The sequence below is a fragment of the Salvia hispanica genome, chromosome 2 (assembly GCF_029641045.1).
Source record: "Salvia hispanica isolate PSC_SH4W2 chromosome 2, Shi_PSC_v1, whole genome shotgun sequence".
Classification (NCBI taxonomy): domain Eukaryota; kingdom Viridiplantae; phylum Streptophyta; class Magnoliopsida; order Lamiales; family Lamiaceae; genus Salvia; species Salvia hispanica.
Window position 1 is genome coordinate 31,863,348 of NC_142693.1, and position 72,089 is coordinate 31,935,436.

Consider the following 72,089-nt stretch of genomic DNA (forward strand, 5'->3'; position numbering starts at 1 on the left):
AGTCATTCTAACTTAATAAACTTTTACATCCAGATAGGCCAATTTATAGCTATTGTCGAACCTCTGCTATAAATTCATGATTTGGAATGTTGACGAGCCTTTGAAAAATTGGTGCATCTTCTTGAGTATGAGCTTGCTCTTGTGGTGGTAATCCTGGGATTTGATCATTAGGGAAAATCTCAGCCTTTTGTCAACATTAAATATCTTAGTTGCTCTGTATATAAATGGAAATAAAACACATTTACCGGATCCGGATGGCCAGTGATTTTGCATCGACATTTCCTTCTGCTGTAACATTACGGGCTTTTATAAGCAGACACAGAACCTCAGTAAATTCCAGTCGTTTCTCTGGAACTTCATCCAAGCATCTTTCAACGATCCCTAAAAAGCAATTAAGACTACATGTCGAGATCTGTCCCCTCAAATTTGAAGCTACAATCTCCTCACCTTTTTGATTACGAATTTTTCCAATAGCCCAGTCAGACAGTTTACATTCTTTTTGGGGATGGCTCTCTTCACATGCTCTTTTCCCAGACAATGCTTCCACCATCAACACTGCAAAAGCATAGACGTCACTAGCCGTAGTATACTTACCCGTGGTCCAAACATGGGGATCAAGATACCCAGGCGAGAACGTGCCAGCCGTGCTGTCGATGGTCTCGGAGACATCCACATCAATTTGTTTGGCCGACCCAAAATCAGAAACCTTAGCCACTAAATTTTCATCTAGAAGAATGTTCGAGCTCTTCACGTCGCCATGTATAATTACTGAGTTTCCGGGGCAGGTATTGTGAAGATGGTGAAGACCTTGACATGCTCCAATGCAGATATTGAGCCGTTCGGTCCACGTCAGCGGGTTTCTGTTGCTCGCCGGCCCATAAAGGTGATCGGCAAGCGTTCCATTCAGAATGTACTCGTACACCAGAATCATCTCCTCCTGCTCACTGCACCATCCAATCAGAGTGACTATATTACGATGCCGGAGTTTAGTTAGTACTTCGATCTCCCTCATGAACCCCTTCCTACTTAGTATTAGTGTCTTATTAGTCTCGGGCTGCTTTAGACGCTTCACCGCCACCAACTTGTCACCCAAGGCGCCTTTGTAAACTTCTCCAAAGCCACCTTCTCCGATTAGATGATCCCTGTTGAAATTTCTGGTGATGAGCCGGATCTTGGCAAGAGGTAATTGAAGATGTTCCTGCATCGCAGGACTTGAGTTGAAGAAAGAATCCCAAATTTGTGCGAATTAACTTCGCTTCTTGTGTGCTAAGAAAGTAATGTATATTGACTTAGTGAATGTTCTATCAAATTTCAAGTTGCTGGCACTGATGTTATTACGTCATACAAAAAATTGTCGTGTCAATGTGAATAAAATATAATACTCCTATAATTTTTACTAGTTTTCTACGGTTGTATTTCTCTTTTTTCAACGGTTGTTATTATTATAAGTTTATCCTATTTTACCGAAGCCACCTATCAAATATTAATGACTTTTTTTAATGCATTGGTCAAAATTTCTCCTAATAATTCTAGATTTTTTATACATTGATCAAGCATGATTTCCTTTGTATGGGTGACCGCTCTAAATTAGAAAGAGACTTATGAGACTTATTAATAAGAACCACGTATAATTTCAATATTTGGGATTTACACTAATAATATAGGTGAGTGGCAGTGGCATATTTAGGTGGGAACAAGGGGTACACTAATAATATATTCAGTACAAATCTATGGAATACATGTTTGCTCTATGGAAGTCATGTTTGTTCCAGTGGCAACTGCCGGCTGCTGCTCATTTCAACCTATTGTCCCGTGTCCGACTCTGCGAGGCTGCAAAACCAGAACTTTTTAATACTTATTCACCTTTTAAAGTTTTTTAATTGTACTTTTAAGTTATGAGTGCTACTATGCGCTTCTATTGTTATATCTCTGAACTAACGTTTTTTTTTTCTTTTTTTCTTTATGTAATTAGTTCTCGTAGTTATGTAATTATTTGCACTTCTATTTTCTTTTCTAGATATCGGATTACAATAGTTTGTTTTCATTATATTTTATTTTTCATATTATGCCTATTTTTAATTGCTTTGGTTTTCTATATAATACCGTATTACTATATTTGATCATCTATGTAAATATTACTTGTAGTAAGACTCATAATTCAAATAAAATATTCTTACTTTTTATATAGCTTTGTTTTTCTATATTATACTCTATTATTTTTATTATTTCATACAATATTATTTTTAATACAACTCGTACATCAAATAAAAATTCTTGTTATATTATAGTATCTCATAATTATTTGTTGTACAATTCGTACCCCAAATTTTAAATTCCGGATACGTCACTGGTGGGTGTGTGTGTGTGTTTAATGATTTACTTCTGGTATGAATTCAAATTGTGAGAGGAATTAGAAGTGAGTAATTTAATTCTAAATTCAAATATTTTGCAGAACCAATATTGGCTCAAATTTCAATTTCGCAATTCAAATTCCAAGATATCAAATGGAGCATAAATATTTATAGAAAAAGATATTTCATTCATCTCATTCTAATCTACACAATTTTTTTTTGGTATCCTTATTTGAATTGAATTCATTTTTAATCTATCTCATTACATTTGAAAGTTTGAATCATTTTCTTTATTGAATATATCTTTACTACCTCCCTCACGAAAAATAAATAAAATTTAAATGATACGGGTTTTAATGCGCATTGGTAAAACAAAAGAAATGGAGGGAAAATATGGTGAAAGTAGTGGTACTGGATTGTGGGGTCCACATTTAGAATAATATGTAGAGTTAATATTGACTTAAAACTTTTTATTTTTAGAATTTGTCTAATTTTGCTGGACGGTCCAAAATGGTAAAACTGGTTTATTTTTTGTGGACGAAGTAGTATTTTAGTATATCTGTAATTTAACTTTTTTTAAATTATTTATTTTATTTCGTCTCTACTTTCCTACTTTATTTTACTACTATTTTCTAATTTTATACTCCCTCCGTTCCATGTTAATAGAGTCATTTTACTATTTCGGGGAGTTCCAAGTTAATTCAGTCATTTTTCTCTTCATCTCTTTTACTTTATTCACCATCCATTTAACACACTATTCTTAAACTCCGTATCGAAAAAAAACGCATCTATTAACAAAGAAGGGAGGGAGTATCTGTCTCACTAATTAAACGTGAAGTCACTAAATATTTGTTTCGTAATCTTTGTATCCAAATAAACGTTTCAATTACAATAAGACACGAGGGAGTACATCATTTTCGTACCATTTTCGTGTGAAAATATAATACTCCCTCCATCCCAATAAATATGAAATATTTGGTTTCCAACACGTGATTTATGCAGTGTTATTTTTTAAGTGAGAGTAAAAAAGTAGATTTGTTTCCATTTTAGAAAACGTTTCATTTTAATGGAATCTAGTCTCTCTTATTGGTTACTGCGATGAACACGATGAGATGATTCTTGTTTATGACTACATGTCTAAGGGAATGCTGGCTGATTACTTACACAATCAGTCGACACTCTCGTGGAGTGAATGGCTTAAGATATGTATTGGAGCGGGGCGAGGTATGGACTATCGTCACTCGGGTTGCTCCATCACACACCGTGATGTCAAACCTACTAACATCCTTTTAGATGAAAATTACACAACTAAGGTTTCGGATTTTGGGTTGGCCAAACATTTAGGACATGATATATTAAAGAGAGTCATATCTTCACAAATCTTAAAGGTTCATTTAGGTATTTTGATCCAAGTTATTTTACCACCGGTGTACATACAAAGGGAAGCGGCACTTATGCGTTCGGGATAATATTATTGGAGGTATTGAGTGGGACACCCGCGGTTGAGGGAAAGCTTGCAGAAAGGATGAGGTGTGTATGACCATGTGGGCAAGAAAAAATTTGAAATGGAAAAGCTGACCAGATTGTAGCTTCAAATATGAAGGGCGAAATATTGGATAATTGCCTCAAGACATTTGTTGGGGTTGTTAAAAGATGTTTCATGTTTGCATCGTGATCTGAAGAAACGACTCACAATGACTCGTGTTGTGGCACAACTTGACTTAGCCCTTGAACAACAGGAGAGGAAATGGACAACAACACAAAAATTACTACTCCCTCTGTTACATAGTAATAGAGTCATTTTGTCATTTTGGTACGTTCCACAGTAATAGAGTCATTTCCATTTTTAGTAAAAGTCAACACATTTTTTCCACACCTTCTTTACTCTCTCTTACTTTTTTCTCACTTCATCTCTTTACGTTTTTTATTTTCCACTTTATTCTCCCCCTACTTAACTCACCTAACACAATTTTTCTTAATCACCGTGCCGAAAAGAAACGCCTCCATTACTATGGAATGGAGGGAGTACAATTTTGGCCATTATGGAATAAAGGTGAAAGTGAATTGTTTCTATGTGTAAATACTTTACAAATATTGTATGTTTAAGTTGTGATGAATGACTTTCATATTTCTGTGTTGGTTATGATGGAACAGGATCAACATCAAAGTATCAAAATAAGGTTGAAGTTGATAAGCTGTCAAAGGCCATCCCTGATGGAATCCCTTTCATAATAAGGTTGAAGTTGATAAGCTGTCAAAGGCCATCCCTGATGGAATCCCTTTCATTCGATTTGGTGAAGCAAAAGGACATTGATGCTGATTATTTCAGTCTCATGCGTAATGAATTCGCAAGAGTCCTGGAAAATGGAGAGAATGCAACAATTGAAAGGCTCCACTACATGCCAAAGCATGAATTTGAATTGAGAGCAAAGGTTTGGAATAGTATATATTTGCCTATCTGGATGAAATAGATTACTATCATACTATGTAACACTTGGTTTTTGTATGTTTCAAGACCATTAACTAACCTGAAGCATGTGAACGTGGTCGAACTAGATGTTTGCAATTTGGATGGGCGTCAGCAGCACTTGGCGTATGCGTCACTACACAACAATCTTCATGAACAGCAAGGCATAGTTCAAGCTCAAACCCGTATATCCGGCTTTAACATGGTGATTCACTTGGATTTTACATGATTTTAGAGGGTAGTTTTACTTGAATTTGATCGTATATTGTGTATTTTAAGACATGGTTATAGCTACTTCTCTATTATGTTGGTATTTTGACCATTTTGTGAAGAATGTGTAGAAAAATATACAAAATATGTGGATGTGCAGCTGCTCAATGTTCGAGACAGCTTTTCTGGAGATTTTGAAGTCCGACTCGCATGTAATGCATACCATTCTCTTCGTCTTCGAAAGAGCTTCGTGTGGATATCTTAAACGTCTCAATCGGAGTTCGGTAGAAGAAGTTATGGCCGTTTTACCCAAGACTGCGCAGAGCAGTGACATAGCTGGCGACCCGCCAGGTTAGCATGCGAACGAATCTGGCGACCCGCCAGCAAAACACGAAAAAAACGCCGTAAGCAGCTGGCGACTCGCCAGCTTCGACGCACACCCAACCTGGCGACCCGCCAGCTTCGTCGGACATCTTGTTTCGGGCCCAAAGTCAACCCTAGGTATATATATGCCTAGGAAACGCCTCCAAACACAACTTACACGCCTTCTACCCCAAAAATACCACTTTTTCACCTAGGAAGAAGAGAAGAACGAACAGAGGACGAGTATTCATCGCAAGATTGAAGACGAGACCTCCAATCCGCCCAATCCAATTCTAGGAGTTTCTACTTTTAGTTTTATTCTTGTTCAAATAATGTTTTTTAATATTTCTTTGACTTTTGTGATGAACATGAGTAGCTAAATCCTTCGTAGAGTTCTACGGGAGAGATACAATGATTCTTATGTTTAATTGATTTCCTTTTTCTATTGTCTTGGCTCATGTGGTTATTTTGACTTCTCTTGTGCTTATACATTTATTTGATTGATCACCTTATAAATGCATGTGGATTTTACTACAATACCTGAGAAGTGAGTAGTTTAATTTGAAAGAAGAGAAGTTGACGTCTTTGCCAATATAATCGACAGATTTGAGCCTTTGAATGAAGCTAAGTATCTTAGGAGCTTTTAGGAGTTGTTACCTTAGTTCTAGGAAGGACACTTCGGTTCTAGGTAGCAATCTACAAATTATATGCTTTGAGAAAAGATATAGTTTTACCTTAGTGATAGCTTAATAACCCTTGAGACCCTTTGTTGGCATAGTTAAGAAATTAGTTGAGCATAGAACAGTTGTTATCGATGCCGTAGGATTATACCCTTCTCATCCTTGATCTACATCCGTTTTCTTATTTGCTTTTAGTTCTCTAGTTGTTTTTAATTGCTTTTACCTTGCTTTTAAGTAGATTTAGAAAACTCAAACTTTCCGATTCATCTAGATAGTAGTTGAGGTTGGTTCGTGGTAATTAGGTTGACACTCATTGTCTCTGTGGATACGATACTCTTTGCTTACTATTTGCTACATTAGCCCCGTACACTTGCGGGTGTACTTGTGTTAAAAATAAGTTGATTCACATGGTCTTAAAGAGTCCAAATTGCTCTTGGGGTTGCCAGGGTATTATGCTACATACATGAATATGGCAGGGATTTGATCTATCATAACATCAGATCGAACAATGTTTTACTTTGTGATGATGAAACTGCCAAGATAATTGATCCTTTTCTATGGACTAAATGCCAATATTGTAGGACAATATTATAACAAGAGTGTCATCCTAATCTATTGATTGCTCACAATCAGAAATATAATGTTTATAACTTTGGTGAGATTCTGGTTGAGCTCTTGACAGGTAGAAAAATAGTTGATAACACATTACCAGCAGGACAGCGTCACCTTGTGTCGTGGGTATGCAGCACAACAACAACGATATATTTTTTCTCGGTGTGTCTTTGTTTCGTGTATACTGTTACTATGTATATATGATAAGTTTTAAAATAATATGACACCAGGCATTACCATAGCTCGGTTCAGACAAGGTACACAAGATTGTGGATGCTAGATAAAAGCAGACTACCCGCCCGAGGCAGTTAACAAGGTACTACCATATAGTTTATTTGTCTGATAAGTGTCTTGCATTTGGTTTCATGATTGTGATGATTTATTTTAAAAACAGATGGCTCAAGTTGCTCAATGGTGCCTTCGGAATGAACTTTATGATCGTCCAAATATGAGTGAAGTTGTAAGACAACTCGAGCTGTGCCTTCCTGGAAAAAAACCACAACTGATACGCCCCAAACACCACAAAGCCCAACAGTAGACGACGTCCCAAGCTCCAATGGTTAACCACCAACACAAGACCGGCCACAGCGCCGCGCAAAAGTCACAACAAAGACTAGAGTATATGTAATTTAGAGCATAATTTTCGATAGCAAAACGGACCTAACAAATTGAGAAAGCATGATGAAGATTATAAATGATGAGATATCATAATCAGTGAGTCCATTTTCAGCAATGATTTACCAAATATACCATTTCCAATCACACATTCACCACTTAAATCGTCTGAAATAATTTTATAGTTTAAGTGACTGTCATTTCTCTAAGAAGAAAGGAAATACTGTAATCTAATGAAATGAAATAATCATAAAGTTATTTCTCTCATTTCGGATGGCGTCTATCTTCAGCTCCCCTGCTTTCATGCAAAATTAGATGCAATCTGAGTCTCAGTTGATTTGGTTTCGCCAAGGCACAGCTCAAGATCTTGTACAACTTTATCCATCTTTCGACGATAATATCCTTCATCTCCAAGGCACGATTGAGCAACTTTAGCCATCTGTTTATAAAGCAAAGCATCATAATCATGAAATCAAATGCAATAAACTTATCAATAAACAAGTTATTTACCTTCTTAACAGCCTCGAGTGGGTACTCTCCGTTTAATCGAGCATCCAAAACCTCGTGTACCTTGTTCGAATCCAGCTGTGGTAATGCCTGGTGTCTTATTAATTCAAAACTTAACATACATAGTAATAGTATACACTGAGAAACTAGAATTTATTGCTATGCTGCATACCCATGTGACAAGGTCTCCTTCTCCTAGTATTTCACTACCTGTCAAAAGCTCAAGGAGAATCACACCAAAGTTGTAAACAACGCCTCGCCCGTGATCAATCTTTAGTTTAGGATGGCTTATATCATCAGAAAAATAATCCAGACAGTAGCACTGAGCCCAAAGGTTAGGATGAATTATCTTAGCAGTTTCATCATCACAAACTAAAATATTCCTGGAATTGATGTTATGATGGACCGATCCGTAGCTATGAATGTAGCATAATCCTCTGGCGACCCCAAGAGCAATATCGATTCATTGGGACCATGTCAAAGCCGGATATAGGTTTGTGCTTGAGCCTGTGCCTTGCTGTAAATGAAGGATGTCGTGCAGGGACCCTCGTGGAGCAAAATCATATGTCAAGACCTGCTGACGCCCACCCAAATTGTAAACAACAAGTTCGACAATGTTCTCATGCTCCAGCGAAGATAATGATTTTGAATCCTACAAAGCCATAGACATTCCAAATTGATAAACTTTTTTCATCCAAATAAGCCAATATATAATATAGTTATTCCAAACCATTGCTCTACGTTCAAATTCACGATTAGATATGTAGTGGAGCCTTTCAATAGTTGCATCCTCTCCATTTTTCAGGATTCCTGCATATACATTATACGAGAGACTAAAACAATCATCATCAATGTCCCTTGTTACACCGAATAGAATGAAAGGGACATAGTCTTCTTTCATGGCAGTGGCAGAAAAGGCCTTTGACAGCTGATCAACTTCGACCTCGTTTTCATCCTTTGGTGTTAATCCTATGTCACCATAACCAGCCAAAACAAAGAATATCATTGCAACTTAAACATCAAATATTTTTAAACCATATATACATTGAAAGATATCACATTTACCAGATGGGCAATATTGTGACATTTGTGATGCTGACCCGTTCCTCCCCTGCTGTTCAAGGGCTGACTCAAGCTGCTCCACAACACGGCTCATTGTGAGTCGTTTCATCGGATCAGGATGCAAACAACTTTCAGCAACCCCAACATATGTATTGAGGCAATCTTCGGAGATATGTCCCTTCAAATTTGAAGCTACAATCTCGTCAGCTTTTCCATTTCGGATATTTTCTTGAGCCCATATGCTCATACACACCTCATCCTCTGCAAGCTTTTCCTCAACCGCGGGTCTCCCACTCAATACCTCCAACAATATTATACCAAACGCGTAAGTGTCACTTCCCTTTGTAAGGAAACCCGTGGTAAAATCACTTTGATCAAAATACCCAAACGAGCCCTTAACACTTGTCAACCCAAAATCCGAAACCTTAACTGTGAAATCTTCATCTAAAAGGATGTTAGTAGGCTTGACAGCACCGTGTATGATGGAGCAATCAGAGTGGAGATAGTCCAAACCTCGCCCTGCTCCAGTACATATCTCAAGTCTTTCATTCCACGAGAGAGTAGACCCGCCATTGCTATCACTTGATAGCTTGTGGAGGTGATCTGCTAGCGTTCCATTCCACATGTACTCATAAACAAGAATCCTCTCTCCCTGATCATTACAGTACCCAATAAGAGAGACTAGATTGTCATGTCGGAACTTACTTAGTGTTTCAATCTCCGCCGCAAACTCTGCCTGGCCTAGACTCGGATTTGATGCTAGCCGTCGCTTTATGGCCACAGCAGTTGTCCTTTTGTTATCAATGAAGCCTTTGTAGACTTTACCAAAGCCACCCTTCCCAATCACATTCTCGTCGCTGAAATCCCCAGTGACTAAGTTAAGTTCAGCAAGTGAAAATCGACGGCAGAGATTCTCAGACGTTGATGATTTCATCGTTTCAGCTCAAGTTTGATTTACCAAAAGAAAGTAGATGAAGGAAACATGCATAACAATAACAGAGGAAGGTTTACTACTTTACTTGGTTTACTTGGTAGTTGATCATTTTCAACATAAAAAAATCAAAATGTACATCTCTAACAACCCACATTGGGCTATTATATTCACATGAAAATGATGTCTACAATTTTCTGTACATCGCAATTTGACAATTTGCAAGCTTTTCTTCGCTTTTATCACGCTCATTTATGTAGGATTAAAAGTAGCAATATTTAACAAAAAATCATTAAGTAAAACTTTGGATTTTCATATTACTAATTTAATATGTATAACTATCTTTCAGTTGGTCAATTAAATACTCTATCCGTCCCATAAAAGATGTCACACTTGTAGGATGACACGAGATTTTAGAATGTTTTGTTTTGTGTGTTAAATGGGAAGAGAAAATATAATTTTTATATTAATGAGAGAGAGAATTTTTTTCAAAAATGGAAATATGACTTCTTTTGTGGGACAAACTAAAAAGGAAAGTGTGACATTTTTGTGGGATGGAGGGAGTATTAAGTTTGAACTTTCTATTTATTGAGAGACCAAATAGAAAATAAAGGGTTTTGTATTCTTTATAAATATAAGCTAGGATATAGTTCTTAAACGGCACAAAATCGTTTCCGGATTTATATATTCTTTCTGCAGCATATATACTAATAAGACGTCTCTGAATGTCCAAGACGAGCATAACAACTATTTGAGATAAGTGAATAAAGCAACTATGGGAATAAAGCAAGACAATTAGAGATAAGTGAATAAAAAAATAAGAGAAATTGAAAATATTGATTTTTATCAAAAGAGAAATAACCCATTTAACTCCACACATCTCAAATATTATTACCTTGAAATTGATTGTAGTAATTTTTAACTTTGGGGTTGATAGGTTTGATATTATGTTTTTATGACAATATTCAACTTAGAACTTGAATTTTTATTTAAAAAATTGTTAATTTTCAATTTTACAAGAAAAATGCAGTTTGTATATAAAATTGTAGCATGACCATAAAGATTGGTTCATTTCTTTTGTTTATATAGTTATGTTTCTATTTAAAGAAACCCACCAAATATTAGTAATTTATTTACTTCAATTTGGTTTCGTTTCCAATATTTCAGACCAATTTAGTCGCGTGACAATTTTCAGGGCACCTTTAAATCCATTATACATGGAACTAAAACAATCATCAACAATTTCCTATGTTTCACCGAATAGAACATAAGGAACATCATCTTCTTTCATGGCAGTGGCAGGAAAGGCCTTTGACAGCTTTATCAACTTCAACCTCACTTTGATCCTTTGTTGTAGATCCTGTGTCAGCATAACCAACACAAAGAATATATATCAAGATCATTCATCACAACTTTAACATCCAATATTTGTCAAGTATCTATACATACAAAGCATTCACTTTTATGTGATGGTATAACTCTATTCTGTCATTTTGGTGTTGTCGTCCCTTTCCTCTCCTGTTTATCAACTTCAATCTCCTTTTGATACTTTGGTGTTGATCCTGTGTCACCATAATCAACCAACACAAACAACACCAAGATCATTCATTGCAACTTAAACTTCAAATATTTGTAAAATATGTACACATAGAAAGAATTCACATTTACCAGATGGTATAACTCGATTCCAAAATGGTAATTTTTGTGTTGCTGTCCCTTTCCTCTCCTGTTGTTCTAGGGCTAACTCAAGCTGCGCCACAACTCGAGTCATTGTGAGTCGTTTCTTCGGATCAAGATGCAAACTTCTTTTACAACCCCAACAAATGTCTTGAGGCAATCTTCCGAGATTTCGCCCTTCAAATTTGAGGTGGGATATCATGTCCTAAATGTTTGGCCAACCCAAAATCTGAAACCTTGGCTGTACAATTTTCATCCAGAAGGATGTTTGTATGCTTGACATCATGATGTATGATGGAACAACCAGAGTGAAGATAGTCCAAACCTCGGCCAGCTCCAATGCATATCTTAAGGCGTTCATTCCACGGGAGTGTTGACTGATTGTAGAGGTGATCAGCCAGCGTTCCCTTTGACATGTAGTCATAAACAAGAATCATCTCTCCCTCCTCATCGCAGGACCCAATCAGAGAGACTAGGTTACGATGGCGAAACTGAGTCAGTGTTTCAATCTCCACCGTGAATTCTGTCTGGCCTTGCCCATTCCCTTGACTCGGATTTGATACTAGCCACCGCTTTATGGCCACAGAAACTGACCCATTATCAATGAGGCCCTTGTAGACTTTCCCAAATCCATGCACCATTTCCGATCAAATGTTCGTCGCTGAAATCTCCTGTGGCTAACTGGATTTCGGCTAGGGAGAATAGACGGCAAAGTTGCTCAGCCATTGATGATGTCATATTTTGAGCTCAATTTGGTTGTCACGATATCAAGTAGTCGGAGCAAAACATAAGAATGTCAATGGCACGAAAAGCTAGTTGACTTTGCCAAATCATTAGTATTTCCAGAGAAATTACTCCAATCCGAGATTTAAAACAGCCAATTGGAATATATTAATTAATTTTTTTGTTTCTTAATCTAAACAGAACAAGTGAAGAATAACTATGGACTTTTACCTAGTGCATTTTCAGCAATTATTTACCAAATCTATCATTTCTAATCACATATGCACCTCTTAAATATTCCATGGCTAACTGAATTTGATATTCTATGAGAACTTAACTACTGTATTGAGCACAATAACATTTCTACAAGAAGAAAACTTCAGGTGGCGTCTTTTTCAGCTCCCCTGCTTTTTATGCATAATAAGATGCAATCAATCTCAGTCGATTTCAGCTCTGTGAGTGCTGTGATTTGGTTTTGCCAAAGCACCGCTCGAGATCTCGTACAACTTTACTCATCTTTGGATGATTATAAGCTTCATTTAGAAGGCACCGTTGAGAAATTCGAGCCATCTGTTTATAAAATAAATCAGCAGAATCATGAAATCAAATGCAAGAGACTTATCAGACAAACAAAATATTTTTTACCTTCTTAACAGCCTCGGGCTGGTATTCTCCTTTTAATCTACCATCCACAATCTTGTGTGCCTTGTCTGAATCCAGTAATGCTTCCTGTCATATTATTTAACAACATCACACATGTATTTTTTTTTTCGAAAATTTTAAAAACTTTATTCTCACACATGTAATATAAACGACACTATAACATTCAGAAAGAAGTTGTTGTGCTGCATACCCATAACCCATGATGCTGCTCTGCTCGTCGTGTGTTATCACCTTGTAATATACTACTACCTGCTAAGAGCTCGAGGAGAATCTTACCAAAGTTGTAAACATCATTACCCACATAGAACCTTGCCAGCTACTTGGGGTGTTGAGTCCATAGAAAAGGATCTATTATCTTAGCAGTTCCATCATCACAAAGTAAAACATTCCTGGATCTAATGTTACCATGGAATAATCCCTTATCATGAATGTAGCATAATCCCCTTGCGACATCAAGAGAGATGTGGGTTCTTTGGGACCATGATAAAGCCGGATATGGGTATGAGCTTGGGCCTATGCCTCGATGTTCATGAAGTATGTCGTGTAGGGACCCCCTGGGAGCAAAATCATATGCCAAGACCATCTCAATGCCATACAAATTGTAAACATCTAGTTCGACCAAGTTCTCATGCTTCAGAGAAGAGAATGGTCTTGAAACCTACAAAACCATGTGTTAATAATAAACTTTTTTCATTCAGACAAGGCAATATATAATATAGCGATTCAAAACCTTTGCTATAAATTCATGCTTTGGCATGTAGTAGATCGTTTCAATTGATGCATCCATTCCATTTATCAGGACTCCTCTGAATCCATTAGAATAATCATAACGGCTCGGTGTTTCCCTGAACTCTGTTCCACCAATTAGAATGAAAGGGACATCTCCTTTCATGGCAGTGGCAGGGATGGCCTTTGGCAGCTTATCAACCTCAACCTCATTTCGATCCTTTTCTGTTGAACCTGTGTCACCATAACAACCACAAAGAATACCGGATCACTCATCACAACTTCAACATCCAGTATTTGTAAAGTATGTACACAAAGAAAGAATTCACATTTACCAGACGGTATATCTCTATTCCAAAATGGCCAAATTCGTAATCTTGGTGTTGTCGCCCCTTTCCTCTCCTGTTGTTCAAGGGCTAACTCTAGCTGTGCCACAACTCGACTCATTGAGAATCGTTTCTTCGGATCGACATGCAAACATCTTTTAACAACCCCAACATATGTCTTAAGGCAATCTTCTGAGATTTCACCCTTCAAATTCGAAGCTACAATCTGATCAGCTTTTCCATTTCGAATATTTTCTTGAGCCCATATGCTCATACACACCTCATCCTCTGCAACCCTTCCTTCAACAGCTGGTCTCCCACTCAATACCTCTAATAATATTATCCCAAATGCATACGTGTCACTTCCCTTTGTTAGTACACCGGTCGTAAAATAACTTGGGTCAAAATACCCAAATGTACCCTTTAACCTTTGTGAAGACATGGCTCTGTAAGATATCGCGTCCTAAATGTTTGGCCAGTCCAAAATCTGAAACCTTAGCTATGAAATTTTTATCCAAAAGAATGTTTGTAGGCTTGACATCCCTATGTATGATGGAGCAACCAGAGTGAAGATAGTCCAAACCTCGCCCCGCTCCAATACATATCTTTAGTCGTTCCTTCCAAGAGAGAGCTGAGTCGCCATTGTAGAGGTGATCTGCTAGCGTTCCATTCCTCATGTAGTCATAAACAAGAATCATCTCTCCCTGTTCATCACAGTACCCAAGTAGAGAGACTAGATTAAGATGTCGGAACTTACTTAGTGTTTCAATCTCCGATGCAAACTCCGCCTGCCCTTGGCGGGGATCAAATGCTAGCCGACGCTTTATTGCCACAGCAATAGACTCATTATTAATGAAGCCTTTGTAGACTTTACCGAAACCACCCCTTCCAATCACATGCTCGTTGTTGAAATCTCCGGTGGCTAAGTTGAGTTCAGCAAGTGAAAATCGACGGCATAGATTCTCAGAAGTTGATGAATTCATCTTTTCAGCTAATATTGGTGATTGCCAAGTCGCCGGCTCGGACTAGATGAAGCACAATGGCATGACGAAGGTACTATAGAGGGGGATGGACATATCATTATCTGAATTAATGGCCTTAAATCTAGTTGTAGGCGTGTTGAAAATTCAACAAGACTATTCTAGCAAAAAACTTCAGAAGTAATGCTTGGTCTAAATTAGAAAAAAATACATATATGAAAAGGAGTTCTGAAAGTGAAGCATGGTAGAAATTTGCAAGTGGCGGTGAATGAATTTGTATATTGTAATTAATGGTGCATTGACAGGAGTATATATGTATTGGATTTTCATTAGGACTATTCTTATAGATTTGGTTCGGTTTAGAGCATCTCCAATAGCGGCTAGCCTACTGGCTAGTCGATTCGCGTCGCTAGCCGGTCAGCTAGCCGAACTATTGGAATCGGCCAGTGCAAAATCGGCGAGAGAATAGGCGAGCGCACGCCGATTTGCGAGCGTTGGCCGATGCGTTGGCCGCCATTGTGGCGTGCCGATCGGCGAGCGATCGGCCAATGCTATTTTTTAATTTTTTTATGCATTTTTTTTATTTATTGCATTTTTTTAATGTATTTTTTTATGCATTTTTTTATTGCATTTTTAATGTATTTTTTTTATGAATTTTTTTAATTATGTAATTTTTAAATAGGCACACAGAAGACGGGCTAGCGAGACCCCCGTTCGGCTAGCGGCAAACTATAACGGATTCAAGGCATACTAACTTTTTTTAATGTATTTTTTTAATAAATTAATGAGGAGTAGAGTGGGGCGGTGGCTCGTGTGTGGAAGTCTGGATTTTTTTTATTATGTAATTTTTTTGATTTTTAGTTAATGTACTTTTTTTTATTTAAATTAAATTAATGAATTTTTCCCGTATATGTGTCGTAAATTTAATTCCGTATTTTATGTTTAATTCCGTAAATGTAGTTGTTTTTGAATTATTTTAATTGCGGCTAGCCTGTGGCTGGCCTTAGGCTAGCTTATTTGAATAAAATGATAATATGACAGGTGGAATTTTAGTGCTGATGACATGGCAGGGAGAGATAGTGACTAGCTTGTGGCTGACCCAAAGTGATGCTCTTAGATTAAGTTTTGTATTTTGTTGTTGTAGGAAGGACTACCGTGTAATGCCTTTATCATTAAATGTCAGTATTATTTAATTTATTAATCTCCGTTTCTATCCCTTTATCTTAATTTTGTTGCTTATACAATTATATGCCATATATAATATCACAAATCCCATATGTAAATTGTAAAATTTAAAAAAAATAAAAACATGTCTTTTAATTTAAGTCCATAATTACATTACTAAAAATCAGTATAGTGTAAATAAAAAATAAAATTAACAAAACTTACAATATAACTAATTAAATACAAATTCATGGTTAATAAATTCCATAATACACCTATTTAGAACTTTCAATCCATACACATACAAATATTTGGTCACCACTAAAAGCCGCCAAATCATCACCTAATAAGCCCATTATCCAAATTCAACATAATTGCAAATTAAGTAAACAAAGCTCAAGACTCTTAATGAGATATTTCAAAACAGTGTCCTTTGCAAGGCACTCCGCGGCAACTTCAGCCATCCGTTTTATGATAATCATGAATTCAATGCATAGCATCATCTCATCAGAAAACAGAGTTATCTCTTATGTGAAAAAAAAACAGGATTTCACTAATCAACGAAAAACAGAGTTCTACCATTGCAAGTGCACTAAGAGGGTAGTCTGTTCCAAGTCTAGCATCAACAACCTTCCTTATCTCGTCTTCTATGAGCTTTAGTATTGCATATATTATTGCATATTGCATATTGTCGGACCGCCACGAGAGGGTTCACTGCTCGATCAGTCTGGGACGGGTGGAGGACGGTGGCGATGTGGCGGCATTCAAATTATGATTGGGAATTGTGAAGCAATTGGAATCGATTTTGAAAATTAGGGTTAATTAAATTTTCAAGAAATTCAGCTCAGAGTCATAGATGAACTTTTGGCCCCTATTGTTTTTAATTTTTACTTTTGAGAATTGGGAATTGTTTTTTTACTCCTACTACACTAATTTTGAACTTTTTGCAGAGCAGCTCCTTCAGCTCCATTACATCTACGATTTTCAAGTTATCGCTTATTTAGATTCCAATTCATTTCTTTCTGTTATTTTTCTCACCTAAGATTTTTCTGCAGCTTTTAAAAATTTATTTATGCGCATTCCTACAGTTTACAACTTCCATTCCAATCCCTTCTTGGGTTAGTTAGTACACTACACGGCCATGATTAAATTACCTATGCATTTGGACTCGAATCAACTGAAATCTGGAGAATGGAGATGCACTTTTCTTGGAGTTGAAAATAAAAAGAATTTCTCTTCTTCTTGCGCAGTAAACCTTACAAGTGTACACCTTTCAAGTTTATATTTTGAATGGAATATGATTAACGAAAAGTACAGGATTTAAATAGAGTTAAAATTTAAGTTTTAATCTTTTATTTCTTTTTTAAAAAAATATTTACATGGCAATATTCTAGTATTTGTGTTGTAGGATAGGTTGTTTTGTACCTTTGACCTTTTTTCTGTTCACTTGAATTTAAATTGACCTTTTTACTTGAGAATATCAACCGAGACATTAGAAATTTTGAGTTTTTCTACAACTATGTGAGTCCTAATGGAAGAGCGGCTCTGAATGGTGAGGAAAACATACCTTCGGCCTTGATTAGATGTCGTCGCTGAGATCAAATCAGTGACCGGAAATTTTAGTAGTGCTAAACTTGAAAAGTGAATATCATTGGAGATTTTGGAGAAAGTGCACGAAGAGAATGAGAAGTTCGATTTAAATCACACCTTGTATGATGGCTAAATAAACAAATGCAATACTTAAATCAAAACAAGTGAAAGTAGGAAATGCATGATAGGGACTCGAACCCAACCGGGAACCAGGCGACGATGAGCAGCCCATTCACGCCCGAAGAAGTGAAGATCCTTGAATATCTTTAGTTTATTATATTTCCATAGCTAGACTTATTTCTTGTTATTTAATTATGTTATATTTTGTATTCTTTTGATATCTTGCCTTGCAAGATATCGTTTGGGTCTAGTTTATAATATCCTCGGGTTTTCTTGTCGGTTCTTTCCCGAGACGAACTAGGAAGGTCGAACCGTCTAGGGTTGCGGATTCTATAAATACTAGAATCCCATAGATAATTAAATCATTGAGAAATATGAATTAACTTCTATTCTCATTCTTGGTTCCGAAACCTAGCACTCCAACTAGGTTTATCTTCCTTTTGTTCTTGTTACAAACGGTGTGCCGAATCACGATAGAACGAGGTTCTATCAATTGGTGCTTTACATTAATTACTCTTCCTCCATAAAAATTGATCTCTCAAAATTCCTCAATCTTCCTCACGCCAGTTAACACAAATCTTTCTCCAATCCGTCAAAAACTCATTGCACCCAGATTTTTCTCTACATACCATGCCTCTTCTCGAGGAATCACACCAAAATACTTCTCCCACAAGTTCAATGATGATGGAAACAGCCGCCAACAGAAAAATTGAGGAAACCCTCACCAAACTGTCAGCCTCCGTCGCCATCGCGAGAGCGAAGGAGCCACCAGACCAACAACTAGTCGCAACATCTCCGCATAGTTGGGCGTTCCTTCCATCGGTCACTAAAGCACCGCTTGTGCCCGAAGCCCTACCACGCCTCCGTCTCAAACCCCCACGTTTTGACGGAGAGAATGCCCCGAATTGGATTAATAAGATCCAAACGTACTACAACCAAGACTACACACCGTTAGATGAGCGTCTTTATCTTACACAATATTTATTCGATCCACCAGCATCAGATTGGATGGAGTATTGGGTGGAAAATAACAAAGGAAAGGGTTGGGATGACTTCTTGTCAGCCTTAAAGCAACGATTCGATCCTGATTTGTACGACTACGTCGGTCGATTGGCTACTCTCCGGCAAGCTTCTACAGTCGAAGCCTATCAGGCATCGTTCGAATCATTGCTACAAAAGGCTTCTCACATCGGGGATGCGACACTATCCTCTTTGTTCATTGCGGGTCTCAAATCCCCGCTGAAGCAGGTAGTCCTCATGCGGGGGCCTAGCACACTCAAGGAAACTTTCACCATCGCCCAGACATTAGACCAGCGACAACCCAACTGCACAATGGCGTTTCCAGTCGTGAACCGGGAGCCCATTCGCCCGCCACCGCAGCGAAACGAGGAGGTCAAACATGAGGTATTTGCTCCGCCTTTCTTTGACGTGGCAGTTTCATGTGTGGTTGATGACAATCAGTTAGATGTTCTACCTTCAAATGAGTTAATGGATTCTTCGTTTGGAAATAAATTGGAGGTGGAATTGGTTGAGAATGATGCCCTCGTTGGCATAGATTGCACAGTGAACTCTAATAGGGTGCTTGACTTGAAGCATGGTCAGGGAGATTGTGAGGAGTCGAGGAAGAAGATTCACATGACATTGTCGATCCCATTGAATCTTGAGGTTGAGGGCCCGGTTCGTCTTTCGGATTCTGAATTATTTGCGGATATTTTACTGACAGAGAATGATGATACGGGACTGCCCTGCCGAACAGCCAACTCTTCCTCGTCTTTCGAGTCATCGGCTGATGAGGAGCAAGTTGTCCGTGCTTCTCATTTGAGCAGCTCTAGCTTAGAAATTGTTGACCATTCTCCTCTAGTGCATTCAGTAATTCCCAAAAGGGTTGAAGCTTCCGAAAGCTCCAATAGCTTGAATCATCGTTCGACATCAGTATGTTCCGATTCTGATACTGGATTTCACATGAAGCTTGTTAAATGGTGTGATGATGAAGATGACGATGGTTTTCTTTATGTTGAATCTGCACAATCTGTGAAAGATTTTCCATATTCAGCAACTCCTACACTTTCTTATAGTGATGATACGAAGTCTTATGAAACTCAATTGGGTGAATGTATTGACACATCGATCCTGCAGCCGCATCTGCTTACCCTTGAGGTGGAGAGTTGTCTCTTGGATTTGATGAATTCCAAGATGATGGAGATGCCCTTTTCTGGAAATGCCGAATGGGGCCAGAGATTTCGTGATGCGAATCGAGACATGTTTAGTGCCATATTCAATATTTTTGCTTTTCTAGTTCGTGCACCTAAGTGCTATTCAGGTAACAAATATGGGCACTTGGATAGGATTTTACTTGATGGCGAAGGAAGCCGAGATACTCTTCAATTTGGTAGAGACGAATGAGTTCACATATTTGACCCAGGAGCCCTTGAAGTGAGAGTTGGTTCTATGGGTTCCTTTGCAGTTTTTATGGTTCTGGATCACGACATGTGGAATGTTGCATATGGGGAAGCTAGTATCCGGCTGGGCGATAGTCGAATCGGTGAGAGCTCAAGCAGACCTCAATCTCGCCCACAATTCCAGCAGGTTCAACTGTGTAAGCAATCGGTTTTGGTGATAGAGAACAGACATGAGAATAGATCTATATACATGACGCTGTTCGAGGTCTTGGAAATGGACGAGGATGGATACTCTCTGGTGTTTCACATGACAAACTTTCATTTTGTGACGTCGTTTCTGTGGGGACGATGGCCTTCCGTGGTGGCAAATGCTGATCGTGAAGTTGCTGAAGCAACTATGGAGGACCGACCAAATGACTGTGTAGACACTAAGGTATTTTGTGAGGCTGTAGCAGAAATCAACAATGAGCATGAAGCCATTGGAGCTGGAATTTATGCCCTGAATGTGGCAGATGTGATGATACGATTTCCAAATTCTACTCATTCCTATCAATCGGGTGATGAGGATCCTTCACCGAGTGTTGTCGATCTTTATGCACCATATAATGATTGTGGTCATTTACATGTAGGTGAACAGGTGTTGGAGCTAGAATCGTTTTGGTTTAAGGATAAAAGCTATTTTGACTCCCACCTTGAGGGCAAGGTGGATTTCAACCGTGGGGGAGTTGATAGGGACTCGAACCCAACCGGGAACCAGGCGACGATGAGCAGCCCATTCACGCCCGAAGAAGTGAAGATCCTTGAATATCTTTAGTTTATTATATTTCCATAGCTAGACTTATTTCTTGTTATTTAATTATGTTATATTTTGTATTCTTTTGATATCTTGCCTTGCAAGATATAGTTTGGGTCTAGTTTATAATATCCTCGGGTTTTCTTGTCGGTTCTCTCGAGACGAACTAGGAAGGTCGAACCGTCTAGGGTTGCGGATTCTATAAATACTAGAATCCCATAGATAATTAAATCATTGAGAAATATGAATTAACTTCTATTCTCATTCTTGGTTCCGAAACCTAGCACTCCAACTAGGTTTATCTTCCTTTTGTTCTTGTTACAAACGGTGTGCCGAATCACGATAGAACGAGGTTCTATCAATGCAACACAAAAATCAAATTGAGAAACCATAATGAAGATTTTGAATCATAATCACTGGGTCCATTTTCAGCAATCATTTACCAAATACACCATACCCAATCACACGTGCGTCACTTAAATCCTCCGTGTCTGGCTAACTGAATTATGAAAAATCAGACTTGAGGCATTGTGAGACACATTTTCGTCTGAAAGAATTTTATAGTTTGAGTGACATTGTCATTTCTATAAGAAGAAAGGGAATCAAATCCAATGAAAAGAAATAATCACAAAGTAATTTTTTCATTTATAGTAATAACTTAAAATAAGATGCAATCTCAGTTGTTTTCAGCCCTGAGAGTCTTGTGATTTGGTTTCGTGAAGGCACAGCTCAAGATATTTTACAACTCTAACCATCTTTCGATCATAATATTCTTCATCTCGAAGGCACGAACGTGCAACTATAATCATCTGTTTTAAAAAGAAATCATTGTAATCATGAAAACAAATGCAAGAAACTTATCAGATATAACAAGTTATTTACCTTCATAACAGCATCGGGCGGGTACTCTCCTTTTAATCTAGCATCCACAAATTGATGCAGCCCCTCTACTGCTGGTTCTGAGTTACTACTATCATTTATATTACTACCTGTCAAGAGCTCAAAGAGAATCTCACCAAAGTTGTAAACATCAATTTTCTGAGTGATGTGCGAATGCATTACACAATAATTTTCCCTACAATAGCGGCATAGAGTCGGCCATAGAAAAGGATCAATTATCTTAGCAGTATCATCATCACAAATTAAAATATTGCTGGATCTGATGTTATGATGGATCAATCCCATGCCATGAATGTAGCATATTCCTTTTGCAACCCCAAGAGCGATTTGGATTCTTTGGGACCATGATAAAACCGGATATGGCTTTGAGCTTGAGTCTATGCCTTGCTGTTTATGAAGAATGTCGCGTAGGGACCCTCGTGGAGCAAAATCATACGCTAAGATCTGCAAACTGTGATACCAATGATAAACAACTAGTTCGACCACGTTCTCATGCTTTAGCTTAGATAATGATCTTGAAACCTATAAAACCAGGTGTTACAGCCACATTAGTCACTCAAAACTAATAAAACTTTTTCATCCAAATAAGCCAATCTAATACTCCATATAGCTATTCCAAACCTTTACTCTGGACTCAAATCCATGCTTTGACGTGCAGTAGCGCCACCTTTCAATATTTGCATCCAGTCCATTTTCTATGACTCCTTCAAAACTATTAGACACGGGTGTAATATAACCAGCATCAATGCCCTTTGCCTCACCAAATATAATGAAATAGACATCATCTTCTTTCATGGCAGTAGCGGGGATGTCCTTTGACATTTCATCAACTTCAGCCTCATTTTGATCCTTTGGTGTTGATTCTGTTTCACCAAAACCAACACATACAATATAAAGATCGATAAATACAACTTGAACATCCAACATTTCTAAATTATCTATGCAAAGAAAGAACTTTTATACAAACCATCTAATGGAAAGGCTTCTTTTGTGGCGGTGGCGGGGATGTCCTTAGACAGCTTATCAACTTCAACCTCATTTTGATCCTTTTGTGTTGATCCTGTTTCACCATAACCAACCCATACAAAATATAAAGATCGATAAATACAACTTGAACATCCAACATTTCTAAATTATCTATGCAAAAGAAAGAACTTTTATACAAACCATCTAATGGAAAGGCTTCTTTTGTGGCAGTGGCAGGGATGTCCTTTGACAGCTTATCAACTTCAGCCTCATTTTGATCCTTTTGTGTTGATCCTGTTTCACCATAACCAACACATACAAAATATAAAGATCGATAAAAACAACTTGAACATCCAACATTTCTAAATTATCTATGCAAAAGAAAGAACTTTTATACAAACCATCTAATGGAAAGGCTTCTTTTGTGGCAGTGGCGGGGATGTCCTTTGACAGCTTATCAACTTCAACCTCATTTTGATCCTTTTGTGTTAATCCTGTTTCACCATAACCAACACATACAAAATATAAAGATCGATAAATACAACTTGAACATCCAACATTTCTAAATTATCTATGCAAAGAAAGAACTTTTATACAAACCATCTAATGGAAAGGCTTCTTTTATGGCGGTGAAGGGGATGTCCTTTGACATTTCATCAACTTCAACCTCATTTTGATCCTTTTGTGTTGATCCTGTTTCACCAAACCAACACATGCAAAATATAAAGATCAATAAATACACCTTGAACACCCAACATTTTATAAATTATCTATGCAAAGAAAGAACTTTTATACAACCTTCTAATGGAAAGGCTTCTTTTGTGGCAGTGGCAGGAATGTCCTTTGACAGCTTATCAACTTCAACCTCACTTTGATCTTTTGGTGTTGGACCTGTGTCGCCATAACCAACCAACACAAACAATATCAAGACCATTTACCAAAACTTGAGCATCCACTATTTGTAAAGTGTCTATGCATAGAAAGAACTTATACATACCAACTAGTGGAAAGGCTTCTTTCATGGCAGTGGCAGGGATGGTCTTTGCTGTTGATCCTGTGTCACCATAACCAACACAAATACTCTCAGGATCATTAATCACAACTTAAACATCCATTATTTTTTATATATAGAAAGAATTCACATTTACCAGCTCGATTCCGAAACGGCCAAAACTGTAATTTTTGTGCCGTCGTTCCTTTCCTCTCCTGTTGTTCAAGGGCCAACTCAAGCTGCACCACAACTCGAGACATTGTGAGTCGTTTCTTTGGATCAAGATCCAAACATCCTTTAACAACCTCAACAAATGTCTTCAAGCATTCTTGTGAGATATCTCCCTTCAAATTTGAAGCTACAATCTGATAAGCTTTTCCTTTTCGAATTTTTTCTTGAGCCCACATGCTCATATACATCTCATCCTCGGCAAGATTTTCTTCAATCGCTGGTCTCCCACTCAACACCTCCAATAATACTATCCCAAACGCATAAGTGTCACTTGCCCTTTTAAGTATACCGCTGCTAAAATAACTTGGATCAAAATACCCAAATGAACCCTTAACATTTGTGAAGACATGGCTATGTGAGATATCAAGCCTTAAATGTTTGGCCAACCCAAAATCCGAAACCTTAGCAACGAAATTTTCATCTAAAAGGATGTTAGTTGGCTTGACATCACGGTGTATGATGGAGCAACCAGAGTGAAGATAGTCCAAACCTCGTCCCGCTCCAATACATATCTTAAGTCGTTCATTCCACGAGAGACTTGAGCCGCCGTTGCTATCACTCAATAGCTTGTGAAGGTGATCTGCTAGCGTTCCGTTCCACATGTAGTCATAAACAAGAATCATCTCACCCTGTTCATCACAGTACCCTATAAGAGAGACTAGATTACGATGTCGGAACTTGCTTAGTGTTTCAATCTCCGCCGCAAATTCTATCTGGCCTTGCCCTGTCCCTCGAGTCAGATTTGATGCTAGCCGCCGCTTTATAGCAGTTGCCTCATTATCAATGAAGCCTTTGTAAACTTTACCAAAACCACCCTTTCCAATCACATGCTCCTCGCTGAAATCTCCGGTGGCTAAGTTGAGTTCAGCAAGTGAAAATCGACGGCAGAGATTCTCAGAAGTTGATGAATTCATCTTTTCAGCTGATATTGGTGATTGCCAAGTAGCCGGTTCGAACTAGAAGAAGCACAACAATGGCATACCAGAAGGTAATAATAGCCTGGGATTGGGTTCTGGGGACATATCATTATCTGAATTTCTGGCCTGTCATTATTAGTTGTAATTGGCATGATTTCTTTGAAAATTCAACAAGACTATGTTAGCCATGCATTACAAAAGGAATGCTTGTTTTATGTGTAAAACATAGAAATCAATTTGAAATAGAAAATATATATACTTATATAGCACATACATAAAGTAGTCAATATACCAAAATACCTACTACTAGTAGTATTATTTTGCTATTGTAAAATTAAATTAAACACAAAATTATGTATAACATATTATATTATGGAGTACTTATATTATGTTTCGATTCAATTTAATCTAAATTTTATACTCCCTTCGTTTCCTCATAGTTGAAGTGGAACTTTTCAACTTCAACATGGAGTTTAATAAATGGATATTTAGTGTGTTATGTAGATAGATAAAAAATAAGAGAAAAAAAAATAGTGAGAATAGTGTAAAAAATGAATAAAGTAGAGAGAATAATTAAAAATGAGAAAAGATGTTTATTATTGTTATATATTGAAAAGAAGTTTCTAAACAAAAAATTTACTCAACTATGGATCAACGGTTTAAACTAAAATTTTAAAATTTTAATAATTGAATTTTCAAAACACACACGCACTGATATGGATCTACGGAGACCGAGAACAACGAATTATCGCTTCAACCGCAAGAGTAGTCGCCGCCTCAGCCTAGTCAGCCGACAGCGAAGGAAAGACAACCAAAAGAAAGTGTGGACCTCCCAAGAGATATGGTAGTTAAGTTTAGTCAATATCTAGTTTAGTTAATTTATTATTTAGCTAAGCAATATCTAGTTTAGTTAATTTATTATTTAGGCAATATCTAATTAGTTATTTTTATGTTTTTGTTTCCTTTGTTGAGTAGGAGGTCTAGGGCGTATAAATACCCCTTGTTTCACATATTATGAATAAGAAAGAATTAGATTTTATTATCTCTTCTTCTCTCCTCTTTATTATTGGAATCTTTGCCCGATCAAAGAATTTTGACTAATTATAATTTCAACGAGACATTTAATTTTGTGAAATTAAATGATATAACGTCGATCTACGTTCGAAGTAGATGACCGTGGTATATTCATTTTCTCAAATCCGATTCCCATTGAGTGAGAAATAATAGATTAAAGTTGTTCAAAATTGCAAACTAATTAAATGAGATATGAGAGATGCAATGAGATTAATTAAGAGAGTTAATTATCCAACATTGAAAGTAACAAGCTTATTAATCAAGTATTCAATAAGAAGGATTATTACATGTAATAATTCTAGTGGACTAAGATGGGCAGTAGAGCCCACACGCGCGCACATGCGCCCGCCCCGCCCCGCCGCGAGCCCGAGCCCTTGCCCTTACCCATGGTCGTCAGCGAGCCAAGCGGGATGACACCTCGTAGTATGACCCCCTGCAGTCGAAGCTCTGCCCTCTCCTCCATCTAGTTCGCCGGAGCTGTGCCGAAGCGGTGGTGCTTCACCAGAGACGTAGCCGTTTTATCTTTGGGGACGAAATGCCAATCCGAGAGCACTACCGGGGCGTATCTCGTCTTGCGGAAAGAGGACTCCTCGACTCGGCTAAATACTTTCACGGTTTTACTGTTTCGAATTCTCCTTGTAATTCAGTTTCAGTTTGTTCCTTTGTATTCTTTCTTTTGGGTTGTATTACGCTATGTCATCTCTTGTAATTTCAGAAATCAACAGTCGCAAGACGAGATAACCTTCATTTTAGGGATGTCAATCGGGCCGGCCCTACTCGGGTTGCCGGTCAATCGGGTGCGGGCTTGCCGGGTTGTGATTTCTTTCGGGTTGTAAAAGTTTGGCCCTAACCCTAAAAGCTCGGGATTCGGGCTAGCCCGACGGGTTAATCGGGTTGCTACCGATAAGGTTAAGGCTCGAACAATCCAATAAATCATGATGAAAATTAGTTATATTTATAAAATATAAAATATTTCATTATGATAAATTTGATATATATGCTTAAACTTAATCATAAAATACTAATATTTGTAATATTTCGTGAAATTTTAATGCATGTTAAAAATTTAAATATTCTTTTAGTGAGATTAATTTATTTAACAATTATTATATTAATAAAAGTTTAATATATAATTTATATATTTACCATAAAAGTGAAAGTAATTTTTTTTAGTTATCTATGTCATAAAATTAGTCAACGAAGTGTCGAATTAGGAGTAAAAAATTAAAAAAAATATAAATTTTACCGGGTTATCGGGGCAGCCCATCGGGTTTTCGGGTCTGGCCCTAACGGGTTGCGGGTTAATCGGGTGCGGGCTTATCAACTTTTAATTTTATCGGACTAGAAATTTTCGACCCTTAACCCTATAAATTTAGCGGGCTATTCGGGCCAGCCCACGGGTTGCGGGCTATATTGACATCCCTATTTCCTTTGAAGGGATTTGGACCTATAAACTGAAACTAAAACTTTCGAAACTTAACACATTTGCTGGAGATGTCGACTGAATTCAACACTGCTGCTGCCACCACTCCGGCCACCACCACCGCTGCCACCCATCCATCATGTCGACCACTGCTCCGGTCAACACGTCGTCGATTCCATCGATGATGCCAACCCCCGGGATCTATCAATCTTCATCAACAACCCCTTGCACTACAAAAAAGTCGCCAATTAGTGACGGAAAAATCTGTCACTAATCAGTGAAATTTCTTCACTAAACAGATTAGTGACAGATCAAGTTTGGGCAGATCCGTCATTAATAAGCTTGTGGGTAAAATATTTTAGTGACGATTTTTTCGTCACTAAATTTACTAATGACGGAAACTGTAGGCCACTACTTGGCATTAGTGGTGGAATAACCTGTCACTAATTAGTGACTGACAGTTTCCAGTCACTAATTCTGCCACTAGTTGTTGAGCTATTGGATTGATTCACTTGGATTTTACATGATTTTAGAGGGTAGTTTTACTTGGTTTTGATCGTATATTGTGTATTTTGAGACATGGTTTATAGCTACTTCTCTATGTTATTAGTATTTTGACCATTTTGTGAAGAATGTGTAGAAAAAGGGTCGAAAATGAGCTTAAATGGCGAAAGGAGGCATCCGGGATGAAAAAGGACGAAAACGCAGTACATAGCTAACGACTCGCCAGCTTCGCCCCATTACCCACCTGGCGACTCGCCAGGTCCTTCGCCCAGAATTGCCGAGAGCTGCTGGCGACTCGCCAGCTTCAGCCTTTAACGGTCGCCAGGTTCGGCCGACAGTTCTAAACAAGGAAATTTCGAGCCCTATTTAACCTAATGTGCATGGGACGCCTCTTACAGCATTCTACACGCCTCCACCCCAAAAGTACTACTTTTTCACCTAGGAAGAAGAGAAGAACGAGCAGAGGACGAGTAGTCATCGCAAGATTGAAGACGAAGCCTCCAATCCGCCCAATCCAATTCTAGGAGTTTCTACCTTTAGTTTTATTCTTGTTCAAATAATGTTTTTGAATATTTCTTTGACTTTTGTGTTGAACATGAGTAGCTAAATCCTTCGTAGAGTTCTACGGGGGAGATACAATGATTCTTATGTTTAATTGATTTCCTTTTTCTATGCCTTGGCTCATGTGGTTATTTTGACTTCTCTTGTGCTTATACATTTATTTGATTGATCACCTTATAAATGCATGTGGATTTTACTACAATACCTGAGAAGTGAGTAGTTTAATTTGAAAGAAGAGAAGTTGACGTCTTTGCCAATATAATCGACAGATTTGAGCCTTTGAATGAAGCTAAGTATCTTAGGAGCTTTTAGGAGTTGTTACCTTAGTTCTAGGAAGGACACTTCGGTTCTAGGTAGCAATCTACAAATTATATGCTTTGAGAAAAGATATAGTTTTACCTTAGTGATAGCTTAATAACCATTGAGACCCCTTGTTGGCATAGTTAGGAAGTTAGTTGAGCATAAGATAGTGGTTATCGATCCCGTAGGATTCTACCCTTCTCATCCTTGATCTACATTCGTTTTCTTATTTGCTTTTAGTTCTCTAGTTGTTTTTAATTGCTTTTACCTTGCTTTTAAGTAGATTTAGAAAACCAAAACTTTCCGATTCATCTAGATAGTAGTTGAGGTTGGTTCGTGGTAATTAGGATACGATACTCTTTGCTTACTATTTGCTACATTAGCCCCGTACACTTGCGGGTATACTTGTGTTAAAAATAAGTTGAGTCATGGATGTCGTCACTAATTCCGTCAGTATTTTGCGTTTTTTTTTTGTAATGTTGGGAGTTTATTAACCCCCTTGGGCTCACTGGTGGATCCACCTCGAGTGGATAGGTTGGTTCCACTTTTAGTGGTTCATTCGGATCCTTTAATGGGTGGAGTGCTGGGGCCTTCGGGTCTCACACGAGTGTTAGGGCCTTCGGGTCCAACACGGATATTGGCTCATTTGGGACCAGTATGAACATGACGGGCTCTATGCCCAACATGAACATGACGGGCTCTATGTCCGACAACTTTGTAAGGTGCATAATCATTGAGAAACTTCCTCCTAGTTGGAAGGACTTCAAGAGCTACCTCAAGCACAAGCGAAAGAGGATGACTCTTGAAGACTTGATCGTGAAACTGCGCATTAATTGAAGCGGACGTGCGCAAAAGTGATCAAAAGCCTAGGGGCTTTAGCCCACTTGAAGCCAAATCCAACTTGTTGGAGCGGGGCGGTCCCTCCAACAAACGCCCTCGTCCAAATCAGAAGGACAAAGGGAAGGGGAAATAGCCTACAAAGAAATTTGAAGGCGAGTGCTACAAGTGTGGCAAAATTGTGCACTTTGCCAAAGACTGCCGCAAAAAGAAGAAGAAGCCGACAGTCAACGTCATTGAGAAGGAGTTCAAGGATTGGGATGAGAATGACCTCGTTGCCATAGTCACCGAAAAAGTGAACCTTGTGGATAACAAGTGTGACATCCCTGTTCCGATACATGAATTATTCGCATATTTTATTAGAATTATATGTCATATTGTATTATCGGTATATGTTAAATTGCTATTATAGAAGGTAAAAATTAGTATTATGATTAATTAAATATAGTAGAATATTATTTTTTATTATTGAAAAGTTTTGAAAATAAGTATAATATTAAGCCGTTCATCGAAGTGTGTGTGCATGTGTATTAATGCGTATGTGCATAGAACTTTTTGTGCATGAAAAATATATATACAATAGTGGGATCCTAAATTAAGATTATAAAAATAAAAGTAAGTTTAGTTTGAGTATAATATCATGGCATGCACGTGTTCACTATTTGATAGCGTCACTAATCTCATGCGACAAGTGTCAATTAGAAAAGAAATAAGTAGCATGCATATTTATATAATTTTATAATATATATTGTGCAATAGTTTTAACTCTAAAGGGGAAAACCGCCTCAAATTTATATATATACGTAAAGTCCGTGAACAATAAAAGAAGAAGAAGAGGGGGTTAGGAAGGAAAACAAAAAGTGAAGGAAATAAACAAAAAAAAAATAGTTTCGACCCTCCGGCTATACCAAGAGTTGTAGATCGAGAAAGGGAAGTTGTGTGTTTATAATATGTTGTCATCAGGTGTGTATAAATTACCATTTTAATTTTTCATGTGTTATGCAATTCTTTTACTATATGTATGATGGAAGTAATTTATTGGAGTATATAGTGGATTATATGATGTGAATTTAGTTGGTGAAGTGTTACTTGATATCGATGGTAGAATATGATAGAGATATGTTATTGATGCAATTGATATGTTTTACATGGCATTGGAATTATTCGAATCATTTGATTAAAGAGGATCTGTGACAGTCTTGCCCTGGATCTGAAATCACAGTGGACATATTGGGACTTTCGGGTCAATCATATTGGGACCTACGGGTCAAATCACAGTGGACATATTGGGACCTTCGGGTCGATCATATTGGGACCTACGGGTCAAATCACAGTGGGACTTTCGGGTCGAATCATATTGGGACCTTCGGGTCAATCATATTGGGACCTTCGGGTCGAATCATATTGGGACCTTCAGGTCAAATCATATTGGTATATTGAAAATCCCGGGCAGATACCAGACTTGATTTGTCACAGAATAATAAACTGGACAGAGAAACATATGCATATGGATCTGAAATTATTTATGATATTTGATGGTTATTTATATATGCGATTTTGAATATTTGTAAATAAGTCTAATAAATGATTGATTTTCTAATTATAGCGTTCGGTTAGTGAAATGATTAATATGTGAATTCTTTACTTTAATCTGTATTTGTTTATTATAAATATATATGTCAGAGAGGGGTTGGGGTGTGACTACAAGGGTGGCTAGTACATTGACACTGGCGCTACTGCTCATGTTTGCTCCGACAGAAGCAAGTTTTCCTCCTACCCTGCTGTTGAAGGGAGGAAGATCAACATGGGGAATCAAGCATCCTCCGAAGTCCTCGGCATTGGAAATGTGATCCTCATGATGATGTCCGGCGTCACAATCACCTTGAAGGATGTGCTGCACGTCCCGGACATTCACAAGAACCTAGTGTAAGGATCAATACTAGTTAATAAGGGGTTTAAACTTGTATTCGAGTCTGATAGGTTTGCTTTACAAGTTTGGGAAGTCCCTCGGAAAAGGTTATGTAACCGATGGACTTTTCAAGCTTAGTGTGGCTACGTACCTTGTCCCAAAGCCTTTGGCTAATAATAATAAAGCATCTACTTCCTCTTACTTGACCGAGTGTTCAAATTTATGGCATTGTAGACTGGGAAATGTAAATTCAAAAGCCATTAAACGATTAGTAAATTTAGATTTACTAAATGCAATTGAAGTGGATACCCAAGACAAATGTGAAATATGTCTTGAAGCTAATGACTAAGTTACCATTTCACCCGGTTGAACGGAAAATAAAACCCCTTGAATTAATTCACACCGATATATGTGATTTAAAGATAGTGCAAACTAAAGATGGTAAAAAGTACTTTATCACTTTTATAGATGATCGCATAAGATATTGCTATATTTATCTTTTAAGAAGTAAAGATGAAGCAATTGAAGCGTTCAATAATTATAAGAACGAAGTTGAGAATCAACTTGATTGTAAAATCAAAGCGGTTCGAAGTGATAGATGAGGCGAGTATGTAGCCCCGTTTGAGGAGTTATGCAACGCTAGTGGTATAATTTATCAAACAACTGCTTCATATTCACCACAATTTAATGGTGTTTTAGTACGCAAAAATCAAACTCTAAAAGAGATGATGAATGCGTTGCTACTAAGTTTAGGATTGCCCCATAACATGTGGGGGGAGGCTATCTTGACAGCCAACTATATCCTAAACAAAATCCCACTCAAAGAAAAGGACATCACTCCTTACAAAAACCTCAAAGTGTGAGGGTGTTTGGCGAAAGTGATGGTTCCCCCTGCTGGGGATTGGTGCCCCTTGCACAGCGGAAGTCATGCATAAACAAATAAATCATGCATCCAGATCTATTTGACTGATTATGGGATCAATTAACTACATGTTAAACAATCAAAATTTCATACAAGAACGCACATAAATCATGCTCTAAGGAATTAAACCCTAATTCATGATATTCTACGGATTAGAGTTACCGATCTGATTCTCCAAAGAATCGACGATTGCTTGCTCCTTCTCCACATGAAGATCTTCGTATTCGACCACGAATCTTCTAATCTGTATCCCGAACTCAGATTATGACCTTTGGGTTGGCAAAGCTTGTCAGAATCGAAAAGGGCTTGATTAGAAAAAAGACAGAATATCAGTTTTGTCAAAAACCGATTTTTCGTCCACTCCCAGAGGGGAGCACGAAAATGAATGATTAAAATTACATTAAGTCTCCTTTCTAATCTCCTTTTATATTGAGTTATGATGGGCCAGATTAGGGATCCATGGAGGTTGGACTTGGGCCAAACCTGTTGGACTTTTACTAATTAAATTGAGCCCCAGTTTAATACAAGTCCAAACAAAATATTATTATCATCCACTATAGTATAATAATATTGACTGTCCGTCCAATCCCAAATTACGAGTAATCCGGGCTTTTACCTCTTTAATTTATTATTTCCCGTGTTAAAGATATAAATATCCATTAATCAATTTAAGTCTGCTATTTGACTTTAATTAATTAATATCTTTTTCCAAGAGTTGTCTAGGTCAAAATCTTTATTTATTATTCTGGAATAAATTCCAACCGGCCGGGTTTCTGAATAATAAAACCTTTTTCGAACACATCTTGAGGATATTATCAAACTGCACTCACCCAGCACACGATTCATTGCAATAACAATACTAGCACCTCTATACATTGATCACCACTACCCAAGATATCAGGATTCTTGGATTGCGAAAAATCCGCACCATTTGATAAATCAAAGTAGTGCAAATCAATATCGTATGCTCAATGTTATATCAACAATGATTAAGAAATAACAATCACCGAGACCTCGTCTTTCAGTAAATAGCAAGAAAGACTTATCTCAACTGTTAGATCCTTCAGTACTATACCACACCAGTGTCGTTTATTTCCTAAGGTAAGGAAACATGCAGACTGACACTGCAACCTTTCACGATAGGTAGCCAAAGCCTATCTAGGTTGTGAAATTCTATTTCTCTTCTACAAAGAACCGACTGCGTTACCTTCTGTGAACATCGTTCACGACCAGTCTACTATGTAGAAAAATTAGACTTATTTGTTTGAGAAACATCTTATAAATGCACAAGCAAACATCAATGCGATAAAAAACTTCTTCTCGCCTTAGGTTAAAAGTGAATTGTAGAATTTATTGTATACAAGCAATTCTATCCGTGCAACATGCTCGAAATATGCTTTTCAGTATACCAATCCTAACACCCCCGCCCAAAGAAGTTAGAATTGACCCTAAAACAGTTGATTGTATCTTTATTGGATATGCAGTAAACAGTAGTGCATATAGACTTGTTGTTAACAAGTCTGAAATATCGACTATATCAGTAGGAACAACAATCGAATCAAGAAATGTCGTATTTCTAGAAAATACATTTCCTTGCAAAGACAAGGAAGAGGTCACAACCAATTCTGAAACAAGAATTGAAGATGAGACCACTAGTTCTAAATCAGTGGATGAAGAACCAGAATTGCGTAAGCGTGCTAGGCCCGATCCAACTGATGCAGTACTAAGACGTGGCAGTAGGGTCAGAACACCAAAAATATTTGGTCCTAACTACGTTGCTTTTATGTTGGATGAAGAACCATCATCAATAAAAGTAGCCTTTGCTAGCCCAGACGAGTTACACTAGAGAGAAGCTGTTCAAAGCGAAATTGATTCAATTTTGCTAAACCACACTTGGGTGTTGGTTGATCTACCCGAATGTGCTAAACCTTTAGGGTGCAAATGGGTACTTAAAAGGAAATTTAAGGCCGATGGAACGGTGGATAAATATAAAGCCCGACTGGTGGTAAAGGGTTTTAAACAAAAGGAAGGACATGACTTCTTCGTACCTATTCACCTGTAATGAGTATTACATCTATCCGAGTGCTTCTCGTGATTACTGCACTGCACAATCTTGAGATTCATCAAATGGATGTCAAGACTGCGTTTCAAAATGGTGAATTAGAAGATGAAATGTATATGGAACAACCCGAAGGGTTTGCAGTACCTGGACAAGAGAATAAGGTATGCGAACTGGTAAAGTCCCTATATGGATTGAAACAAGCGCCGTTGCAATGAAACTTGAAATTTGATAATGCGATGTTATCAAATGGGTTCAAAATCAACGAATGTGACAAATGTGTCTATATTAAGAACAATGATAACGGATATGTTATAGTGTGTATTTACGTTGATGACATGTTAATCATGGGTAGTAACACTCAAGTGATTAACGAGACGAAAGTCATGTTAAAAAGAAACTTTGACATGAAAGACATGGGTCTAGCCGATGTAATTCTTGGAATGAAAATTCTAAGAACATCTGATGGGATCACGTTAACCCAATCTCACTATGTTGAGAAAATATTGAAGAAATTCAAGACATATGATGGCGCGCCGGTTAATACTACAATTGAACTCGACGTTCACTTGAGCAAAAACAAAGGCGAACCCGTTGCACAAGAAATTATGCACGGGTCACTGGGTGCATTATGTATTTGACTAATTGCATTCGACCGGACATTGCTTGTGCCGTGAACAAGTTGAGTCGTTATTCGAGTAATCCAAGCAAAGAGCATTGGAGAGCTCAAGTAAGGTTTTTGAGATATTTAAAACATACTCAAAATAATGGGCTACACTTTTCAAGATACCCCCGGTACTTGAAGGGTATTGTGATGCAAATTAGATAACCAACAATAAAGACTCACTTTCAACAAGTGGATACGTATTTACTATTGGAGTGGTGTTGTCTCATGGAAATCCATGGGATAGACATGTATAGCCCGATCAACCATGGAATCAGAATTCATAGCTTTAGATAAATTTGGGGAAGAAGCCGAGTGGCTTAAGAACTTCCTTGAAGATATTCCAGGTTGGTCTAAGCAAGTGCCTTAAGTGTTGATTCACTGTTATAGCCAAGCGACTATCGGAAGGGAAAACAATGGATTCTATAACGGTAAGTCTCGACATATTCGTCGATGATATAATACCGTGAAACATTTGATCACAACAGGTGTGATTACAATTGACTATGTGAAGTCCATAGATAATCTAGTGGATCTGCTAACCAAATTGTTAATCCGTGATCAAATGAATAAGTTGCTAGAGGGTATGAGTTTGAAATCCACAAACTAAAGAATTGTCATAGTGGTAACCCAACCATGATGACTGGAGATCCCAAGAACTTGGTTCAATGGGAAAACTAAGCTATGAGAGTTCGTGTGAAACACTCATCCATATCCATTCCCTAGAGAGCAATAGAGTGTTGGAAAACTTGACTTGTGGTGAGGCTAAGTGTATGACTTTTAATAATTTCTAAGGATCTCGAGGAGATTGAGTTCTTAAGGAGAGCGAGTAGGACAAGATACTCGAATAGGAATCACCTGTGTAAGTGTGAAGTGTGGCCGCTTCAAATTACACACTTATGAATCCAAAGTGGTGTCCAAGGCTGCAAAGGATACAAAACGTGAGAACGAATGAGGTTGAGGTGTTTAAGTGTTAACACCATTGTCTCGTTGCACGCCGTGGAGGAATAGTTCAAACCATCGCGCTACTAGGCCGCTTGTGTATCCGATGGCGTTGACTATAGGTGGTTCAAAGCTAAAAACTACCTATCCTTACATTTATATACCTCCCGAGAGTTGAGCTTGTGTTTGCATGCATATGCATTTGGCTATTTCCATTCATGTAGGGGATTGTTGGAATCTATGCCCGGTCAAAGGATTTTGACCAATTATAATTTTAATGAGACATTTAATTTTGTGAAATTAAATGATATAGCGTCGATCTACGTTTAGATTAGATAACCATGGTATATTCATTTTCTTAAATCCGATTCCCGGTGAGTGAGAAATAATGGATTAAAGTTGTGCAAAATTGCAAACTAATTAAATGAGCTATGAGAGAAGCTATGAGATTAATTAAGAGAGTTAATTATCCCACATTGAAAGTAACAAGCTTATTAATCAAGTATTTAATAAGAAGGATTATTACATGTAATAATTCTAGTGGACTAAGATGGGTTGTAGAGCCCACACGCGCGCGCCGCCACCGCACGCCCTTGTCCTTGTCCTTGGATGAACCTAGACAACCTCTCAGCTCTCGTAATGCCTCGTAACCGCCGACCGTTTCAGTCTCGCAATGATGACAGCCATCATGGTTGTTGACCCCCTGTTGTGGACCCTACAGTGGACCGAACCTATAAATATGCTAGCCATTCCATGCATTCCAAACATCAAAACATTCACAACCATATCTCTGCATTGTCTTTCTGTCGAAGTTCTACCATCCCCTCCATCCAGTTCGCTGGAGCTTTGCCGATAGCGGTGCTGCTTCACCAGAGACGTAGCCGTTTTATCTTTGGGGAGAAAACGTCAATCTGAGAGCACTACCGGGGTGTATTTCGTCTTGCGGAAAGAGGACTCCTTGACTCGGCTAAATACTTTTACGGTTTTACTGTTTTGAATTCTCCTTGTAATTCAATTTCAGTTTATTCCTTTGTATTCTTTCTTTTGGGTTGTATTACGCCCGGGCATCTCTTAATTCTAGAAACTAACATTTATTTCTCCGATCAACTTTTCCAAACCCCAGCTCTAGTTTTCGTTTTTCCTCTTGCAACCTCGAAGCCCTCGGCTAGTTGCTGGAGGTAGATACCAGCAGGTGTCAGTAGGTATCACACACTGGTATGTGTGTGTAGTGAGTCTGTGAGTGTGTTATTATGTGTGGCGCATATGTGTATTTAGTTACTGTGTGTATTGTGTGTGTAAGTAGCACTCCAAAAAAAGGGTTATTTGCTAGCACAAGGTTGTGCTCGCAAATTACGAAATATTTTCGAGCACATTTGTGAGCATAAACCGAAACAAATATCATTTTTCGAAATATTGAGTGGTATAGCGAGCACTATTGTTAAAATTGGAGATTCAGAATAGACGGAGAAATCTCCATTAAAGAGAATAAAGAAAACTGCTATGAATTGCAGAAACCGTTTGGTGAAGAGAGAAAACGAAAGGAGATAGAAGGGGAAATTTACTTTATTGACTACATTTTTAATAATTGCTTGCAACAAATTACAATAAGAAGCCTTATATATAGGCTAAGTAAAAGAACAAAAAAACTAACTAATAAACCTAACTAAGTACATTTTATTTTCAATTTCAACACTCCCCCTCAAGATGGAAGCACAAACAAATGCTACCATCTTGGAAAGAAGCACCAAACTAAGAAACTACAAACAGGAAATTCCACTCATGATGCTGCTGACTGATGCTATATCAGTTCTTCCCAAACTCTCTCCAACTGCTCTTGATAAGCTAGTGAACAACCATCAGCAGGAGCAACTTCTATGGATTTATTTGTGTAGCAATACATGAACACAACTTAGCTGAAAAACTTGAACTGCCAAATTTGATATCAACTCCCTCTTAGCAGAAAAACAACTTCATCATCATCTCATCAACAAAGGTTGTTAGGCTGCTCGGAAAGAATCTACTTTAGGCTACCATGCTTGAACAAATTTGAATTACTTCACAATCCTAACTGAGCAGTAGGTGTAGATATAAATTCATGAAAATTGACAGGCCATTGCAACTTCCAATCCCTACCACAACAAAAAAACAGTAATTGCTCAATCCAGAACCATCTCCCTGCTTGAGCATCACTACCAAAAATTCACCATTTCTCTACAGCTTCACAGATCTTTATATGGCATTCAATCAAGAGTAGGCTCATCACTTGTTATAATGGTGAAGAGAGTTGAGCCAATCTCAATTCAATATCAGCCTTTACACATTATTTAAACACCCTCACTCCAAACAACTAGATCAATCTCTACTACAGAAAACCAATTCACAATACTACACCATTACTCTTGGAAAATTCACCTAGAATACAAACAAATATCCTCCCAAAACACCAACCGAGAGCCATCAAACTGAGCCGAGGCTCTGAGTATCACTCCTTACAAGCACATCAACCCTACCACCCTCACTTCTCAATCTCAGAGACAAACAGTGACTCGATACAGAAACAGATTCAACCGAATCATGTTGAAAATCTAGAAGAAATTGGATGAAGGAACCTCCATCTTGAGCATCCAGCTATAATGCATACTTCTCAATGAATTCTATACCAACTCCCTATTGAGTGAAAAACATCCTCATCATCATCATCTAATTAACAATCATCATCTCAGCAACTTCTCAAATTACTTCCAATTGCTAGTGAAAGACCAGGAGCAACTTCTGTGGTTTGACACGGCAACTACGAACAACAACGCATCAACACCACATCGAAGCATAGGATAGCCTTTCCTCACATAGAACAAACAACAACAAACCAGGCTTCAATCATAGACAAGAGATTGAAGAAAAAGGTTATTCAATTGCAAGGGAAGATCCAACTTGATCAATTGCAAGCCATCACTTTGCTGGAATTGGAGTTGCTGCAACAACTACATATGCAACATAAAAATCTCCACTCCACCAAATGCAGAAAAACTAAAATGATCTCACTCCCCCTCAGCACCAGACACGGCGGAGTATGAGTAAGCTTCACATATTCTTCTTCACCAAATTGAAGATCAGCTCCTCCAGTAACTTCAATTGCAGCTGGAATTATGGTAAAACCTTGATGCCTCAAAACATTCACTAGCATCGAGTACATCCAAGATCACCACAAAAACCATACAACAACTTCTAATCCCCCAATTCACAAGTCCACATACAATTGACTCCAGCGGCAGTCCACAACTATCAGCCTCAAACCAGGCTTGAAACAAATCCAACCGAACAATAGGTGAACAACAAAACAAACATCCGACATACAATCGGAAAACCAGAGATAAATCTGAAAACATATTCAGATTCAACAACAAATTCGAGAAAACATATTCTCAAACCGAAACACTCAACCGATTTTAATCGGAGAGATAGAAACTTGGATCATACAAATCCAATGAACAAACTTGAGATTCACAGATCTCAAAGAGAATAGAAACCGATTCACAGATCGGAAACGGAATACAAAGATTCACAAACAATAGAGACGAATTCAACCGATAATCGGTGAATAGAACCAAAAAAAGAGATTGATATGAGATAGAACCGATTAAAATCGGAATTGAACAAAAACAAAGAGATTTGAACTGAGAAAACACCTGAAGCGGAAGAACTATGGCAGAAAACATCTTATCTAGCCTGAAGAACTCTCCCGGAACAATCAGCAGAAATTTCTCACGATTCAAAAACACAAACCCTAGCTCTATGAGAAAATGGCAAACGAAAATCCAAAAAGGATAGAGGAGATAGAGGTAATCAGAGGCGCGCAACGGATTTGCGCTCTGATACCATGTTAAAATTGGAGATTCAGAATAGACGGAGAAATCTCCATTGAAGAGAACAAAGAAAACTGCTATGAATTGCAGAAACCGTTTGGTGAAGAGAGAAAACGAAAGGAGATAGATGGGGAAATTTACTTTATTGACTACATTTTTAATAATTGCTAGCAACAAATTACAATAAGAAGCCTTATATATAGGCTAAGTAAAAGAACAAAAAAACTAACTAATAAACCTAACTAAGTACATTTTATTTTCAATTTCAACAACTACTATGTGCTAGCAAAATTGTGAGCATCTTATGCTACCAAATGTTTACTCACTAGTCAAATTTCCTTCTGTTTGCGAGCACATGCATGTGCTAGCAAATATTTTTCATGTAAAATGGAAATTTAATCATTTTCCACTGACAGTTTTGCGAGTGGAAGAAAATGTTTAACTGAAGAAAATGGAAATTGCCTTGCTTCTATAGTTGATTCTATGTGAGCAGTTTTTGAAAAACCAAGGCAGTGGTGAAGGAGTGAATAATTCTTTGTGATAATTCTTGACAGTGGTAACCGGACAGATAGGCAGTGGTAAGGTTATGATGCTATTGTCTAATGCTACTATTTGGAATATGTTGAAGTTAGGAAAAGTCAGAACTTAAATGTGTTGCCAAAAGAGGGGTACTGATATTGAGGTTTCAACTCTGCCTGATTTTGCTTAAATTGGAGTTAGAAGATGACTCTTTCATGTCTACTGTGAACTGTCTGAAGAAATTGATAGGAATAACTAAACACACTCCAATTTTAACTTGCATCAATACCAACACATTGTAACTCAGTTTTGTTAACTCAGTTTGTAATTGCTGTACTAATTTTTTTTGGTAGCAAATATTTGTAATTGATGCATCAAATACCAACAGATGGATGAGATTGGTGCTCTGCTAATTGCCGTAAGTTAGCCTCTTAAGTGTAGATGAGATATTAAATAGGAGTAGAATTTGATGGATAGAATTAGACTTACTTTCTAAACTGATTTGTTTGCTAATTTAGAATACTTATTAATATGTCTTTGCTTGTTTAAAGGAGAAAGTTAGTGCAAGGGCAGATGAATTACGGGTCAACATCCAGAATATGATGACATTTACTTTGAGCTGTTTGGGAAGCTAAACAAGAGAAAACAAATTTATGGAGTAGGACAGACAACAAGCATCTATTTCCCTAATGCTAGTCGTTCGTCCGCTGGTGGCTCATTTGGTGTTAGCGCGGAAGAGGTTCAGCGGCAGGTACAAGCAATGCGGGAGAAAGTAACTATTGAGGTGCGCGAGGACTTGGAGAAGCAAAATGAGGCTTTGCGACTGGAGGATGCGAAGCAAAATGAGGCGTTGCTCGCTGAGATAGAGAGGAGAAAACTTTTCTACTGTATTGAGCACAATAACATTTCTACAAGAAGAAAACTTTAGGTGGCGTCTTTCTTCAGCTCCCCTGCTTTTTATGCATAATAAGATGCAATCAATCTCAGTTGATTTCAGCTCTGAGAGTGTTGTGATTCGGTTAAGCTAAGGCACACCTCGAGATGTCGTACAACATCACCCATGTCTGGAAGAAAATAACCTTGATCTTGAAGGCACCATTGAGCAATTTGAGCCATCTGTTTATAAAATAAATCATCAGAATCATGAAATCAAATGCAAGAGACTTATCAGACAAACAAGTTATTTACCTTCTTAACAGCCTCGGGCTGGTAGTATCCTTTTATTATATCATCCAAAATCTCGTGTATCTTGTTCGAATTCAGCTGTCGTAATGCCTGGTGTCATATTATTTAACAACATCACACATGTAACATAAACGACACTATAAAATTCAGAAAGAAGTTGTTGTGCTGCATACCCATATGCTCGTCGTGTGTTATCACCTAGTAATAAACTACTACCTGCCAAGAGCTCGAGGAGAATCTTACCAAAGTTGTAAACATCATTTCCCTGAGCGTTAATATCCAACTCATCCACATAGAACCATGCCTCACAATCGGGAAGTTGAGTCCATAGAAAAGGATCTATTATCTTAGCAGTTCCATCGTCACAAAGTAAAACATTCCTGGATCTAATGTTGCCATGGAATAATCCCTTATCATAAATGTAGCATAATCCCCTTGCGACATCAAGAGAGATGTGGGTTCTTTGGGACCATGATAAGCCGGATATGGTTTTCAGATTGAGCCTATGCCTCGAAGTTCATGAAGTATGTCGTGTAGGGACCCCCGTGGAGCAAAATGATCATATGCCAAGACCATCTCAAGGCCATACGAATTGTAAACAACTAGTTCGACCAAGTTCTCATGCTTCAGAGAAGAGAATGGTTTTGAAACCTACAAAACCATGTGTTACAGCAACATTAGACATTCCCTAATAATAAACTTTTTTCATCCAGACAAGGCAATATATAATATAGCGATTCAAAACCTTTGCTATAAATTCATGCTTTGGCATGTAGAGGATCGTTTCAATTGATGCATCCTCTCCATTTTTCAGGACTCTTCTGATCCATTAGAATAATCAAAACGGCTCCATGTTTCACTGAACTCTGTTTCACCAAATAGAATGAAAGGGACATCTCCTTTCATGGCAGTGGCAGGGATGGCCTTTGGCAGCTTATCAACTTTAACCTCATTTCGATCCTTTTCTGTTGAACCTGTGTCACCATAACAACCACAAAGAATATCGGATCACTCATCACAACTTCAACATCCAGTATTTGTAAAGTATGTACACAGAAAAAATTCACATTTACCAGATGGTATATCTCTATTCCAAAATGGCCAAATTCTTAATCTTTGTGTTGTCGCCCCTTTCCTCTCCTGTTGTTCAAGGGCTAACTCCAGCTGTGCCACAACTCGACTCATTCGGATCAACATGCAAACTTCTTTTAACAACCCCAATATATGTCTTAAGGAAATCTTCTGAGATTTCACCCTTCAAATTTGAAGCTACAATCTGATCAGCTTTTCCATTTCGAATATTTTCTTTAGCCCATATGCTCATACACACCTCATCCTCTGCAAGCCTTCCTTCAACAGCTGGTCTCCCACTTAATACCTCTAATAATATTATCCCAAATGCATAAGTGTCACTTCCCTTTGTAAGTATACCCGTGGTAAAATACCTTGGGTCAAAATACCCGAATGAACCCTTAACATATGTCAAGACATGGCTGTGTAAGATATCATACCCTAAATATTTGGCCAACCCAAAATCCGAAACCTTAGCTACGAAATTTTGATCTAAAAGGATGTTAGTAGGTTTGACATCACGGTGTATGCTAGAGCAACTCGAGTGAAGATAGTCCAAGCCTCGCCCCGCTCCAATACATATCTTAAGTCGTTCATTCCACGAGAGAGTTGAGCTGCCGTTGCTATTACTAGATAGCTTGTGGAGGTTATCTGCTAGCGTTCCATTAGACATGTAGTCATAAACAAGAATCATCTTTTCCCAATCAGAGATACTAGATAACGATGTCAGAACTTACTTAGTGCTTCAATCTCCGATGCAAACTCCGCCTGCCCTTGGCGGGGATCGGATGCTAGCCGGCGCTTTATGGACACAACAATAGACTCGTTATTAATGAAGCCTTTGTAGACTTTACCGAAACCACCCTTTCCAATAACATGCTCCTCGCTGAAATCTCCGGTGGCTGAGTTGAGTTCAGCAAGTGAAAATCAACGGCAGAGATTCTCAGATGTTGATGATTTCATCTTTTCAGCTAATATTGGTGATTGCCAAGTAGCCAGTTCGAACTAGAAGAAGCACAGTGGCATGACAGAAGGTAATAATAAAGGGGGGACATATCATTATCTTACCTTCTGGCATGTTATTAAAGCCAGTAGTTGGCGTGATTTCTTTGAAAATTCAACAAGCAATGAACACAGAAGGAATACTTGTTTGTATAGGTAAAACAAAGAAATCAATTCTAATTAGAGTAAATTAATAATAAATCAAAATACTTAACTTTTTTGCTGTTGTAAAAATAAAAATAAACACAAAGTAATAAAGATTTTTAAAAATAGCCATTGTTGGCTTAAAAATAGTGGTTGTGTACACATACTGAAAAAGATTCTTGATTATGAATTGCAGGCATCTTTGATCAAATATTTCTTAATGAGCTATCAAGTTCTAGGAGCGAAATACCGAAGGATTACATAGACGCATTTCTATACTGAATTGCAGGCATCTTTGATCAAATCTAACAATGCTCATTGAAATTTCAGTTTGAAACATGAGAGGTATATGTGTTCATTGTCAATTTATTGATCTGAGTTCATCCATAGAGTTTGAGTTCATGTAATTTCTGTTAATACTTGTTGAGGAAGAAAACATCACAATCTACTTCTGCTTTGGACCACTTTTGTTTTTTAATAATTTTTCGCTTTTCTCTTTTACTTTTTAGTTGTACCCTCCAGACCTGTCAGAGTAGTCACCCAGCCACCAAATATACCCTGCTGTTTAAGTTTTCTCATTTAGTAACTGTCTACTTTCCACATGTCTATAAGATACCTTGTCCCCTACTTTCACGTATACAACCACTTTAACGCCCACTAGTCAGTAGAGTACCATCTTTAATTTCCGTCTAGGTAGAATCTCAACCCAACGCGTGGTAACTAACCAAAACCTTCCCAGATTATCACCGCGATTATCTGAACGTGTCCATCTCTGTGGGATTCAACCCTTACCTCCACTATACTAACCAGTAGAAGTGGGTTGAGGAATTTGTTTGATACACCAAGTTCCGGTCGTCGTGCCAACGACTCAGCAGGGTTGGGACTTTCATCCTGATCAGTTGGACGCACCTCTCTTAAATTAACACAACACGAGACCCGTAATCCTGAGTACTATCAAAATGGCGCCGTTTTCGGGGATGGATGGTGTTCATATCTGTTATTGTGTGTGATATTTTGGTGTATATATTGTTTATAATTTTTCCTTTTCTTTTTATTTCACTTTATGAGAAGTAGCTCGGCTCCTGGCCAGTGGAGACCAAGGATACTTCCCCGAGGAACGATACTCGTAACCACTCGTTCTGGCCTGTCGACAGCATTGTCTGACCTAAGCACGAGTAGTGACGAGGGGAAAGAAGACGGAGACCAACTCCTGGAGCTTCCACTCCAACCAGTAAGAGCACCAGTGAGAATTGCTGATCAAGTTGAGGACGATCCAGAGCTCGCAACGCTAACTGTGCATGCCGGTGGAGATACCCCGCAAGCCATAGTGGTCACCAACATACTGTGGGAAGAGTTACGAGGGACCCTACGAGTTCCTTAATGCGCCTGCCAGCCGACTACAGATTGAGACCAGCAGAGGAGACCAGCAGGAGCAAGCGAGGATGACTACAGATTGAAAGCCCTACCGTTTGTCCTAAAGGGAGAGGCCAACACCTGGTTTATGCGCCTGCCAGCCGACTCCATCAACACGTGGGCCGATTTCAAGTCAGCTTTCCTAGCTGAGTTTTTCCCTTCTTCAAAGATAAGCGCACTGAAGAGGAAAATATCATGTATAAGGCAAGAGTACGATGAGACCCTGAGCGAGTACTGGGAGAAGTACATGAGTCTTCTGGAGTTATGCACGAACCATCGCATGAAGGAAATAGAGGTGCACCACACCTTCTATGAAGGAATGAACAAAGAGACGAAGGATCTGGCGAATTCATCATCCGGAAGTGACTTCACACAGTTGAGGGTCAGTGAAGCCAAGAAGGTCCTACGCAAACTACTGAATGCGAAAAAGACGTACGACAACGCAAGGGACGGGTACAGTAGAGAGAGAGCAGCAAGTGCTTCGGCTACTGACCAGAAAGAGATGATGGATCTCAAAATGGAAGAAATGAAAGAGTTGCTAAGCGCAATCTTCTCCAACTGGTGGCAACGAGGCTCCAGAGCTGCCATATGATCAACCAAATGACCAGCCTGATGTGGAACAAGCCAATGCCACAGGGTACTACAATTTTAATGGGAATTGGATTCCGGGGATGCAGAGAGACGTACCATGGCCAAAATTTCCGATGGGGAGATGGAAATCAAAATCAGAACCAAAATCAAGGTTAGAATCAACCCAACCCCACCAGAACCAAAATTTCAACCGTGCCCCAAAGAATCCTGACCATCAGTCTAACTGGGCAGGAAGGAACCAACAACCTCAGACCCAAAACCCTCAAAACCAAAACCCGAACCCTGTTTATGTGCCACCCCATCAGCGGAACTACCAAAACTACCGGAACCAAAACCAGTCCCACAACCAAAACCAAAATCAGTTTCAAGGCCACAACCAGAACCAAAACAACCAAGACCAGTACAACCCTCCTGCCCAGTATAACCAATACCCACCGAACCAAAACCAACCAAATTTCCAGAACTCACCAGCAGAACCACCCCCTCCCCCAGTACAACCAACACCAAGGGTCCAATCAGTCTCATTACCCCAACAGGTCAAGGAGGTTTATGGAAGATATGATGGGAGAAATGCTCGCTGCACAGCAGAGTATCAAGAGTGATTTGCAGTCGAATAATGTAGTAGTGCAGGGGATGCAAAGTGCCCAGAAGGAGCATAGAGCAAACATGGATATGATGAACAGGTAGTTAGCCCAACTCACGAACTCGGTGGGTGAAATGAAAGGGAACTCAGGGAAAATCCCATCTACAGTCCATGTACCTGAAAAGACAAATGTGAGTAAAATCACACTGCGGTCCGGGACAGCCTATAATGAACCTCAACTCAGAAAACCGATTGGAGAGTCTAGTGGAGTAAGGGTGGTGAGCTACACCGTCTTAGTGGAAGAACTCAAGAGGCCTCTACCTCAGATGGAGGATCCGTTCTTTCTAGACGAAGAAACTACTGGAGAAAGGAGAATGGAAGAAGCACCGCCTGAGAACGAGCATCATGAAGGAGTCGTGCCCATACTGGAGCCTCGAACCCAGGAGGCACCCAAGGAGAATCCGAAAAAGCCTGCTGAAGAAGCTAAGGGGGAGAAACCGTTTCCTTATCGGTTTGTTAAAAAGAGGAAGAAGGAAAATCCTGTGGATTTCCTATCAATCTTTGGGAAGCTGGATGTTACCATACCATTCCTCCAAGCCGTGAGACTATCCCCGCTGGGGAAGTTTATCAAAAGTTTATCAAGGATTTCATAGCAGGAAAAGCCCATGTGGATGGAAAAATCATGGTGGAAGGGATAGCATCGGCTATTGTGCAAGAGAAGCTACCACCCAAGAGAGCCGACCCAGGTATGTTTACTTTACCCATAACAATTGGAGATGTCAAATCGAACATGCAATGTGTGATCTAGGAACATCTATCAATGTTATGCCCTTATCCATTTATAATCGGTTGAAGGGGGTAGAGTTGTCAAACACTAGGGTATTAATCCAACTAGTTGTTAGATTGTGTATAAATCCTGAGGGTGTGTTAGAAAACGTATTGGTCAGAATACAAGATTTTACTTATCCTGCTGATTTTTTTGTGATTAAGATGAGTGAACCAGAAGCTAGGGAGTCTAGCGGGATATTACTAGGAAGACCGTTTTTAAGAACAGCTAAGACGATAGTTGATATGGCTGAAGGGACAATATGCATTGACTTTAATGGTAAAAAATTTGTTTTTTACAGCTAAGATTCTGAAAATCTATGCTATGTTGATGTTATTGACCCCCTAGTCCAAGATTTTCTTGAGACCGAGTTATTGCAGGAGAAACTCCAAGCTTTAGATGTGTATGCACAGATGTCTGCATGCACCATATTAGATTGGAGGAAGGAGCCAAGGCACATCGAGATTCGCAGAGGAAGGTGAACCCCAACATGCGCGAGGATATACTGAAGGAAATCTTAAAGTTGCTCTCGCTATGTGATGCACTATTTTTTAGCACTAAATAAACCTGCAAGTATACATAGTATATATAGTATAGCTAAAGGTCAGTACCGGATATCGAACACGGGAAAGGCAAACACAAAGTGTCTATCCTCTACTAGAACCCAATTACTATCTGGAAGATCAAGAGATTTTGAAAGCTTTTGAAAACAGAAAATATTTGAAAACAATTAACAACTAAATGCAAGAAAAACACAGAGACAGTCGATAGAGATAAGGGAATCCCAGGGATGTGCGTTCACAGTTATGGTTATACAAATTCCAAACTACAATACTCTAGCACAGTTATTACTTTGATAAGACGAGTCGCCTAGCTTATGCTCATGCGATGCAGACGTTGATTTCAATATTAGGGTTGTCAATCCTAACACATAACTCCAAATAGCTCCTAAGACCTTTGAAAAGTCGTAACTCTTAATTAACAGTGTCGTTTTAAGGAAAGCTAACTGTAGCGTCTACTAAGTGGATCTAACTCGCTAGAGTTCTCTCACTGTTATGAAGCAAGTTATATTAAATCATACACGATTGTGTCACTCAATCATGCACCATCAGAATTACTTAGGGAAGAAACAAAGTAAAAACAAAACGGATATTAAATAGAAAAAGAAATTGTATAACAAAAGTCGTTACTAACACATCCCTAGAATCCTATGAGTTTAGTTACACATAATGAAATAAGCTAAACACATAGATTGAAGTGAAGACAATTGGAACATAAAACTAAAGCAAATAAAACCCGTAAGTTGAATCCTTGTCGTTCTTGATGTTCTTGAAATCCTTCTCTAACTCCTTGCACAAGTGAAGTACTCTAACTTTTGATCTCTATGAATTATTTTGCAAGTAGAAGCTCTCTATTTTTGATGAAGCTTGAGGTCTTATTTATAGGGGAAAGCCATTCCTTGTTGTAGAAAGAAAAGATCTTCAAAATATGGTAAATCATGGAGCAAATCTAGGGCATCTCAGATTCTCCGCCTTTCTCTGGCGGGCCGGCGGTCGCCGTGTTGGAGTCCAGAGAGTCTGTTCTTCCGGCGGCGGACTGCCGCATGGCTTCTGGCGGTCGCCGGGCGAGACTTCTCTTCCAAGCATATTTTTCTGAGGCAGACCATTACATTGCTCTGCCCGTCGGGCGCCGTACAACTCCGCGGCGGTCGCCGGTCGCCGTCTAACTCCAGATTTCCAGACTTTGCTTTTTGGCTCCCTTTTTCGGCTCAATTATGCACATTTCTCACAAAACACGTCAAAATACCAAAATAGACAAAGTACACAAATAATGGACGTGTAGAGTGACTTTGACATAAAAAACGGACCAAATAATGGCCTTAAAATAGTGCAAAATCCGAGTGTATCACTAGGCATTATATACTCGGTGCCTGATAGTGAATGGGTCAGTCCGATCCATATGGCCCCCAAGAAATCCGGAATCCAGGTAGTTAAGAATGAGAGGAATGAGCTAGTGCCCACTAGACTGGTCACAAGGGTGAGAATGTGTATAGACTACCGCAAGCTGAACACAGCAACTAGGAAGGACCACTTCCCCCTGCCATTCATCGATCAAATGCTGGAGCGACTGGGTGGGAGGAAGTACTTCTGTTTTTTGGACGGGTACAGCGGCTATTTCCAAATTTACGTGAACCCCGAGGACCAAGATAAAACCACTTTCACCTGCCCGTTTGGAACCTATGCGTGCCGACGCATGCCCTTCGGCTTATGCAACGCCCTAGGTACATTCCAACGATGCATGCTGAGCATATTCTCAGATTTGATAGAAGATTGCATAGAGATCTTTGTGGATGATTTCACGGTCTACGGAGACTCTTTCGACTCGTGCTTGCAACATTTGGATGTAGTGCTAGAGAGATGTCAAGCAAGGAATCTGGTTTTATGGTTACAGAAGGAATCGTCTTAGGGCACATGGTGTCAGAAAGAGGGATCCAGGTGGATCAAGCCAAGGTGGATGTCATATCCAAACTACCCTTCCCCACTGATTAGAAGGGAATAAGTGGTTTTCTGGGGCACGCTGGATTTTATCGAAGATTTATCAAGGACTTTGCTAATATAGCCCAACCTCTTACCAGGCTCCTTCAGAATGAGGTGGAATTCATCTTCGACGATAATTGTAAGGCTGTGTTTAATCTTCTCAAGGAGAAGTTGATATCTGCACCAATCATCCAAGCTCCTAACTGGGATCACCCCTTTGAGGTGATGTGCGATGCGAGTGACTACGTAGTAGGAGCCGTACTGAGTTAGAAGATTGAACGGAAGAGGTATGTGATTTTCTATGCGTCAAAGAGCTTAAATCAAGCCCAACGGAATTATGACACCACCGAGAAAGAAATGTTGGTTGTTGTTTACTCATTCGAGAAGTTCAGGCAATACTGACCATGCGGCTATCAAGTATCTCATTGCAAAGAAGGAGTCGAAACCCCGACTGATCCGATGGGTGCTCCTACTACAAGAATTTGATTGGGAGGTAGAAGACAAGAAGGGAATCGAGAACAAGGTAGCAGACCATTTGAGCAGGATAGTGCAAGAAGGGAACAATGAGGATGTGCAAGATCGATTCCCGGAAGAGCACTTGTGTGAAGTTATTTTTTCTGCAAGGAAAATTGATTGGGAAGAGGTAATGAAGCTTACTGGCCAGGATGTCACGGCCAAGGCTAAAGAGAAGGTGGGGCAAGAGCCCTGGTTTGCGGACTTAGCCAACTACAAAGGCTCAGAGGATGAAGATAAAAAGTGAAGCAAAGTATTATTTCTGGGACGATCCATACTTATGGAAGGCAGGAGCCAACCAAGTGATAAGAAGGTGTGTTCCTGACTGGGAGCAACGAGATGTACTGATGCACTGCCACTCCTTGGCATGTGGAGGGCACTTTAGACCTAGGAAAACCGTGAGGAAGGTACTGGACAACGGGTTCTACAGGCCAACTTTAAACAGAGATGCATACGAGTTTTGCAAAAGCTATGACCGTTGCCAACTAACCAGTGGGATCTCCGCAAGAGATGAATACCACAAGTCCCAGTGACTGTTTGTGAAATATTTGACGTTTGAGGCATGGATTTCATGGGTCCTTTCCCTTCATCTTACGGGAATTCCTACATCCTGGTGGAAGTCGACTATGTATCAAAGTGAAACAAAGCCAAGGCCACGAGCACTTGTGAATCCAAGGAGGTTGCTAAGTTCCTCAAGAGTCATATATTTAGCCGATTCGGGATACCAAGGGCAATCATATCCGATCAAGGAACTCATTTCTGCAACCATACCGTTGAAGCCTTGATGAAAAAGTATGGGGTCCATCACCGCCTATCTAGTCCCTACCACCCGCAAGCCAATGGGCAAGCGGAGATCTCTAATAGAGAGATAAAGAGTATCCTGGAGAACACAGTCAACCCTTCTAGGAAGGATTGGAGCACAAGGTTGGAAGATGCTCTGTGGGCGTATCGAACGGCCTACAAGACGCCTATAGGGATGTTCCCGTACCGCATTATCTTTGGGAAGATGTGTCACTTACCAGTGGGAATTGAACACCGAGCGTACTGGGCAGTGCAACAATGTAACATGGACGCTAGAGCCTGTGAGGAGAAAAAGAAGCTGCAACTACAGGAGCTGGAAGAACTCAGATTGGAGTCATTCGACTCAGCCATGTGGTACAAGGAAAAAACTAAGATGTGGCACGACAAGAATATGAGGACCAAGGATCTCCAAGTTGGCCAGAAAGTACTACTCTTCCAGTCGAGACTGAAGTTAATGCCTGGGAAACACAAGTCAAAATGGGCAGGACCTTACATTATCACTGCACTGCGTGCTAATGCAGCGGTCGAGATTTCATGGAGTATCCCTAATTTTGAACCTTTTGTCGTAAATGGGCATAGACTGAAAATATATAGGGAAAATGCAGAGATCTGTGTAGTGGAAGAAATTCCACTACATTTTCATATTGTCTAATGGTCAGTAGGATAGGGGTTTGGGATTCCACCTGGCCAACTCTATATGGTTTGTGCTTATTGACCAGGTAGAATTTCCAATACCCTCAGTTATGATGTAAATATTGTAAATACTTAGTGATTTAATTCTAATAGAAGCAAGTAGGAAAATATTAAAAATCCCAAAAATATTTTCGGACCTTAGATATTAATTTGGAGTATGTAATGACCATAAGAATACCCAATTGATGAAACTCTGGATTATTTTTAGGTGTCCTTTTAACTTTATTTCCATTTTTAGTTAATTTAGGGGGAAATATTAAGTAGAGGTTTGAATTTTGGTGTGTGGTGCAGCTTTGCAGGCGAGGACAGTGACTGGGAGGTTGTGTGTGGTAGAGACTTGACAGGCGACGTCCAATCAGCAGCGAGAACGCCCAACCGCCTCTCTTCCGAAGCTTCGCAGCCTGGAACTGCCTATAACCGGTCAAAACCCTTAACCACCCACCACTCTATAAAGACCCCAACCGTCTATCTCCCTTTACTTTACAAACCCTTACCTGCATTCTCTCACCCAAAACAACCGCTCTCGACAACCACCCCCCTCCAAATAACCACCCCAAACACTACCATTCACAACACTTAGCCTATTCAATAGTCTAAGTGTGAGAAGTAAAAGGTTTGCTACTTTGGCGCATGTGTTTATGTTATATGTTTCTATCATATGCATGCTAACTCACACTTAGCCTACTGCGTTGTCTAAGTGTGAGGAGTTTATATGTTTATGTCTCATGTTTGTCATATTTTGTTTTATTTTGTTGAATCTATGTATATATCTAAAACTCTCCCACTTAGCCTATTGCATAGTCTAAGTGTGAGGAGCTTTTAGATATAGTATGTGTTTTGTTATAAATGTGTGTCTGTCATACTAGTCATTCCCATTTTTCACTTCACAGCCCGTATCTGGGGCAGACACTTGTAAAGAGAAAGGGGGGAGCAAATGGCCAGTATGACATGTATATATGTGTTAATTGAGTCAGCTGCATGCTAGTGTCTTTAGGATTTGTTTAGGTCTAGGATTTATGTGTGTTTTTATGAATGGGCTTAAAACTCAACTGCCTCGAACTGACGGTGAGGGGAACTGAGGGAGATAAGGCATGCTGGAAAACAGAACCCCCCCCCCTCCCCAGTAGCTCCTAGTTAGTATAGATGATGCAAGTATGAAGGAAAAAACCCATCCTTTAGGTCAGACACGAAAGCCCTCTTAAACGGTGAGTCAGAAGCCTAAAGTGGAACTACTTTCCACTAAAAATGATAAAAAAGAAGAGTGGCCGCCACATGATGTCTAGGGCAAGGTGACCGCGTGTAGCAAACCCAGAAGGCAGTAGGAAACCCACTCCCCCCCATCGCAAAAAAAAAAAAAAAAAAAAAAAAAAAACTACCCTTAGAACTCCATTTTCTAATCTAATCTACACCCCGAAATAACCCACCAGCCACTGGGACTATGTGTGTACAAGGCATAAGGCAAGAAGACAACTGGCAAGGAGGACATACAAGAAGAACCAGCTAAAGGAGAGGAAATCAAAGGAAAAGGAGAAAATTGACCCGGAAAATTCCAGGTCCAAAAAATAAGAATGAATAAGGGTGGCGAAGCCACAGAAAAAAATCGAAGAAAATGGTCGAAAAGACTTGACCACAAAAAAAAAGGGGGAGAAATAAGGAATAAGGGTGACAAAGCCATAAGGAAGCCACTGATCAATTGGAGGCCAATATCAGAAATTGTCCAGCCAAAGAGAAGCACTAGCCAGAAGCCTAAATGCACACAGTTCCCCCAAATCAAATAAAGTAGTTAGTTTTCGAACCTTAGAGCCTTAGGAACCTCCACCCCAAACATTACAAACCAATAGCCCCGTTACAAGCCTTAAAGACCTTCAGGAGCTACACGTGAGATCTGAGTCCAAAGCGTTTGTGGTCTAGCATTGAGAGAAAAACAGTCCTAACATCCCCTATGAGGAATGTGTGACTGAGTGAATCCAGTGTTTGGCCTACAGTTGGGTTATCTTGACAAGCAGATGTACTGACTGGGAAGGAAAATGGGGGCGGCGGAAGTTCAAGGCTATCTAAGGCCAGATTGCACCAGATCCCAAAGGGAGGGATGGTTGAAAATAGAGCTTGTTCTATATGTTTTGTTTTTTTATGTGTTTATGTGTGTGTCGTTATTTTTTTTTTCCTTTGCGTCAAAGTCTAAAGTCTTGTGTCTAGTTTAGGTAGAGTCGGTCAGGGGGAGTAACCAGGCTCGAATTCGACTTATTTCTTTTTGTTTGTCTTCACGCTTGAGGACAAGCATGTGGTAAGTGTGAGCAGTTTGATAAGTCGTATTCTAAGCCTTGGTTACTGATCAGTATGTCGTGGTTTGCATGTATTATCTGCAAAACAGTTGCTTAAGTGTGCAGGATAAAGGGATCCAAGTCAGTAGGAGATGGCTCGGACGACGCAGGTGAAAAGAGCGCTAGAAGGGTGCAATACTGACCAGGATGCATGCCAGAGAAAAGGCTCAAGATGGAGAAGAAGGATAGCTGGGATTGAAGAGCGTTAAGTCAGCGAAGTGTGTTTGAATCAAAAATCTCCCGATCCAGAGAATCCACTAGACACCGGGTCTAGGAACTCAGAGAATCTTTGGGTTACCTGTCGTTGGGCACACAATCACTTCCTTAGCTTTTCAAAACCCTCAACCCGCTATGCTAAAAATGTTAGTAAACGGAAGTAGGGATCGAATCCACAAAGATAGATGCGTAAGTAAACATGCTAAAAGATCTGGACACTATTTTTGGCTACTGCCACGCAATTTTCAGGGATGAGATTTAATTCAAAGACTTGGGAAATGAAATGCTCTATCCTAACAGCTAGATCTAGGCAGAGACATCATAACATGCATAATAACCAAAAAGTGTTTGAAACAACTACTGGACTTGGTAAACGACTTCCTAAACTAGCCTAGACAAGGAAAAACGAAACGTGGGGACCATTTCCCTAAACGACATAGTACGACGGAAAAAGCTGCAGATTAACCAATTAAAGGACTTACTAACAACGACATCATCTTCTCTAACTTTTATTCTGAAATTACAGATTAAAAACAGAGCGAGCAAGGATCGAAACAGGGAAAACGAAATTAAACCGATTAACACAAAGAACTACTGAAACTAAAGCAGATCTACGATTACTAGACGAGGTAAACAATAAACAGAATCTAAATATCACAACCATGCATATGTGAACAGATCCAGACATCGGATGCTTCATCCACTCCGGATCCAAGCCATCCACAACAATCCAACACCATTTCCATCTCTAATCTTCGCAGATCCAAACAATTCCAACCACTCAACTACAATCCTCCGTGCAATTCAAACTCCAACATCAGATCAAACATCAACAAGCATTGAAAGCAAAAGAAAATGTAAAGATAGCATAAAACAAGATAGAAACGTAAATCCCATAAAAAGTAAGCAGTATTCGACAAGAACTTAGCAAAACACGACCGAGCTTCGAACAATGAAGACTCGGGAAATCTGAAATGTAAACAGAAAGCAAATAAAAAATTGTTTCTTCGCCTTCGTGGAGACGGTGTTGCACCACAACTGAATTAGAACCGTGAACCCCGAAGATGATTCCCGCTAAGAATGTGTGTAGAGAAAATGAGAAAACGGAGCCAAGAGCTGATGTTGAGAAAAAGGTTTGCTTCATGTTGAACGCGTGCTCTTATTTATAATGGGTAGAGCTTCTAGACTATTCTTGGTGATTCCCATTTTGCCCTCCGTTTGGATGCTCCTTTGTCTAGCAACTCTTCCCTCATCTGCTCACTTCTCCCGCCAACTTCTTCCTCCAGGTAATCGTCTCCTTTTTTCCTGGGGCTGGCGGTTTCTCTACACACCTGGCTTATAAAATCTTGTTAGACCCAGGAAATCGCAAAATTTATCCCCATAACCAATGCATGAAATTAGCCTTATCAAACTGTTCACACTTAAATCATACTTGTCCTCAAGTATAAAGACAAGAAATAGAGAAATAAGGCGAATTTCAATGCATGGTTATTATTTGACCGACTCCTAAAAACTCCTAGACCTAGACACTCTACTGACATAAAAAGAAAACTTAAGAAGAACAAAACATATAGGCATGAATTAGTTCAGATTTTTAAGCATCCGTCCCCACATGTTTAAGGTCAATCCAATAGTCTACACTCTCCAAATCCTCCCATTCCCTTCTTCCACCTAATCGTTTTGTCAGCTTGTCCAGATAGCCTTTAGCTTTACCAATTGTTGGATTCGCTCGATCACTCATTCCTCACCAGGGATGTTAGGTTCAAGCGCTCTAAGTTATTTTTTGCCACCGATGCTTCGGGTTATGAGAATTTCTCCTTCTAACCTCCTTTCTTATTTCCTTCTCTCTTTTTTTCTCCTGGACTTCATCCAGCTTATACCTCCAAAATATGACATATTTATTCCTCCAGATATATATTTTTTTCTTTTTTCTTCTCCTATTCTCCCTTCTATATTCTTCTCCCTAAGCTTTAGGTGGCAGTCCCCTTTTTAAATTGTTAGCACTCAATGTTAAGGCTTATAACTCACTGATATTACGGGGCTTTACAACTAGGTCCGCTAAGGCATCTTCTATCTTCCTCACTTCTTCCAAACCGATTTTAGCTTATTAAGGAAAGAGGCCTCAAGTTGTAGTGCATCATATTTTCAATTACTCTCCCTAAGGGAATCTTGCCTTATTACCCTTACTAATTCATGCTTAAAACACATAACCTAAAAAAACTAACTCCTAGACCTAGGGACTCTTACACATGCTGAGCACACACTGCACTAACTCTCCCACCCCCTCCCACTTCACTCCAGCTTGTCTCCAAGCTATCCTAGTGAAGGGGGGGAATAAGGGAGTTGGTGCACACAATCAAAACAAAACACAAGAAAACTTCTCACACTTAGACCGTACAACGAGCTAAGTGGGAGAAAACAAAGACACAAAACAGGAAACATCATGCTGAATATATACATAAACTTCTCACACTTAGACCAAAGATTGGGGTAAGTGGGAGAACACACATTATAACAGAAAAACATCATGCTTATTTAAATAAAACTTCTCACACTTAGACCAAAGATTGGGCTAAGTGGGAGAACACACAGAACAAAACTATACATGCTCAGCACAAATAAAACATAAACATATAAAATAAAACTAAACGACTGAAAATAAAATTTACTTGGTCAATAGGGGGTTTCAGTTCTGAGTCTGGCTCCCTTGGGAGCCAGACCTGGGTGGTACGTTGGGGCGGTTCACTTTCAACTTCTTCTTTGCCGGCGATGCCGGCGCTTCCTCCTCAAATATCACAGGGGTTTTCGACAAGGGTTTCTTTGCAAACATAGACACAAGGGCTGGAGATGCATGGGGGGCTACCAATGGCTTTGATGGGGGAGGGAGTTGCTAAAGCGATGAGCTTCCCTGACCGGGCTACCTGATCGTTTTGCTAGGTCCAGGGGGCAGCTTTTGCTGGGTCTGGGAGAACTTGTCCTCCAACCACTGTGCCATTTTCTTCATAATCCTGACCGCATCGGCCATCCTATCATTTTGAGTAGATGACCGTTCGGCTAGGACATCCAGGCTCCCCTTAATTTCTTGCAGCTCCTTCTTGACTCCCCCGATGTCTTCTCTCATCACAACCATCTCTTTCCGCAGTTCTTCCATGCCACAGTCGCCACCTCCTCCATCAGGTTCGGTTCACGCTTCACTCTGTCCACATTTTCCCCCACATCGTAGAAGCAGACCTCTTCTCCCTCCATGTACAACAGCCCCTTGTTAAAGAAATAGTCCAGACTAAACACCTCTGGTGGCTCACACATTGTCACTTTTTGTTCCGCCTTTCCGAACTTCAGGATATAGTTGCGTTTGATGTAGGCACCCAGCAAATGACAAGTGTACATGTGACGGGAGGGGTTCGCGGCCATCTGATGGCAGGCTTGTGCTAACCAGTAACCCAGGTGGACTTTAATACGTTTAGCCATTTACCATGTGAAGTATAACTCGGTAGTGGTGAGGGCAGAGCTCGCGGTTCCCATCAAATTGTAGCCAATAAACTCCTGCGCAAATCTTAAAAGATGGTTTGTGATGTGTAGGCCTCTCGAAACACTCGTCTTGAATTTTCCACTCCTTCCATGCGTGATGGACTCCCATGCGGTCTAAGGTGTGAATCCCGGGGTATGCTTTGGCGGTCCAAACATCCGTTCATTCTAGATTCCTTCATCATCTTCAGCAGTTGTGAACAGTCCCATCCGCAGCGACCATTCCCTAATGCTCATCTCGTGCTCTATGTTGAAAAGGCGGAAGGAGATCGCATCTACATCCTGGTCAGTGGTTGCCTTAAGCTTGAACGTCGAGAAGAATTCTCTCGCTGCTATGAGCGGTACCTCCTGATCACTATGGTTTAACAACCATTCGAAGCCAATGTCCTTGATGTAGGACATGAATTCCTCTTCTGACTTGATGTACTCCAGAACCTTAAACCTTCAGATCAAAGCGCTTCCCTGACTTGGCCAACTTGCCCACTGCACTCTTGTCCTTGTATGTTTAGGCTCGCTTGGGGTCATCAAATTTCGCGGTGGACGTCAGTAGTTTTCTCGTTAACCAGATCTTTGTCCGCTCAAAATTTGGCACTTCTTCTTCTTCAGACTCTTCCTCTGACTCACTCTCAGCATTACTAGGTCCAGGAAGTTTAGATGGTGCACGGGGCGGCGTCAGTGCTTCCTCCCTGATCGAGGAGATTCGCTGCGATTTCCTGGACTTAGGAGAAGCCACCTTCTTACCCTGTCTTTTGCGCTCCATGGCTTTCCGGCGCTCCTCAGAAGCATCTACCTCTCCTTCAGACCCAGGAGTCTCTTCTTCCTGTACGCTTCCCACCCCTGGGGCAAGGAATCCTGATCCCCTGGATTGTTCGCCTTCGTCCACCTCATCCAACAGACTCCTTCTCATCTTCCTCTTGAACTTCGTACATTTTACTGGTGAGCATTCTGGCACCTCGTCCAGATCTACAATCTCCAATGGACCACCGCCATCCTATCAATCTAGTCCGCAAAACCGCTGACGCTCTCCTCTTCAGGTCTGCCACCACCTTTTCCCTGTTCTCCGACGTCTGGGCTCGGCCCAGTCTCTACATGTCCTCGATCTAGGGTTAGGGCTCCCTCTGATTGTGGAATAGGTGGTTGGGCCGTCGATTCGTCAAGAATCATCTGCGGTTGTTGGCGGATCGCTGAAAAGCGGGAAAAGATTCTCATGGCCTCATCTTTACTGCCAAATTTCTCCTCCAACTCCTTCAAGAATGCCTCCTCCTTATGATTTCCGACGGTAAGGGGTTCTGGAACGGGAGTTGGGCGCCACTCCGAGCGTATATCGAGGACTGGAAAGGCCGTCAGAACCAGCGGCTGTTTGGAAGAATCGCTGGACGGTGGTTTGGTGGAGGGGTCCTCCTTCCTCGCATTAGGATCCTGTGCCTTCTCCATGGTTTCTTCCTGCACAACACTCGCAAAAACTAGGGTAAAATTTGGGTTAGGGTTTGGGAGAAATTGGGGAAAGTTAGAGAGAATTGTGAGAGTAGAGAGAGAAAATTCGGTTGAATGTTTGATGTGAAAAGGGAAGAGTAAAGGTGATGGGCTTTTCAGGGTGGGCAGGCGAATGATTGCGTGGTGATGTAAGCAACCGTATGCCCCCTAGAAAAGCGGATTTTGAATTTTGAATTGTAACCGTCTTCCCTCTAAATTCTCACTTGTGAAATTTCTTCCTCCCCCTAGCAACTCAAAATTCTATAAAAAAAAACAAAGGTGAAACACCAAATTCTCGGGTCTAGGAGTATGAGTGACAAAACAATTTCCCCGAAGAGTTTGGTGTTTTGAAAATATTTTTGGAAGATTAAATTTTTTTTCTTTGTTAGGATTTTTCTCATATTAGAAAGCACTTAAACTATTTACACTTGCAAACGAATATTCTCAATATTCCCTAGGTCAGTGTACAGATAAACTTTTGTTTCCCATTTTACCTGACCTAGGAGTTCATTGAGAATAGTCATTTGCCTGACCTATTAGGAAATAATAGCGGATGTATGCAGTGGCACTTCTTCCACCACATGCAGATCCGCATTATCTTTATATACCTTCACCCTGTGTCCATTGACTAGGAAAGGGACAGAATTTGGGGCGCTTCCTTGGATTTCCACTACTTCATTTGTTCGAAGGTCAACGATGGTGTATGGTCCTATCCATTTGGATTTCAACTTCCCAAGCATCAGCTTGAGCCGGGATTGAAAAAGAAGTACTTTCTGCCCTACTCGTAGTTCCTTGACCCGGAGGTTCTTATCATGCCAAAGCATCGTTCTTTCCTTATACCACATTGCTGAGTCAAATGCCTCTAGCCTTAGCTCCTCCAGTTCTTGTAGTTGCAGCTTCCTTTCTTCTTCACAGGCCGGCACTTTCATATTCATCTCCTTTATGGCCCAATATGCCTTATGTTCCACTTCCACGGGCAGGTGGCACATTTTCCCGAATACCAATCTGTAAGGTGACATCCTAATTGTTGTCTTATAAGCAGTCCTATAAGCCCAGAGAGCATCATCGAGGCGCTTGCTCCAATCCTTCCTTGTGGTATTCACCGTTTTCTCCAGAATGCTCTTGATTTCTCTGTTCAAGATTTCAGCTTGACCATTCAACTGAGGGTGATATGGTATAGACAGCCGATGATGCACACCGTATTTCCTCATCAATGCCTCTATGGTACGGTTGCAGAAATGCGTTCCCGGTCTGAGATAATAGCTCTGGGTACCCCATACCTGTTGAAAATATTTGCCTTCAGAAATTTAGCTACTTCCTTTGATTCACAGGTGGGTGTAGCCTTTGCCTCTATCCATTTGGATAAATAATCCACTACAACCAGGACGTAAGTGTTACCATAAGAAGATGGGAACGGTCCCATGAAATCCATTCCCCAGACGTCAAAAATTTCAAAAACTATTATTGGCACTTGAGGCATCTCATCTCTCCTTAAAATCCCTCCTGTTTGTTGACATCTTTCGCAAACTTGACAGAATTCGAAAGAATCCTTGTTCAGGATTGGCCAATAGAATCCGTTGTCCAAGACCTTTCTGGCAGTTTTCTTGGGTCCAAAATGAACTCCACACGCCAGGGCGTGACAATGGTTGAGCACATCCCTCTGTTCCCACTCTGGAATGCATCGTCGAATTACTTGGTCTGAGCATATCTTCCAGAGATAAACGAGTATACCACGACCAACATCTCCTTCTCTGTGGTATCATAGTTCTTATGAGCCTGGTTGAGGGTCTTCGAGGCATAGAAAATGACATAACTTTTCCCGTCGATCTTCTGACCTCGGACCGCTCCTACCGCAAAATCACTCGCATCGCACATCACCTCAAAGGGGTGGTTCCAATCCGGTGCTCTGATTATTGGGGCAGAGACAAGTCTATCCTTTAACAATTGGAAAGTCTTCTTGCAGCCTTCATCAAAGACAAATTCCACATCATTGTGCAAGAGATGCGTGAGTGGCTGGGCAATTTTTGCGAAATCCTTGATGAATCTTCTATAAAACCCTGCATGACCCAGGAATCCCCTAATTTCTTTCTGATTTGTAGGGTAGGGTAATTTCTTATCCACTTGGATACCTCTCTCCGAGACCACATGACCTAGGATTATTCCCCCGGGTACCATGAAATGACACTTCTCAAAGTTCAGAACCAAATTCTTTTCTTGGCATCTTCTGAGTACCAGGTCAAGGTTAGCCAGACAGGTATCAAAAGAATTCCCATACACAGTGAAGTCATCCATGAAGATCTCAATACATACATCCAACAAATCTGAGAAAATACTCATCATGCAACGCTAGAAGGTGCCAGGTGCATTGCACAAACCAAATGGCATTCTCCGATATGCATACGTACCAAATGGACAGGTAAAAGTTGTCTTCTCCTGATCTTCAGGATCCACATATATCTGGAAGTATCCACTGTATCCGTCTAGGAAGCAAAAGTATTGCTTTCCAGCCAATCTTTCCAACATCTGGTCAATGAAGGGTAAAGGAAAATGGTCCTTCCTGGTGGCTTCATTAAGCTTCCGGTAGTCAATGCACATCCTCCATCCAGTCACCAATCGAGTAGGCACCAACTCATTCTTATCGTTCTCTATCACTTGTATTCCTGACTTCTTTGGCACCATGTGAACTGGGCTGACCCATTCACTGTCTGGAATGGAGTAAATAATACCCAAGGATAGCAACTTCAGGACTTCCTTCAGAACTTCCTCCCTCATGTTTGGGTTCAGCTTATGCTGTGGGTCTCTATGAGCCTTTGCCCCTTCTTCCAGTCTGATGTGATGCATACAAAGGTCAGGGCTGATTCCCACCAGGTCTAAGAGAGTCCATCATATGACCTTCTTGTTTCTTCGGATTACTTCCAATAGATCATTCTCCTGCTCTGCTGTCAAGTGGCTATTGATTATCACTGGAAATGTTTCATCTTCCCCAAGGTAGGCATACTTTAGGCTCTCGGGCAATATCTTCAACTCCTTCTTTGGTGTGATGGCTCCTGGGGCAGGGGATTTTTCTCCAGGCTCCTGTAGACCTGCCCACGGTTCATGAACCGGCGGTTTCGGTTCGAAACCGCCAGTTCCGGTTTTGGAAAATATGGAACCGGAACCGAACCGTGAGGCTGTTTCATGGTTTCGGTTTCGGTTCGAAAACCGGCGGTTTCGGTTTCGGTTTGGAACCGCCGGTTTTCGGACAGTTCGTAGCGGTTTAGGTTCGGTTTCGCGGTTTCACGGTTTTTTCCATTAATTTTTTTTTGCCATATAGTTTGAAATTATAAAATAAATTGGAACAAGGAAATGGATAGTTTAAATTGAAAGATTGAAGAGAGAAATTCTTGTTAACACTAAAATGAGGTGAGTGTAAGTAAGGATAGAGAGGAGTATTTAATATAGATAAAAATAGAGAGAAATGAGATCCAATTTGAATTTAAAATCAAAATTTAAGAATATATAAATAAATAAATAAAAATAAAAGAAATGGTGTTTTGTGCAATCAATTTTGAATAGTGCAGCCATCGCCCACCGTCAACCAATCAATTTTGAAGACTCAACTAATCAATTTTGAAGACTACAACATTAACCAATGTTAATTTATTATACTTTATTTAAATAATCAATTCTTCTAAGTTTATTAAAAAATGTTGGATAAATATAATTATCCATACTCAATAGATTCCATACGTAAAAAAATATGTTAATTAATAAAATCGGAAATAGTATTATAAAGTTATTACCATAAACCATACAACATAGACTCCATCTTGTAATTTAGTTATTTTTATTTTATTATCTTTTATCTTATGTTTTTCAAATTACCATCCAATTTTACCAAATAGTATTATAAAGTTATTTTTGCTACAAAATTTTGTCCCACATTATTGTTTCTATGGATATTACCAAATCTAAAAATGAAAATTATTTATATAAGAGTCTAAAACTCATAAACCGGATCATTCAGCAATGTTTTATTTAATGGAGTATAGTTTTAATATAAGGATTAACTATGTTTAAATTTATCATTGCGTTGGCGGTTCGGAACCGTGAAACCGCCGGTTCAGAACCGTCCGGAACCGGCGGTTCGGTCGCGGTTTCGGTTCGGAAAATTTGGAACCTGAACCGAACCACGGTTCTAAAATTCACGGTTTCGGTTTGGCATATTTTTCGCGGTTTCGGTTCGGAACCGTAACCGCCGGTTACGGTTTCGGTTTTAACCGCCGGTTCGGTAAACCTTGGGCAGCTCTAGGCTCCTGGTTGCCATTTCTCCCAAATCAGTTTCCTCGTCTGGGCTCCTCACTTGAACACACCCCGTCGATTCGAATGACAGTGGTTGGTGGCAGAATGCCATGATCGCTTCATTGATCTGCTCGTCTGTCAGGTTCCGAGTTAATAGGGTTTCACACCACCCTGCTACCTCTTTGTCAATAGAGTGACTCAGCTCCGAATCGTTAAACTGTTCATGCATCAATTCGGTCTCAAATATTCTTGGACCAGGGGGTTAATAACATCGATAGCATGCAAATTTTCGACATCCAGTGGTTTTTTCATGGCTTCATCACTGCTAAAGGTGTATTTCTCCCCATGATAGTCTAGGCATATGGTTCCATCAAACACATCAATTATAGCCTTAGCGGTGCGCAGAAACGGTCTTCCCAAAAGCACTCCACTAGACTTAGCAGATTCATAATCACTCATTTGATCACATGAAAATCGGCTGGGTACATGAAATCATGCACTTTAACTATTACATTTTCCAGCACACCCTCGGGTGAAATGTATGTTCTATCGGCTAACTGAATTACTACTTTCGTATCAACCAAACTTACTGAAGAGTTGATTTTCTTGCTTGCTGTATCCTATCAATTTCTAATTACACACTTCCTAGATCCAGTAAATCAACTAGATCACAAGGTCTAGAGACTCACAAGACTGGAAGTCTGGTCGTTGGTACGCAAGCAAACCTTCAAAACCCTCAACCACAGATACTAAACTAGCACAGGGAAGTAGGGATCGATCCCACAGAGATGGACTCGTAAAATACATGCGTAGAGAATTGGAAACTATTTTTGGGTTGGCTGCTGCCACGCATATTTTGGGTTGAGGAATTTAACTAAGTGAATTTGGAAATAAAGTATGCTATGCTAACTGCTAGATCTAGGCAAAAAATGAATTATGTATAAGAACTAAATCAAATCAACTACTAGATCTGGGACTTCTACGAACATCTCTAGACCAAGGAGATTAAAACAAGTGGGGACCAAACTCTGAAAAAGGTAAGTACGGACAGAATCGAATCTGCAGCCTAACTAACTAAAGCATCAACTGAAAATGACTTCATCTTCTTCAACGAACATAAATAAATGCAGAGATCGAGAAAAACAAACTCAGATGTAGATTGGAAACATAATTTTAACGGTAAACGAAACAACGACGGAAATCACACTACTAGACGAAGCAAACCAAGCAGAACAAAATCCCCATAATCTCATGCACAAATTTCACCTCCCCTGTTCAGATCCACACTTCGGATGCTAAATCCACTCCGGATCCAAGCATCAGAACAAAAATCCAACCGAACACAACTTCAATACCACGATTCTCGAATCTCCTAAAATATTCAGCAACAAATTCAAGAGAACATCTCAAATAAACAAACCAAAATAGCAAGCGTCATAATAATCAACACGAAATCCAACTTCATCAAGGCAAATCAAACGTAAACAGAACGGTTAAACTAATCCAGCAACAAAAACAGCAAGCTCGACTTCCAAAAGTGAAGTTCGAGACGGAACAGAGTAGTAAACAGAAATTAAGAGAACAATTGTTTCTTCGCCCTCAAGGGACGGTGGTGCACTGATACGTAATTCACGAAAACGAAAACCTCCCCCAATTCCCCATTTCCCTAGTGTGTGTGAGCTAAGAGCGTGACTGTGTGTGGAGTGTGACCGATCTGCCATTCTTGTTGCGCACTCCTTTATTTATAAGCTTCGAGGTGGGGCCCAGCGAGGTATTGATTGACTTGATTGCCCTCAGCTTTTGGCTTCCTTCCTCTAGCTTTTCCTCGTGATTCCGTTCCTGCTCCTCGCTAGATATCCTCCTCCAGCATCTCCTGGATCTAGCGCTACACACACACCTGGCTTAACAAAACTTGTTAGATCCAGCAGAAATGTGATGTTTTTCACTACATAACCAATGCATGAAATTAGCCTTATCAAACTGCTCACACTTAAACCATACTTGTCCTCAAGTATAAAGACAAGAAGAAAAGAAGAATAAGGCGAATTTCAAGCATGGTTATCCCCTTGACCGACTCTACAGACTCTAGACAAAACTCCTACACCTAGACACAACTGAGGCAAAGCTAGACACTAAAACAAAGAGTACATAATCACATAGGATGAAAACATATAAACACATATGCATGAACTGGTTTCAACTTTTAGGCAACCGTCCCCACAAGATTAAGATCAATCCAACAGGCTGCACTCCTCCAAATAGGCCCTTTTCTCCCCTCTACCTAGCCAACCTGTCAGCTCGTCAAGATAGCCTGTTACTTCCCCAATTGTTAGATTCACTCGATCGCTCATTCCTTACCAGGGATGTTAGGACCGATTCTCTCTTAAGTTATTGCCAAACCACTGAAGCCTCGGGTTATGAGAATTTCCTCCTTCTATCCTCCGTCACTATCCCCCTTTTTTTCTTTTTTTTTTTTTTCTTTCTGGACTTCGTCCAGCTTATACCTCCTTGATTTCCTGGACTTCGTCCAGCTTATACCTCCTTGATTTCCTGGACTTCGTCCAGCTTATACCTCCTTGATTTTTTTCTCTCTTTTTATTTCCTCCTCTGGACTTCGTCCAGCTTATACCTCCAAATTTTTGCGATTATATATTTTCTCCTTTCCCTTTTTTTTATTATTTTTTTCTTTTCTCTTTTCCTTCAGCATTCAGTGGCAGACTTTTGACATGTGTTAGCTCTAAGTGTTATCACAGGCTTATAACTCACCTCTAGAGTAGGGCTTCACAACTAGGCAAGTAAAGGCATTTACTATCGTTCTTGCTTCATTCAGATTGGTTCGGCTTACTAAAGAATCAGGCTTCTAAGTTGGAATACCTCCTATTTTCAATTACTCTCCCTAAGGGAATCTGCCGTATTATATCCACTAGTTCATGCGATACAATCCTAGACCTACAACTCCTCAAAGCATAATAACACTGCATTGATTCCTCTCCCCCTCCCACTTCACTCAAGCTTGTCCTCAAGCCATCGTCGTGAAGGGGGGAAAACAGAGAATTCAATGCAGAATTAAACAACAATTTCACTTCTCACACTTAGACCGAGCAACGGGCTAAGTGGGAGAAGAATAAACCAACAGAAAACATAGAACTTCTCACACTTAGACCAAGCATTGGGCTAAGTGGGAGAAGATAGCATAAAACACAGCAACGCATGGAAATAAAACACAGAAAAAGAAACACAAAAACTAAAATTTACTTGGTCTGGGGAAATTGCTCATTTCTGGGGCTGGCTCCCGCGAGAGCCAGACGGTGGTGGAACACTGGGGCGGTTTGTTTTCACTTTCTTCTTCGCTGGTTGCTCCAGCTCTTCCTTTCCTTCTGCAGCTTGATCGAGTCCTGGTTTCCTCATTAGCATTTTCGTCCTCGGTGGATTTGGAACTTTCTCGGGAATAGTCGGGGTGGTCAACTGCTGGAATGGCTTGATCGAGGGACTGCTGTGGATGATCTTCTGTGCCTCGCCACTTGACCCAGGAGTCGACTTCGACTGGGTCAAGGGAAGCGTCTGATGCAGCCATTTCAACATCCGCGTAGATATCTCCACAGCTTCCGCCACTCTTTCACTTTGTTTGGCACATTTCGTGGCCAAATCTGCTACGTTGCTGCTCAGAACTTTTACTTCTTCCCGACTCCCATTGAGTTCCTTCCGTATTCCCCCGAGTTCCTTCATCATCTCCTTTTTCATCAGTTGCATTTCCTTTTTCATGTCCTGTACCTCCTTCCGAAGCTCTTCCACCTCTTCACTTGGCATGGCCTCCTCAGCTTCCTCTAATTGATTCCCTTGACCGCGACCTAAAAAAATATGAAGACCCCAGACTCCTGGGTCAAGGTTAAAGTACGAGACATAAATCCCCTTTGAGTTTGGGTCTTCGAAAATATTTTTGGAAATTTTTGAATTTTTATTTTGTTTGGATTTTCTTTGTCTTCTAAAGCAATTAAACTATGTACAATTACCTTTGAATATTCTCGAATCCCCTGGGTCAGCGTGTAAAAACATAAACATTTCTCTTGACCCAGGAGTTTATCGAGAATATTCCTTTGTCTGGCTAAGTGATAACTGAGAGCGCACGTAGTGGTATTTCCTCCACTACGCATAGCTCAGAATTATCCCTATAGACTTTCAATCGATGGCCATTAACAAGAAAAGGGACCGAGTTAGGAGCACTTCCCTGGATTTCCACTGCTCCGTGTGCGCGGAGGCCAACGATGGTATATGGACCTACCCACTTTGACTTCAACTTCCCTGGCATTAGCTTGAGTCTGGACTGAAATAGAAGTACTTTCTGCCCCACCTGAAGTTCCTTGACCCGGAGGTTCTTGTCATGCCAGAGCTTCGTTCTTTCCTTGTACCACATTGCTGAATCGAATGCCTCTAGCCGTAGTTCCTCCAGCTCCTGTAATTGCAGCTTCCTTTCTTCTTCACATGCCACAGACTTCATATTCATCTTCTTAATGGCCCAATATGCCTTGTGCTCCACTTCCACGGGTAAGTGACACATTTTCCCAAACACCAACCTATAGGGTGACATCCCGATTGGTGTCTTGTAAGCAGTCCTATACGCCCACAAAGCATCGTCAAGGCGTTTACTCCAATCCTTCCTTGTGGTGTTAACTGATTTTTCCAGAATACTCTTTATCTCCCTATTAGAGACTTCAGCTTGCCCATTCGATTGGGGGTGATATGGTGTAGACAATCTATGATGCACGCCGTATTTCCTCATGAGCGCTTCTATAGTGCGGTTGCAGAAGTGTGTTCCTTGATCTGAGATAATCGCTCTAGGAACTCCATATCTGCTGAAAATGTTTGACTTCAGAAACTTGGCCACCTCTTTAGACTCACAAGTGGGCGTAGCCTTCGCCTCTATCCATTTGGAAACGTAGTCTACAGCGACCAATATGTAAGCATTTCCGTACGACGACGGAAATGGGCCCATAAAATCCATCCCCCAGACATCGAAAATTTCGCAAATCACTATGGGCACTTGGGGCATCTCATCTCGCCTCGAGATTCCCCCTGTCTGTTGACATCTTTCGCAGCATTGACAGTATTCAAAGGCATCCTTGTTCAATGTAGGCCAGTAGAATCCACTGTCTAAAACTTTCCTTGCGGTTCTCCTTGGTCCGAAATGCCCTCCACACGCCAAGGAGTGACAATGATGGAGTACATCTCTTTGTTCCCATTCAGGAATGCAGCGTCGAATTATCTGATCTGCGCACATCTTCCAAAGATAAGGATCATCCCAGAAGTAATATTTGGCTTCGCTTTTAAGCTTCATCTTCTGGGCCCGGGAAGCTTCCTCTGAACTTGGCACCTCTCCCGTGACCAAGTAATTTGCCAGGTCGGCGTACCATGGTTCTGCGTTACGTACGCGCTTTCCTCGATCAGATTCTCCTGGACCGGTTAAAACTAAGACAGATTCCCAGCTTATCGGTCTAGGTGGTTCGTCCATATAGTACAAATGCTCTTCGGGAAAAACATCGGGAATAGCCTCGTCCGTATCTCCTTGATGAATTCTACTCAAGTGGTCAGCCACTCGATTCTCTGTTCCTCTTTTGTCTCTTACTTCCCAATCAAACTCCTGTAGAAGTAGGACCCATCGAATTAGCCTTGGCTTTGATTCTTTCTTAGCTAGCAAGTACTTTATTGCTGCATGATCAGTGAAAACAATAACCCTTGACCCAAGAAGATAAGGGCGGAATTTTTCGAACGAGTAGACGACAGCCAACATTTCCTTCTCCGTAGTATCGTAATTCTTCTGAGCTTGATTTAGTGTCTTGGACGCATAGAGAATTACGTAGTTTTTCCCATCTATCTTCTGCCCTAGGACGGCTCCCACAGCGAAATCGCTCGCGTCGCACATTATCTCAAAAGGGTGATTCCAGTCTGGTGCCCTGATAATTGGTGCGGACACTAGTCTATCCTTGAGCAATTGAAATGCCCTCTTGCATCCCTCATCAAACTCGAACTCCACATCGTTGTGCAGCAAATGAGTGAGTGGTTGCGCAATTTTTGCAAAGTCCTTGATAAACCTTCGATAAAACCCTGCGTGACCGAGGAATCCTCTAACTTCCTTTTGATTTGTAGGGTAAGGTAGCTTTGCAATCACTTCCACCTTTGCCTTGTCCACTTGTATTCCTCTTTCAGAGACCACATGACCTAAAACAATCCCCTCAGTTACCATGAAGTGACATTTTTCAAAATTCAGAACTAGATGTTTCTCTTGACATCTTTGCAGCACTAGGTCAAGGCTGGCTAAACAAGTGTCAAATGAGCCTCCATATACAGTGAAATCATCCATGAATATCTCGATGCACACCTCTAGTAGATCCGAAAAAATACTCATCATACAACGTTGGAATGTCCCTGGTGCATTACATAGACCAAATGGCATCCTTCGGTAGGCATAAGTTCCAAAAGGGCATGTAAATGTGGTCTTTTCCTGGTCCTCTGGGTTCACGAAAATCTGGAAATAACCGCTATATCCGTCGAGGAAACAGAAATACTGTTTGCCAGCCAGCCTCTCTAGCATCTGGTCAATGAATGGTAAAGGAAAATGATCCTTTTTGGTGGCTTCATTTAGTTTCCTATAGTCGATGCACATCCTCCATCCAGTGACCAGTCGAGTAGGCACCAACTCATTCTTGTCATTCTTCACCACTTGTATTCCAGATTTCTTCGGTACCATGTGAACCGGACTGACCCACTCGCTATCTGGAATAGAGTATATGATTCCAAGGGACAGTAGTTTCAGAACTTCCTTGAGCACTTCCTCCCTCATGTTTGGATTCAGTTTCCTTTGTGGATCACGCCGAGCCTTTGCCCCTTCCTCTAGTCTGATGTGGTGCATGCAAAGATCAGGGCTAATTCCAACTAGGTCAGAAAGTGTCCACCCTATGGCCTTCTTGTTCCTCCTTATTACTTCCAGCAGCGCACTCTCTTGGTCTTCAGTCAAGCGGCTGTTAATTATCACTGGACAAGTTTCTCCTTCCTCCAGGTATGCATACTTTAAATTTTCAGGCAAAGTTTTCAACTCCTTCTTCGGTGTGATGGCTTCCTGAGGTAAAGGGTTCTCCGCCTTACTTCTTGGCGCCATTTCCTCTAGATTCGCTCCCTCGTCTGGGCTCTTCTCCTGAACAGATCTGGCTGATTGGAATGATAGTGGCTGGTGGCAGAATGCCATGATCGCTTCATTGATCTGATCATCTGTCAAGTCCTGTGTGAAAAAAGTTTCACACCATCCTGTCACCTCCTTTTCTACAGTCTGGCTCAGCTCCGAATTGTCAAACTGTTCCTGCATTAGTTCAGTCTCAAGATATTCTTGGACTAGGGGGTTAATTACATCTACAACATGCAAGTTTTCAACATCAAGCGGTTTTTTCATAGCTTCTTCAATGTTGAAGGTGTATTTCTCCCCATGATAGTCCAGGCATATGGTTCCATCAAACACATCAATAACAGTCTTCGCGGTGCGAAGGAAAGGTCTCCCCAGTAACACCCCACTAGACTCAGCAGATTCATTACCCCTCATTTTTATCACATGAAAATCAGCTGGGTATAGGAAATCATGCACTCTGACTATGACATTTTCCAATACTCCCTCAGGCGATATGCATGTTCTATCGGCCAACTGAATCACTACTTTAGTATCGACCAAACTGACTCCCACCAATTTTTTATATATTGACAGCGGTAGGACATTTATCGAAGCACCTAGATCACACATGGCATGCTCAATTTTAATATCACCTATAGAAATAGGAAGAGTGAACATACCTGGATCTGTACACTTTGACGGCATCCTCCTCTTTTGTATCACGGCGGATACATTTTCTCCTATAACAATCTTCCCATCAGGTTTGGTTTTTCCTGCTATGAATTCCTTGATGAACTTGCTGAAGGTGGGTATTTTCAGAGCCTGCAAAAAGGGTAGGTTAATCTCCAGCTTACTAAATATTTCCACAAGGTCCTCAGTATCATCTTTCTTTTTCTTGGCTTCTCCTCGGTATGGGAATGGTTTGGGTCGCTTTACTGCATTCGTGGAACTCCCTGCTGGGGCTGCACCTGTCTCCCTGCTTCCCTCTTTAAGTTCCAACTCAGGTTCTGGATCAAGGAAAAATGGGTCACTTAGTCGAGGCATAGATCCCCTTAAATCTCCCTCCTGGAGGTCATCCTGTATAGGAATTTCTCTGAGTCCAGGATCATCTCCTCGAGACTTCTGATTCCCCTTTTCTCCGTTCATCTGTGAGGGTGTCTCCTCGTTTATCACTTGCTTCGGTCCTTCATAGCCTTTCCCCGATCTCAAGGTAATTTGACTAA

General features: G+C 40.0%; 3 protein-coding genes, 1 long non-coding RNA gene and 4 pseudogenes across 7 annotated transcripts; 1 reads left to right on the forward strand and 7 right to left on the reverse strand.

Annotated features, from left to right (window-relative positions):
• Positions 1-241: 241 nt before the first annotated feature.
• On the reverse strand, positions 242-1,204 carry LOC125192714 (putative receptor-like protein kinase At2g23200). The gene has a single exon (XM_089065026.1). The coding sequence runs from the start codon at positions 1,202-1,204 to the stop codon at positions 242-244; it is 963 nt and encodes a 320-aa protein (XP_088921152.1).
• Positions 1,205-8,772: 7,568 nt separating this feature from the next.
• Positions 8,773-9,801, reverse strand: LOC125192732 (receptor-like protein kinase ANXUR1 pseudogene; annotated as a pseudogene).
• A 1,243-nt stretch (positions 9,802-11,044) lies between these two features.
• LOC125192742 (receptor-like protein kinase ANXUR2 pseudogene) lies at positions 11,045-12,116 on the reverse strand (annotated as a pseudogene).
• LOC125207661 (putative serine/threonine-protein kinase PBL28) lies at positions 11,146-15,057 on the reverse strand (annotated as a pseudogene). The gene is made up of 5 exons (XR_016136045.1): positions 13,923-15,057; positions 13,592-13,821; positions 13,052-13,519; positions 11,467-12,927; positions 11,146-11,360 (listed from the first exon to the last, which is right to left on the reverse strand). The product of XR_016136045.1 is annotated as a putative serine/threonine-protein kinase PBL28 (transcript).
• A 6,524-nt stretch (positions 15,058-21,581) lies between these two features.
• LOC125197940 (uncharacterized) lies at positions 21,582-25,122 on the reverse strand. Its single transcript, XM_048096448.2, has 10 exons — positions 23,974-25,122; positions 23,823-23,879; positions 23,624-23,716; positions 23,426-23,518; positions 23,227-23,319; positions 23,027-23,119; positions 22,827-22,919; positions 22,481-22,722; positions 21,842-22,381; positions 21,582-21,768 (listed from the first exon to the last, which is right to left on the reverse strand). The coding sequence occupies exons 1-10, from the start codon at positions 24,959-24,961 to the stop codon at positions 21,646-21,648; spliced, it is 2,415 nt and encodes an 804-aa protein (XP_047952405.1). The 5' UTR covers positions 24,962-25,122; the 3' UTR covers positions 21,582-21,645.
• Positions 25,123-30,442: 5,320 nt separating this feature from the next.
• On the forward strand, positions 30,443-31,773 carry LOC125198370 (uncharacterized). Its single transcript, XR_007172399.2, has 2 exons — positions 30,443-30,626; positions 31,347-31,773. It is a non-coding gene; the product is annotated as an uncharacterized LOC125198370 (long non-coding RNA).
• A 9,342-nt stretch (positions 31,774-41,115) lies between these two features.
• On the reverse strand, positions 41,116-42,936 carry LOC125192759 (protein CYTOSOLIC ABA RECEPTOR KINASE 6-like). Of its 2 annotated transcripts, XM_089064209.1 has the most exons (5): positions 42,800-42,936; positions 42,472-42,700; positions 41,970-42,377; positions 41,730-41,816; positions 41,116-41,657 (listed from the first exon to the last, which is right to left on the reverse strand). In XM_089064209.1, the coding sequence occupies exons 3-5, from the start codon at positions 42,018-42,020 to the stop codon at positions 41,535-41,537; spliced, it is 261 nt and encodes an 86-aa protein (XP_088920335.1). In that variant the 5' UTR covers positions 42,021-42,377; positions 42,472-42,700; positions 42,800-42,936; the 3' UTR covers positions 41,116-41,534. The 2 variants fall into 2 exon arrangements, with proteins under 2 accessions (XP_088920335.1, XP_088920336.1); XM_089064210.1 differs by lacking the exon at positions 42,800-42,936 and having other exon boundaries at positions 42,472-42,793.
• On the reverse strand, positions 42,537-43,760 carry LOC148932189 (receptor-like protein kinase FERONIA pseudogene; annotated as a pseudogene). Its single transcript, XR_016135567.1, has 2 exons — positions 42,800-43,760; positions 42,537-42,700 (listed from the first exon to the last, which is right to left on the reverse strand). The product of XR_016135567.1 is annotated as a receptor-like protein kinase FERONIA pseudogene (transcript).
• Positions 43,761-72,089: the final 28,329 nt, after the last annotated feature.

What these genes read in the sequence shown, in the direction of transcription:
- LOC125192714 (XM_089065026.1), bottom strand. Translation starts at nt 1,204, where the DNA reads ATGCAGGAACATCTTCAATTACCTCTTGCCAAGATCCGGCTCATCACC.
- LOC125197940 (XM_048096448.2), bottom strand. Translation starts at nt 24,961, where the DNA reads ATGAATTCATCAACTTCTGAGAATCTCTGCCGTCGATTTTCACTTGCT. An exon ending in AGAAGCCTTTCCATTAGATG is followed by an intron (nt 23,320 to 23,425) that starts GTTTGTATAAAA and finishes ATGGTGAAACAG; the next exon opens with GATTAACACAAAAGGATCAA. An exon ending in AGAAGCCTTTCCATTAGATG is followed by an intron (nt 22,723 to 22,826) that starts GTTTGTATAAAA and finishes TTGGTGAAACAG; the next exon opens with AATCAACACCAAAGGATCAA.
- LOC125192759 (XM_089064209.1), bottom strand. Translation starts at nt 42,020, where the DNA reads ATGTGGATGAGTTGGATATTAACGCTCAGGGAAATGATGTTTACAACT. An exon ending in AAATGATGTTTACAACTTTG is followed by an intron (nt 41,817 to 41,969) that starts GTAAGATTCTCC and finishes ATATGACACCAG; the next exon opens with GCATTACGACAGCTGAATTC. An exon ending in AGCCCGAGGCTGTTAAGAAG is followed by an intron (nt 41,658 to 41,729) that starts GTAAATAACTTG and finishes TTTTATAAACAG; the next exon opens with ATGGCTCAAATTGCTCAATG.